The sequence below is a fragment of the Schistocerca serialis genome, chromosome 2 (genome assembly GCF_023864345.2).
Source record: "Schistocerca serialis cubense isolate TAMUIC-IGC-003099 chromosome 2, iqSchSeri2.2, whole genome shotgun sequence".
Taxonomy (NCBI): Eukaryota; Metazoa; Arthropoda; class Insecta; order Orthoptera; family Acrididae; genus Schistocerca; species Schistocerca serialis.
The window spans coordinates 205,123,656-205,195,744 of NC_064639.1; the positions used below are offsets into that span (position 1 = coordinate 205,123,656).

General features: G+C 42.6%; 1 protein-coding gene, 1 non-coding gene and 1 pseudogene across 2 annotated transcripts; 1 reads left to right on the forward strand and 2 right to left on the reverse strand.

The window, feature by feature from the left end:
- Positions 1–30,649: 30,649 nt before the first annotated feature.
- On the reverse strand, positions 30,650–39,479 carry LOC126455843 (KH domain-containing protein 3-like). Its single transcript, XM_050091605.1, has 2 exons — positions 38,652–39,479; positions 30,650–30,667 (listed from the first exon to the last, which is right to left on the reverse strand). The coding sequence occupies exons 1-2, from the start codon at positions 39,477–39,479 to the stop codon at positions 30,650–30,652; spliced, it is 846 nt and encodes a 281-aa protein (XP_049947562.1).
- Positions 39,480–45,608: 6,129 nt separating this feature from the next.
- LOC126455844 (transforming growth factor beta regulator 1-like) lies at positions 45,609–47,349 on the forward strand (annotated as a pseudogene).
- Positions 47,350–55,197: 7,848 nt separating this feature from the next.
- Positions 55,198–55,269, reverse strand: Trnas-acu (transfer RNA serine (anticodon ACU)). Its single transcript has one exon. It is a non-coding gene; the product is annotated as a tRNA-Ser (tRNA).
- Positions 55,270–72,089: the final 16,820 nt, after the last annotated feature.

The following is a 72,089-nucleotide window of genomic DNA, read 5'->3' on the forward strand; positions in this document are numbered from 1 at the left end:
CTCTGAAAAGGCACGGCCGATTTCTTCCTCTATTCTTACCCACTTCGAGCTTCTGTTCCTTCTCTAATGACCTCGCTGTCAACGTTAAACACTGAACTCTTCCTCCTCCTCCTTTTGGCAGAAACTAGTTATCGGTAAATAAACACGCATTACAGCAACTGTTAATGGTATTGTAACGCCGGTCCTTCAGTAGTGTATACTACAGCAATACAGCACGACTTACAGAAAATACACTACTGGCCATTAAAATTGTTACACCACGAAGATGACGTGCTACAGACGTGAAATTTAGCCGACAGGAAGAAGATGCTGTGATATGCAAATGATTAGCTTTTCAGAGCATTCACACAAGGTTGGCACCGGTGGCGACACCTACAACGTGCTGACATGAGGAAAGATTCCAACCGATTTCTCATACACAAACACCAGTTGACCTGCGTTGCCTGGTGAAACGTTGTTGTGATACCTCGTGTAAGGAGAAGAAATGCGTACCATCACGTTTCCGACTTTGATAAAGGTAGGATGCTAGCCTATCGCGATTGCGGTTTATCGTGTAGCGACATTGCTGCTCGTGTTGTTCGAGATCCAATGACTGTTAGGAGAATATGGCATCGGTGGGTTCAGGAGGGTAATACGCAACGCCGTGCTGGATCCCAGCGGCCTCGTATCACTAGCAGTCGAGATGACAGGTATCTTATCCGCATGGCTGTAACGGATCGTGCAGCCACGTCTCGATCCCTGAGTCAACAGATGGGGACGTTTGCAAGACAATAACCATCTGCACGAACAGTTCGACGACGTTTTCAGCAGCATGAACTATCAGCTCGGAGACCATGCCTGCGGTTACCCTTGACGCTGCATCACAGACAGGAGCGCCTGCGATGGTGTACTCAACGACGAACCTAGGTGCACGAATGCCAAAACGTCATTTTTTCGGATGAATCCAGGTTCTGTTTACAGCATCATTGTGGTCGCATCCGTGTTTGGCAACATCGCGGTGAACGCACATTGGAAGCGTGTATTCGTCATCGCCATACTGGCGTGTTACCTGGCGTGATGGTATGGGGTGCCATTGGTTACACGTCTCGGTCACCTCTTGTTTGCATTGACGGCACTTTGAACAGTGGACGTTACGTTTCAGATTTGTTATGACCCGTGGCTCTACCCTTCAAAAATGGTTCAAATGGCTCTGAGCACTATGGGACTTGACTTCTGAGGTCATCAGTCTCCTAGAACTTAGAACTACTTAAACCTAACTAACCTAAGGACATCACACACATCCATGCCCGAAACAGGATTCGAACCTGCGACCATAGAGGTCGTGTTGTTCCAGATGTAGGGCCTAGAACCGCTCGGTCACTCCGGCCGGCCCTCTACCCTTCGTTCGATCCCTGCGAAACCCTACATTTCAGCAGGATAATGCACGACCGCTGTCCTGAAGTGCTTTTTTAATATTGGTGCTCGAAACGCACGAAGTAGGCTTTCGCGAGAAAGTTGGTACCTGTCGTCAGGCATCTTCTGTTTCAGGTTTTTCATGTCTCTGATGTTCTGCCGTGAAGTCAATGAAACCTCTGGCCATTCATGCTAGCCATCTTTGAAAATTTTCCTACTTCATGCGAGACTCGCACGATATACAAGTCTTCCACGACTGTCGGACGAGTGTTTTGTAAGCAATCTCTTTGACAGACCAGCTACATGTCTCCAATCCATGAACCATTGTCTAACAGCTGCTTTACCAACGACTGAAGCCAAGTAATCATTTCATTTGTTGCATCTACAAAGTTGTATGAATTCGCAGAGTCGAGCTATGTGAGTTATTATTTTAGTTTACGTTTTATGAAGGACATTGTTTTATATTTTCGAACTTACATAGCAAGTTGCCTGTCGTTGCACTAATGTGACACATCAAGAACTGTATGAATATTCGTGCTGCTTTTGCAGATAGTACCTCATTACAGATAACTACGTCCGTTGTTGCTATTAACATTCGTGAACAACAAAGTGAGATTAGTAGGATTGTAGACAGAAATTACTAGTATTCCCCGCTAAGTTTGTAATAGATGTAAAATTTATACTAGTCAACAATGCTGTTATTGCAAGTGGCCGTTAACGGAAACACATTACAGGAAACAAGTTCAAAACGCATCGCACTGTCATTGCGAACTATGCGTATACTACGAACTACGATCAGGTGCTCGCTAGCGGTAAGCCGACTGAAGCGTCCTATTTCCCAGGTGCAATAGTAAAATGGTCGACTGATACTCCCAAATTTCCAGAGTGTACGTACAACAGGTTGCCGCAGTTTATCGTTCACGCCCAAACGACTATGTTTCATAGATACTTGTTCCTTACATTCTGCCAAAGAAGTACTTAAAGCTTTAAAATGATTTGGGCAACAGGTATTCAGCTACTAATAGAAATCACTATTTTATGAGTACTTCAGGTGTGATTGGAAATAGAATTGTAAACAGCGCTTCACTGCGGGAGACATGCGGACTAGCTACTGGCAGTTCCGTGATCTGCCGCTGGGTGGCAGCACAAGGCCTAGCCAGCCGTTGCGCCTCTGCTGGCAAGCAGCAGAACTGGTCGCTATTCACCCTGTTTCTTCTCTCTCTCTCTCTCTCTCTCTCTCTCTCTCTCTCTCTCTATTCACGCTGTTTCTTCTCTCTCTTTCTCTCGGAATGGGACTTGTTGAGCGCTGTGACAGTCTTTATGATTACTGGAAAAAGTTTTTTGGTCCTGTTTCCATCGTAATAAGAATATTACAAAACAGGAACTTACTAACAAGAATAACAGAACGGAGCAAGTTGCGCTAGCTGTCACGTTCTGATGTTTGTTTCTTTTAACAAGGCGTGACACGTGTTATTCTACTTGACGCAGATATTTTCTCCGGCGAGAGCCGTTGTGAACTCCTCGCGTGTTTATTTAGAGGAAAAAATACTAAAGAATGTTTGTATAGGAGACTCGAAGTGCAGGTCCATCGCGTGGCATACCATGCACATGCTCCACAACGTATTGCTTACATTTGGCAAATGTATCTGTCGTGTTAAAAATATTTGGACAAATTCTTCAATAAAGTACTGTATAATACAAGCTGTGTGGTGAAGAAGTAATGTACTATTTTTCGAGGAATATAGAATTTTTTTACACGTTGTTAGTAAATACTTCAGTTTCCTCAAAATAATATTATTTGTAGGAAGACAGGAATAAGGAGGCAGAAAATTTCAATATCGGCAACGAACGACAGTTCTGGAGATATTGCGATTGCTACTGTAGCTGTTTTTCATTTAATTTTAAGCTGCTTCGTGCAATGTCTCATACAGCCAGAAACATGTATTAAGAAAACCTGCTCTTAAGCTGTTATTGGTAGTATACTCTTATTACCATTATTATCCTGAACTGCCCGTAGATCTTACGCAGCACTCTCCGTTCAAATATCCTGAGCTGCTGCTCATCAACAGTCGTTAGCGTCCACGTTTCGCTTCCGTAGGTTAAAGCTGGTCTGATCATGACCTTATATAGTTGCAGCTTCAGCTGCCTATTTAATAACCTACAGGCCAACAATTTCTTAAACGCGTCAAGGCATCTGTTGCCATTTAGGATGCGCAGTTTTATTTCAGTTGACATGGAATTTGTGCTGTTAACATTAGAGCCTAAATAGTCAAAGTTCTGCACATGGGCAGAATTTGAAACCGTCTGCTGATAGTCTATCCAAGTTATTATTTTCCTTCTTGGTAAAATTCATCTGCTTCGTCTTTGTTTCATTTATAGAAAGGCCTTTAGGTCCTGTGGCTTCTTTCAGCTCACATATTATCCTCGCTAGTGACACCCTTCTTCTACTAATAATTGCGACATCATCAGCATATGCACATATCTGAGTCGACTTTGTGCCTATGTAACCTGTCATCTGAATCTTCCGCATGGCTGCTTCAAGAATCAGATTGAAAAGCATTGTAGAGAGTGCGTCCACTTGTCTGACTCCTTTACTACTGCTAAACCAATCGTTCAGTTCTCCATCCACACGCACTGCTGCCTTGGAATCAGCCAATGTTGCCTGAATAAGTGAGATGTACTTCCACGGTATGCTAAGCAATAGCAAATCCTTTAGAATTTGTGCTCTATTGAGACTATTAAAGGCCTGCTTGAAGTATACGTATAGCTCATGGAGCTCAATATTATACTCATATGCATTTTCGTGTATTTGCCTCAACACAAACATCTGGTCTGCAGTTGATCTATCAGTCCGAAATCCACATTGACAGTCCCCAGAATCTCTTCTGCATATGGTGCTAACCTGTCATAGATAATACTGGAGAAGGTCTTATAAGTTACATTCCGCAAGGTAATTCCTCAGTAATTTGAAAAGCAGATCTTGTCTCCTTGCCTGTGTGTTGGTTGAATTCTTCTCGGATTCTTTTCTGATTCCATATCAACTTAATAAGTTCGTGGATCCACTTATGAAGATCAGTTCCCCCATTTTTTAGCAGTTCTGCAGCTATTTCAACAGTTCCTGATCTTTATAATTTTTTTAGACATTACACTACCTTCCGTTCCTGGTAGGATTGCCCTTCAAAATTTGCTTGACGTATTCTCTCCATCTGTCCAGAACATCTTGTTTATCTGTCAATAAATGTCCCTATTTGTCCTTACAAGCTGTTATTTTCGGGCTATATTCTTGAGTTCCTTCTTTAATTTTCTTATAAAATTTTCTGCTTTCATTCCTTTGGTAGTGCTCTTCCATCTCCTCTATCATTCTCTTCACGCCTTCCCTTTCTTTCCTCCTGCATACCCTTAGTGCCTCTATTGTCTTTTCATTATATAACGCCAGATTTGATCTAGTGTCCCGCTGCGAGCATTTCAGCCTTGCTTTCTTTTTCTCTTACACTGCCTGTGTACATTCGTCATCATACCAAACTTCATTCCTAAGTCTCCTTACTTCCCACAGTATTTCATGTGCTGTTGTCCTAATGGGCCGGCCGGTGTGGCCCAGAGGTTCTAGGCGCTTCAGTCTGGAACCGCGCGAACGCTACGGTCGCAGGTTCGAATCCTGCCTCGGGCATGGATGTGTGTGATGTCCTTAGGTTAGTTAGGTTTAAGTAGTTCTATGTTCTAGGGGACTGATGACCTCAGATGTTAAATCCAATAGTGCTCTAGAGCCATTTTTTGTCCTAATGTTACCTTTAATAGAGTTCCATTCTTCGTCTATATCATCTCCACCAACTTTTGTTTCTATCTCCTGTGTCAGTCTGTTCAGGTACTCGTGAACAGTAGACCTATCTTTCAGTTATTGTATATTCTGTTTCTTTACTCTGGTACTACTTCCTTTGGCAGCTATGGTAAGTTTCTGTTTCATTTTGGCTCCTACTAGGTAATGGTAAGATTCAGAATTAGCTCCTCGGAAAATGCGCACATTTTCCATATGGGATGCCCACGTCTTTGATATCAATATATGGTCTATTTCATTTGCTTCACTTGTTCGTGGTATTTTCCTTGGAAAACAGGTACTTACTGCCTTCAGCTTGTTTGCAGAAGCAAACTGGGCAAGCCTCATACCATTATTATTAGTTTCATCATGCAGACTTTCCTTACCATAAACACTTCTGTACTTCTCTTTCTTTCCAAGTTTGCAGTATAGTCGCCAAAAACACCCACCCACAAAGCTAACGTTGTGAAATTTGCCTTTCATATGCAGAGGAAATATTCTTTCACTGTGTGGGGTGAAAGCAATAACAGATCTACGCATAGCCTTTGAGACTATAAATCCCCTCCCAGGAGACACCACCTTATCGTAGGCGCCTGCAGTGCTGGGTGCGAGGGTTTGTGTGCTTTGAAGAGGTCGACAGCTGTACCGGCGGTAATGTAGCTACTGGCAGGATCATCCAAGCCGGAGTGGTCTCGACTGAGGAGCCAGACGAAGTACGAGGGCAGTTCAATAAGTAATGCAACACATTTTTTTTCTCGGCCAATTTTGGTTGAAAAAACCGGAAATTTGTTGTGGAATATTTTCAAACATTCCCGCTTCGTCTTGTATAGTTTCATTGACTTCCGACAGGTGGCAGCGCTGTACGGAGCTGTTAAAATGGCGTCTGTAACGGATGTGCGTTGCAAACAACGGGCAGTGATCGAGTTTCTTTTGGTGGAAAACCAGGGCATCTCAGATATTCATAGGCGCTTGCAGAATGTCTACGGTGATCTGCCAGTGGACAAAAGCACGGTGAGTCGTTGGGCAAAGCGTGTGTCATCATCGCCGCAAGGTCAAGCAAGACTGTCTGATCTCCCGCGTGCGGGCCGGCCGTGCACAGCTGTGACTCCTGCAATGGCGGAGCGTGCGAACACACTCGTTCGAGATGATCGACGGATCACCATCAAACAACTCAGTGCTCAACTTGACATCTCTGTTGGTAGTGCTGTCACAATTGTTCACCAGTTGGGATATTCAAAGGTTTGTTCCTGCTGGGTCCCTCGTTGTCTAACCGAACACCATAAAGAGCAAAGGAGAACCATCTGTGCGGAATTGCTTGCTCGTCATGTGGCTGAGGGTGACAATTTCTTGTCAAAGATTGTTACAGGCGATGAAACATGGGTTCATCACTTCGAACCTGAAACAAAACGGCAATCAATGGAGTGGCGCCACACCCACTCCCCTACCAAGAAAAAGTTTAAAGCCATACCCTCAGCTAGTAAAGTCATGGTTACAGTCTTCTGGGACGCTGAAGGGGTTATTCTGTTCGATGTCCTTCCCCATGGTCAAACGATCAACTCTGAAGTGTATTGTGCTACTCTTCAGAAATTGAAGAAACGACTTCAGCGTGTTCGTAGGCACAAAAATCTGAACGAACTTCTCCTTCTTCATGACAACGCAAGACCTCACACAAGTCTTCGCACCCGAGAGGAGCTCACAAAACTTCAGTGGACTGTTCTACCTCATGCACCCTAAAGCCATGATCTCGCACCGTCGGATTTCCATATGTTTGGCCCAATGAAGGACGCAATCCGTGGGAGGCACTACGCGGATGATGAAGAAGTTATTGATGCCGTACGACGTTGGCTCCGACATTGACCAGTGGAATGATACCGTGCAGGCATACAGGCCCTCATTTCAAGGTGGCGTAAGGCCGTAGCATTGAATGGAGGTTACGTTGAAAAATAGTGTTGTGTAGCTAAAAGATTGGGGAATAACCTGGTGTATTTCAATGCTGAATATAACAACCCCTGTTTCAGAAAAAAAAAATGTGTTGCGTTACTTATTGAACTGCCCTCGTATGTCCCACACTGTAGAGTAGGGGGAACTCTCTACTCTAGGTCGTCAACCCTTCAACGGGAGCTAACTCCGAAATGAAATCCCAGTCCTTCATGTTGGGGGTAGACGGCAGTGCTGATACCCAAGCCTTGTAAAAAACCTATTATTGCGAATAATTCAACAGCGAATGCCGGACTGCCCCTACATCGACAAACTGTGCTACGAAACAGGAATATGAATGTACCGGTGTTCAAATTTGGAACATGGAACATTCGTACGCTGTTGCAAACAGGAGCGATGAAAAGTCTTGCAGAAGAGGTGCTAAGGCACGGAATGGGAGTTTTTGCACTGCAGGAAGTCAGGTGGAAGGGAAGAGGAGAGATTTATAGGCAGAAATTCTTCCTGTACTATTCAGGACAAGACAAAAGACAAGGGGAGTATGGAGTTGACCATTCTGCCATTGCCTAATTGCAAGCGGTCGGTAGTAGTTACAGTGTGGAAGGGTTGTTTAAGTGGATGCGAGTAACTTAACATTTTTGGCTAGCTGGTCTGCGTGTTTCTTGTCCATGCGGCGCGGTATATCGACTTACGGAGATCTTCCGATCTAGTATGATACCTTAGGATGTCCTTGAATGGTGGCTGCACTGAGTCACAGCGCCAGAGATTGCGCCAAAGAGTATTATTCCGCCGCCTCCACTGGTGCAGTAGTAGTTCAGAGAACGTTGAGAGCAGTTGTAGTTCAGAGGTTGCCGTGGAGTGCTTGTTGAGAGCAGTACTAGTTGAGAGCATGTCGTGCGTAGTTATTGTTCTCCTGGGCGAGAGAGTAGATGCTGTTCGGTTGGTGTAATGTATATATGGAAGATGTTGCAATGATCATAGTGTATTTTTCATCAATATATATGGAGGTAACAAAAATTTTTATATTTCAAAATTTCCTAAATAACAATGCCTCTTGGTCACAGGTTCAGTCAATAAAGCATCTGGCTCGTGTTCGTGTATTAGACTTGTAATTCTGGTTTCTATGTGCAGTTATAGTATTTCTGGTTTTTCAATTAGTTCATTGTAAATGGTGTTTAAAATTTGTTGTCGTATTGAGGAAGAACCGTGCCAGATACATGTAGGTTGAGTCACATTACCACACACATAAGTTATACTTGTGCTTTATTGTTTCGTAGCTTTTATAATTGCAAAGGACTTAATTAATCAATTGTGTTAACGGAAATTTCCCTTCATTCTTTATTGTTATTTTATGCAATCAGATTGCGTACTAATACTACTCAAGGCCAACCGGTTACGAGACTTCATAACCGGACACACAGCAACTAAAATTATTGCATTTTCATTTACAGATAATTAAGCCCCCATGCATCCTACGCTCGATTCTCTACTGTTTTCTCTCTCTCTCTCTCTCTCTCTCTCTCTCTCTCTCTCTCTGCCCAAGTCTGGGACTAAAGATAAGACATGGAATCTTTACGTATTGCGATTTTGTCGACTTGCGATTTCTGGAGGTGAAGCATTTAGATGGGCCACGCTACGGCTATGAAATGAACGAAAGCGAGCTAGTCGATAAGAGTGCGCATCTCAGCGTTTGCACTTGACAAAGGAAACAGCAAGAAATAGAGAAGTCGAGATTAGTGGATGCGTTCCTTTCTTAAGTAAGCGAACTCCATCCGAAACTTCATCTCGTAAAGTGATGCTGGACATACACATTTCCCACAGTAGCAAATCACGATCTTCCATATACATTTTAAAGGCATTTCCTCCGAAAACTGGTAAGTCCGAAACCAATATGAAAGTTCGTATACCAGCTACAACCGGACCAGCGATCACCCCTTAGTTTTTGCCTACTGGTGATTGATACACAACTTCTATGTACCTTTCTAAAACGCACTTCTGATCGATATGCCTCTTGCTGCTAGGCTGTTGTAACGCTTTGGTTGAAGAACTCAACGAATACGTTAACGAATTGTAAATAACAATCAAATGTTTATCTTACTATTTTGTTGTTTATGTTTTTCGGTACAGAGCCAGGACTATGAATTTCATAAATACGATACCTTCCCGATCTGAATTATGGGAAATGAGAAGTGTTGTATGCAAAGACCGAGGGGAAAAAATGGCAAGTTGTTGCCTGTGAGAACGGAAACCAACGTGGCGTAGCTTAAAAAAATTTATAGACTACAATTAGGGATCACTGTTGCAGATCTACATTACTACACAGTTAAAGGATTATATTTTCAAATACCCCACTTCCCCCTAACCCAGCGGTTCGCACACCCGATGTGAAAGGCCTCCCATTCGATATCCCTTAGATTTCGCATGTGGCCAGCAGACGCTAGTTTAGTGGTATAGCGCCACTCAACTCAGAGGTGTCGGAAAGATTGTCTGTCACACCGGTGTTAAGGTATCAGTGCATGACTGTATCTGTATAATGCCCTACAAATGTGCGTGGGTGGCACAGAGGGTGCTCTCGAATTCGGGATCACAGAGGAAATCTTTGCACTTTTATTCACTCATCTACGCATCTGTCAATGTCGCAGTGTACACTTCGTCAAATTTCCGGTCGATCTCGAATGACTATCACAAGAGAGGGAATACCGTATTTTGTACAAAGTACATCGTAACCCGTTCGTATCTGTGCTGGCCATCCGAGAACGAGTAATGGACCTCCTGCAACAATCCGTGTCCTCGTCCACCATTGGTCGGAGCCTAGCAGCAGCCGAACTGTGGAGTTGGGGTGGTGCGTTTGGGGAGGTGTCGTAACTGAGAAGCTTGGGTTGCCGATGAATGACTTCGCATTATATTCAGTGATGACTCCGGGTTGTGCACTACCCCAGCTGACCATCGCTGGCGAAAGTGGCGCCGACGTGGGGAGATGTCCAGTTATCTCAATTTTTTGGACAGTAACAGTAATCACAGCAGTGTTTCTTCTGGCTTCATGGTTTGTGGAGCCATTGGGTATGACTTGAGGTCCCGACTGGTAGTGATCAATGGTACTCGGATAGCACAACGCTACGTGAAGGACGTCCTGCGTCCTCATGCGTTATTCTTCATGCACCAGTATCGTGATATCATTTTTCAACAGAGTACTGCTGCTTCACACATTAAGCATGTCTCTAAGAATTGTGTGCATGATTTTGAGATACTCCTATAGCCACCAAGATCCCCAGACCAGTTCCCGATAGAACATGTCTCAGAACAGCTGAGACATCAACTCTGCCGTAGTGCCAGTATGCTCGATATCACGGACCTGTTCTAACAATGTAGGCCAGGGGTTCCCAACAAAATTTTCTCGGGGACCCCTCATCGAGCACGATTGGTACCTTGTCATATCACAGTATCAAATACCTAAAAAAGGCAAATTAAGAGTCTTTTTTTCGTTTTCAATTTTTGGTACTTACGAAAAACATTGACATATTCATTATTGAAAAAATATTGAGCTTACAACTTTTTCAATTTAGCCATCATTGTTATTGTTAAATTTTTGATTATTGCTCAAAATCTTTGTCTTCAGATCTAGACGTTTAGTATAACATACTCCTTAAAAAAAATAAAAATTGGGTATGAACTGAAAATGACAGGAAAAATTAAAGCTGAGTGTATTGGTCTTTCAAGTGTACTACACTTGAGATTGCATTGAGCAGACATGTATTAAAAATAAGAAAATACTGATTTCATACAATGTATTATTTATTTGAAAAAATACAGTTACAACAGAGTACTCCATCAGTATTCAGTTAGTTTTAATTTTCAGTTCTTAATGAGATGAGTTCAGTCTGACCTTTGAGTCTATTATTTATGAAATATTAGGTTCCAAACTTGAAACTTTCACTCTGAAATTCGATCACATGTCGAGCCGTTTCCCACATTCGTTTTTCATGAAACACATGGAAGAAAATGCTTGTTCACACCGGATCTGGTTGCAAATGGAAGGATCTTTTTCATTGCCTTACCTCCAAGTTTCTTCTAGTCGTTGCGTGCTGGTGCCCAAATGTCTGTAATTTTATCACCGATGTGTAAAGTGATTGTCAGATGTCAGCTACAAAGAGGCAGAGCGTGCAGTCTAACGGCATGCAGCAGAACTATTTGCCTCTATGTAATTTTAGTTTTGCGCTGGATTGTGCTAGTGTCAGTTGGCTCTAGGAAGACGCTAGACGCAGAAGTTAGCGTTCGCTAAACCTCTGCTCATGCAGGAAACGGCCAAAATAAAAATCTGTTATCACACGAAATATATTTTTTATTCTAATAACATCTTGTGGACCCCTCTCGCATAGCTCGCGGACCCCTGGGGGTCCGCGGACCACCTATTGGGAACCACTGATGTAAGCTAACTTGCCTCGGGATACAACGAATTTCTGACAAACGTCGCAAGCAGTCCAAAGAGGTTGCAATGTCATACTGATTAGGGGTCTCATATTGCCAAGTTATTTCTAAATTTAACTCGATTTTGTAATAACTAAGATGACATTAGGTATCTCTCAATCTGAGAAGTTTCATTTCGTTCCTCCTCCCATTCTGGGCGTCTTCATAGTTCTTGTCATAAAGTGTATGTGTGTTTGTTTATTTCTTATCGTTTAGGTTTGATTGCTTCATAAGAGCATCAAACTCTTCCAGTTCTTGTTAGATATCTCATGTAAGACTTCGGAACCTGAAATATTTCTCTGTGCTGGAACTAGCAGTAAATGGGAAATACATTTTTCTGTTTCAGGTACGTATGTTTCGGAGTTTTCTTCTAGTGCCGTACACAAGGCGTCGATCAGGTAAGAAATAACTTTGGAATGTGTTATAGGGTGAAAATAATTATCGGTATTTTAAACATACAGTTATTTATGGACTCTGCTGCTGAAATAAATAAATGTTGAGTAGATTCCAGCCCACGCAATCAGTCCCTTCTGGATATTCCTATGAAATAGTACTTTGTGTGTGTGTGTGTGTGTGTGTGTGTGTGTGTGTGTGTGTGAGACGACCACCAGTGATCCTGACTTTCAGTGCAGATCGAATGCACACCATGCGAGATCTCGTACAGGAATCAGGGCCTGAGAGTGAGGGGTTCATGGGTAGGTGTCACTTGGCTGGGAATGTGGGTTGGAAGGGAAGCGTGCTCGGATGGCCGAGGTGGTTAAGACTACCGCTCGCGTAAAGCGGGAAATCTGGATTGGAAGCCCGCTCTGACACAAAGGTTCACATGTTACCATCGATACATTTCAAAGCCCAACTGGGGATGAGGTCATTTAGATCTTTGAACGAATAGTACTTTCGTTGCGTTTGTCAGATTTTTTTCTTTGAAGTAGGTAGATATTGGAGCAACGTTTTTTATAGTATAAAGTTTGGTGTTAAGGTTTGTATTATATTATGGTATGCATCTGGCTTTATTGAATCAACTGTATTACATAAAAGAGTAACGAGTGCACTTTGCAAACCCTTTTGTAAGCTCTGAATAGTTCCGCGGAACTCATCTGCCTTCACATGATAGAATTTGCCTATTTTAGACATGTTTAAGCCTTAGGAAACACACGGTTATGCTGTAGGTAACTTTTTAACGTAAAGTCCGCAATAATAGCGAAAAACAGAATGTGAAACACTTCGAGGTTTCCGTATCCATAAAAAAAATGAAGAGTATAGTAACGTTATTATCAATGAGCTACGGAATTGTTAGAAACATTACACGAGAAGACGATAGTGAATGGGACGTACCAATGCAAGCTTTGTGAAGAACTGTATTGGATGTCCTGATAAGAAAACCGTTCGTAGGCGCGAGCGCCGATCCCCTGCAAGATAGACTGCCATGCGCTACAAGTAGCCCTCTAATACGAAGGCTACGGTTTTTTCAAGGTCCGATCGGTCACGAAATTAAAACCACAGTTAAAATCCGGTGACGCTTTGTGCACATCTGTTTCGCAGTGTCTCTAGTATGTTCGCCAATAGTGTCTCCCGCCAAGTGTGAAGTGCGTGCTGTCATACGATTTGTTCTTGCTAAGGTGTTCCGCTTGATGTCATGCAGCCCACATAACGTAACTGTCATGCATTACTGCAAAGTGCAGCGATGGTACAAGAACTTCGAAGCAAGACGTGCAGGGTTCGGGATGCAGGCGGTTACGGAAGGAAGCGTATATCAGCAGATCATTTTGTTGAGCGAGTGGATCAGGAGATTCGAGAAAATCGTCTATTAAGGGCAATTCAGAGGAAGTGAAGAGGAATGCTGTCATCAGACACAGTCCTGCTCCGTGATAATGCGTGGATGCTCTTGCTGCGTTTTCTATTGGAAGTGTTTGATCTCATACCATACAGCCCGGACTTCGCTCCTTCTGATTTTGTTCTCTCTGACTGTGAGGACGGAGCAGCGTAGAGAATTGCGGAAAGCTTATGCATCTTGCTTCTATCACGAGTGTCTGGGAGGACGACGGTTCAATCCCGTCTCCGGCCATCCTGATTTAGGTTTTCCGTGATTTCCCTAAATCGTTTCAGGCAAATGCCGGGATGGTTCCTTTGAAAGGGCACGGCCGATTTCCTTCCCAATCCTTCCTGAACCCGAGCTTGCGCTCCGTCTCTAATGACCTCGTTGTCGACGGGACGTTAAACACTAACCACCACCACCACGAGTGTCTGGAAAAGTTGGTAGTCTGGTATTGTCCAAAGATCGCACTGCCATATCAAAGTCGGCAACGCGAATCGATATCACATACATTAGTGACGGCTCGCTGAAATCGGGAAGGCTTACGGCATGCGCTTCTGAAGACCACGTGTCCTCTCTAAGGATAGCAACGGCCTCACGCTGAGGCTAAATATTGCTGATTACTCTGTATGCAAGATCTCTCCCATCTCGAGAGTCCAGCTTCAGCACTCAGCGTCACCATCTAGGGTCAGCGAGTTGTTAAAGTTTCAAATGAACGTGTACTGTTGTTAGCGTTGAACATTTTACTTCAAAAGAACAATATGTCAATCGGTGAATGAAGTTTGCTAGACCGTGACAGTTGCAAATTATCCAGAACTCCTGTGGCAAAGAGCTGTGGCAAAGATAAGCAGATCTTTTCATTCATTCACGTAAAAAAGTGAACAAATCTTTCATCTACTGCAGGTAACAATTTACCATCTCTCAGAGCACCTAGAGAACCTACAGTTGTGCAAGACCATTGTACTTTCGTCTGGTCGCAAAAGGTACAACGCTACGGCAACTGTCAGAATGGCGACTATGAAGAGAAGTAGCTGGAAAGTGTAGCTATTATTGAGAACAAAACATTTTTAATTTTCACTGTGGTTTCAATTTCGTGCTGATCGGAACTGGAAAAAGAAAAAGAATCCTTCTTGTTACATTAACTGGCTACCGCAATTGCTCGTATGGAATGACGCAATAGCTGGCGCGCATCTAGGAAAGATGGACTGGTGTAGGTTCTGACATGCATGTCCGACTTGGAAATACAGATCCCTTTGAGGTTGCGTTCATTCAAGCCCCTGGAACCCGTAAAAGGCGTGAACTGAATTGTAGGTACAGATATTATAACATACGTAAAATTCTTACCACTACGGCATAACTATGTGTAGGATCTTTATAGAGGAAAAAAATGTCACTGAAGAGCTACGCAGAGAAGCCAAACCAGTAAATTTTGGGCAACGGGGACTGATCGCTCTATGAACACATAGGATGCTGAAGCGTATTGTAAAGAGATGTAAAGGAAGCTCTCAACATGAGAGTGAATGGTGTTTATATTCCATAAACGGTCTTGCAAAACGGTACCGACTCAGAGATTTTTGTATACGGACGACAAATCAAGAACATAGGGACGTTATCATCACAATGAGCGACGTATATATGAGAAATGTTTCACAAAATGGGACTTACCAATGGAGACAATCTTAAAACGTGAATTAGATGTTCGATACCAGAACCATAAGCGGGTGCGAGCTCCATTCCCCTCGAAGGTAGGCCACCGTGTGTTGCAGGCAATGTGTCTGATATTATACTACTGGCCATTAAAATTGCTAAACCAAAAAGAAATGCCGATGATAAACGCGTATTCATTGGACAAATATATTATACTAGAACTGACATGAGATTACATTTTCACGCAATTTGGGTGCATAGATCCTGAGAAATCAGTACCCAGAACAACCACCACTGGCCGTAATAATGGCCATGATACGCCTGGGCATTGAGGCAAACAGAGCTTGGATGGCATGTACAGGTACAGCTGCCCATGCAGCTTCAACACGATACCACAGTTCATCAAGAGTAGTCGCTGGCGTATAGTGACGAGCCAGTTTCTCGGCCACCATTGACCAGACGTTTTCAATTGGTGAGAGATCTGGAGAATGTGCTTGCGAGGGCAGCAGTCGAACATTTTCTGTATCCAGAAAGGCCCGTACAGGACCTACAACATGCGGTCGTGCATTATCCTGCTGCAATGTAGGGTTTCGCAGGGATCGAATGAAGGGTAGAGCCACGGGTCGTAGCACCACTGAAATGAAACGTCCACTGTTAAAAGTGCCTTCAATGAGAACAAGAGGTGACCGAGACGTGCAACCAATGGCACTCCATACCATCACGCCAGGTGATACGCCAGTATGGCGAAGACGAATACACGCTTCTAATGTGTGTTCACCGCGATGTCGCCAAACACGGATGCGACCATCATGATGCTGTAAACAGAACCTGGATATATCCGAAAAAATGACGTTATGCCATTCGTGCACCCAGGTTCGCCGTTGAGTACACCATCGCAGGCGCTCCTGTCTGTGATGCAGCGTCAAGGGTAAGCGCACCGATGGTCTCGGAGCTGATAGTCCATGGTGCTGCAAACGTTGTCGAACTGTTCGTGCAAATGGTTGTTGTCTTGCAAACGTCCCCATCTGTTTACTCAGGGATCGAGACGTGGCTGGACGATCCGTTACAACCATGCGGATAAGATGCCTTTCATCTCGACTGCTAGTGATACGAGGCCGTTGGGATCCAGCAAGGCGTTCCGTATTACCCTCCTGAACCCACCGATTCCATATTCTGCTAACAGTCATTGGATCTCGGCCAATGCGAGCAGCAATGTCGCGATACGATAAACCGCAATCGCGATAGGCTACAATCCGACCTTTATCAAAGTCGAAAACGTGATGGTACGCATTTCTCCTCCTTACTCGAGGCATCACAAAAACGTTTCACCAGGCAACGCCGGTCAACTGCTGTTTGTGTATGAGAAATAGGTTGGAAACTTTCCTGATGTCAGCACGTTGTAGGTGTCGCCACCGGCGCCAACCTTGTGTGAATGCTCTGAAAAGCTAATCTTTTGCATATCATAGCATCTTCTTCCTGTCGGTTAAATTTCGCGTCTGTGGGTCGTCATCTTCGTGGTGTAGCAATTTTAATGGCCAGTAGTGTACTTCAGTTGGCTGCCCAGGACTGCTTGTACTGGACGACGCAATAGCTGGCGCATGATATTAATGGGAGCCTTAGTTCGTATAATAATGATTTGTCATAAATTGTGCAAGTAAGTTTTGTGCCACAGACACAAGCACTACTAAAGAAATTGAAATAATTCCTTTGAATGTAATCAGGCAGTGTCCTTGGCAATGACCGATATTTCGACAAGTGAACATCCCTTAATTTTAAAGCCAGAAACGCAATGAGAAATCGGCAGGCACAGCGTTTCAGTGTTGCATTTGTGCCTTAAAAATGACGCGGTGTTCACGTATCGATATTAGTGGCTCTCAAGATGATGTCCAGGTGCGTTCCATTTACTTGTTTAAACATTTTGTTCTGCAGGAGAAGCTCAGTTTAGAACTGCTGATCTGTTAAGTGATATTGTGGGTCAATAGTATACATTGAAATTTGCTTACCTTATACATGGAATAACGTCTCGTGATTCATTTACAGTACTTTCTGATCAGTATTTATGCCATACAATTATGTTTTTGCGATACGTTTCCTTTCCAGCTCGTAAACATTTGACCTTCCCCATACTTTCACCAACATCACATGCGTCTCTGTCAGTTTTTCTCGAAATATGTAAGAAAACGTCACGACTGTTTGATGCTCCATTGAATTATGACACGAATCTTCAATTTCCTGTTAAGACTCCCTCTCGAAGTAAGTTGTTGTCCCGCATAGTCCTTATCCACGGTATGTTTTGCCTAAAGAGTCGCATTAAGTGCATTAACTTTGTTCCTAATTTTAAGGAAACTTTGATTTTACAATCATCACCGCTGCGGAGTTTTATCTGTGTGATCATTATCAAGTGATTACCAGAAACACGTATCAGGTGTACCATAGCTAAAGCACAATAAAGTTCAAAGAATTAGAAGAGGTCTTACATATTGTAATCCATCACATATTTGGGTTAAAGTCGAAATTTACATCAAGTTATAGAACAGGGAATAAACGGCGGCGTTTGTCCTAGTATAGAACAAAATTAAATTCAAGTATTAAATGAAATTAAAGTTAAGTATAGTTTAAAATGTAGGCACACAATACAACAACACCATTTAGTGATCAATTAATAAAATAAACAGCCAATTAGCTTGTTTCTGTAAATTTGACTTAGGTTTCGATATTACTACGAGTACATGATCTTACCACATGTTGCGGCCGCGGATGAGGAATGCTAACTGTCCACTTCCCCATGAATCGTAATTGGCGCTGGCTGCTATCGTGATTTTTGTTGAAGTTATTTTTGGTCGATGCAGTAATAACATGTTATTCGAAAATATAGTTATTTGCTTACACTGTAGTTTTTCTACTTCCATTAACATCAAAATTATCTGGCTGAAAAGTAAAATTTTTAGTTTCTTCCGCTCGTAAATTAATTGTACTTACTGCTGCAAATCCACATAGTTCTTGAGAACACTAATTTTCGATAGTAGATGTTGACTTACCAACTTTTTTCTTTCTCACTGTACCCAGGATAGAGCCCGATTAATGGAAGCTTACTCACAGTTGCTGTCGAGAGCTATGTTCAAGATTGTGGCCATATAATATAATATTTTATCTCCTAAGCAGATGTGACATAGAATATGACAAAGTAATGTAAGATCATAGTGTGATATGTACAGCGACATCTCTCAGCAAACTGGCAGAGATAAAGCTGAATGATAACGTATGCTCTACATGTCGTTCAAATAATATTGTAGTTTGTTTGTCAGGAACAGCAAAGGTTTAAGGATCATAGGGACGTAATATCAACATTTATGTTGACATAAAAATAACTGATACTATTATAATGATAAGGTGGTTCAATAATAATAGAGGGTGATAACTTCTTACACTTAAACAGCGTATTACATAAAAATATAAGTCCATCCATAACTTAGTATCTTCCTCCTTATGAACAGCACCTATGAAGGAACATTCAGACAAAATGACGAATAATAATAATAATGAAATATGAGATGATTTCACAAAAATAAACTAGCGTTCCGGATCCGTGCTGTTTCCGAAATCAGACCATTTCACTTAGTACAACAAATTGTTGAAAATGCATTATTAATGAGCCAGTTGCAACACAGCCTCAACAGTCGTCTATATTTAACCATGAGAGGCACTAAGATGCTTTTGCACTATGTAAATGCAATAATAATAATAATAATAATAGTAATAGTAATAGTCATAATCATAATAATAATAATGATAAAATGTAGACCTCTGTGAGTGAAAAGACAACTGAAATTTTTCACGTTATTTTTGAGCCCAAGCTGATTTGCAACTGTCATAATCTCTGTTGCATAACATAGCGCGACTCCATTTACCTGTTGGATAATACAGCTTTAATTATGTGCTACAGCGCAGTATAATTTTCCAAATTACCTTTGTTCTGCAACTGAAATATTTTACCGTTGTCCGTCGAAATATGGCTCGTGCTGTGCGTACGAAATATAAACTGTTGCTGGATTATGTACAAATGGCAAAACTCAACGGTGAGGTCGCCGCCTTCAGCCGTTTTATACTGTGCGGCCTGCAGAAAAATTATTCCTATGTCAAAGCCATTATGAATACCACAGCAATGATCACTTTCTATGCGAATCGGTCTGTGTTGCATTACGAATATTTCTAAATGTGAGGTATTTAAATTGTATTTTTTGTCCAAAAGTTTAGGAAAATAAGCAAAAATGATAACAGTACAAGGATCCAATTTGATTTTATCCTGAAACCCAAATTTACGTTATAAATTCAGTTTTTTCTTCGAAATAGTCTGCTCAACTCGTGGAAACCAGTCAATATAGAAGAGGTTTTTTTAAATACTGTCATATTGCCAAATGGAAATACGCAACTTCTTAAGTGTTACGGCAATAATTTATTACGTCAGTCTCTTCTAACACATGACGATATGATCCATACACTGACACATTTTATAAGATTTCATGATGTTCAGAATAATTGACTCTATCTGTTATGTATCCTGAAGCTGTTAGCGGAGCAATCGCATCTGAAGATGGAAATAAATTGCTGAAACCGGTGACGTGAACACTAATTTCTAAGCTATCTTGGACACAATAAATTATTATATAATACAGAAGAGCTGTACTTCAGTCGCTATGAAATATGAAACAACGAACGTTACAGGAATTTGTAGTGGTGGAGTCGCTGTAACTAATCCACACATTATTTAATATTCTGAAGAGTCAGTCGCTACGCAGATAGAGGACAGTGACCTTACCTTGCCACACTGCCCTGCTGCCCCGTGAACACCGAGGATTTTATTTCAAGTTGCTTTTATTCTTGTCTGTTCGTTAGCTTTCTCTTCCCAACAATGCATATTTATAATGTCATGTCCTTAGAAACATCACCGAATCCTCTCTCTTTTGATCTGTCCCTGGTTCAACTAGATTTCGACTCCTGTATTACATTTCTCGGGAGACGGTACCTCCCATTCCTGTGGGTTGCTTAGGCATATTAGTTTGTGTGATTTTGTTAATAATCCTTGTTTCCTTCACTTCTATCTCATTTGTCTTTCATCTATATTCCGACCGAGATTTCTTCGCTTGAAATTAACAACTGTGACTTTCAGTTACTGTTAGGTTATAAACTAAAGCAGATGTAGCACCCGCAAAAGTCACTGCATTCCCTGAAAATGGACATATATCTCTGAAACGCTTTGGACTGATACAAGAAAATAAAATACTGTTACTAAACAAGTGATAATAATAATAGATGCCTATAAATATCTAGGGTACAGGCAAAAAATAGGAATATATAATAGAAATATTAAAGAAGAACTAAAAGAAAAATATTGACAGCAAGAAACAAGACAAAAGTTATAAATACTTATGCTATACCAATATTGACCTACTCATTTGGAGTAGTTAAATGGAGTAACACAGACCGAGAAGCACTCAATACACTTACACAATCACAATACCACAAATATAGAATAAATCACATACTTTCAGCAACAGAAAGATTCACATTAAGCAGAAAGGAAGGAGGAAGGGGATTTATCGACATAAAAAACCTACATTATGGACAGGTAGACAATTTAAGAAAATTCCTTATAGAACGAGCAGAAACTAGCAATATACACAAAGCAATCACTCATATAAATACATCGGCTACACCACTGCAATTTCATAACCACTTCTACAACCCTTTAGATCACATAACATCAACAGATACGAAGAAAGTAAATTGGAAAAAGAAAACACTACATGGCAAGCACCCATATCATCTAACACAGCCACACATCGATCAAGACGCATCCAGCACATGCCTAAGAAAAGGCAATATATACAGTGAGACGGAAGGATTCATGATTGCAATACAGGATCAAACAATAAACACCAGATATTACAGCAGGCATATTATTAAAGATCCCAATGCCACAACAGATAAATGCAGACTTTGCAAACAACAAATTGAAACAGTAGATCACATCACAAGCGAATGTACAATACTAGCAAATACAGAATACCCCAGAAGACATGACAATGTAGCAAAAATAATACATAAACAACTTGCCATACACCATAAACTAATAGAACAACACGTTCCCACATACAAGTATGCACCAAAAATGTACTGGAGAACGATGAATACAAATTGTACTGGAACAGAACCATTGTAACAGATAAAACACCACCACATAACAAACCTGACATCATACCCACCAATAAAAATAAGAAATTAACACAACTAATTGAAATATCCATACCCAATACAACAAATATACAGAAGAAAACAGGAGAAAAAATTGAAAAATACATCCAGCTGGCTGAGGAAGTCAAGGACATGTGGCATCAGGATAAAGTTGACATTATACAAATTATAGTATCAACTACAGGAGTCATACCACGCAATATCCACCAGTACATCAATGAAATACAGCTACATCCAAACGTATATATACAACTACAGAAATCTGTAATTATCGATACATGTTCAATTACCCGAAAGTTCCTAAATGAAATGTAACATATACCGTACAGTTAAAAGGAAGTCACGCTTGATCAAGGTCCGCATCACTTTACATTTTTAACCTGACATAACGTCTTAGAAAGGTAAGAAATAATAATAATAATAATAATGCCTGTCCAACTTCTGTTCAGTTGTGTACTGTAAAAAGGAATCAGAAAACAAAGAAGAAGAAGGCATTAAAAAATCATAATTGGGAGAAGAGGTAGTAATCCGAGAATTGATTCTTCGGCTTTTGCAGATGATATTGCTGAAACTATGGAAGATGCGACATTGCAGATAAATAACTTACAAAAGATAGCTTCAACAGCAGGAACATGTACATCTTTTGGAAAAACAGAGTTAGGACAGACACAAAGGAGCCACAACAGTATGTAGACAATGATTGCGAAAGAATGAATAAGTCTACGCAATTTAATACAGCCAAAGGATTTGGTCACAGAAAATAATTTAGGAAAGATAAGAAAATGGAAGTAGCTTTTCAACTAACAAAGAAGTTGTATACCGAGAAATAATTTACCATAAATACCAAATTATGGCACAATGACGTTGTCATTAGCCTAAAAGTTCGTAAAATTTCAGACTGTCTTTCTTTAAATACCATCAACCAGTCAGGTAAAATAGAAAACAAAGAAAAGAGTCAAGAAAGTCTTGGGACTGAAATATGACATTGGGAAATGGAAATAAAGAAGTAACAGTCGTTTATGAAAGAATAGAACGAGTATCAGATATAATGAGGAAAATAAGCGTTGTATTCGATGGACAGCAGAAAAGGCTAAATGAGAAAAAAAAAAAAAAAATAAGGAAAAGAATTTTAACTCTCTTGACAGAAACCCAAAAACATCAAAGTCATGTGTCAAAGACGTTAAAGCAGACACGAGGGAAGTGAAAATAGCAGAGGAAGAGATAGGAAAATGCAAAAAGTTTATAGCAAAAGAAGAAGACCTCATGGGCTTCCAAGAGGAAATAATGAAAAGGATAAGTGTCGCGTGGACAGAAGAGAAAAGAGGACAACATACGAAATGAATGAAAAACTGCCCGAAAGAAAGAAAGCGCGAAAGAAAGACGATATAAGGTATTTCATGTGGGCTTTAACAGGGCAAACCGAAAAGTAATAATAATAATAATAATAACAGATAATGAATTTACGACATGTCAGACATGTCGGTCTTATTAAGACTGTGTTATGTAATTTTCTCATTATATTCTTTTCCAGTGAGGGTAATGACATTCTAACAGAAATGCATGTCAGAAGCTTAGGAAGGATCAAACGTAGAGAACAAGTTGACTAAAAGGAAACAAAAATCGATAGGGAAGAGGAAACCATCGGTAGTATTGACTGTGTAGTAGTAACAACAGTTCGTTGTCGGGTCTGTTGAAGGCAGCTGGATTACTTAGAGAGAGGAAGTAAGCAGATTATAACACTTACAGTACTAATCTCATGCTGAAGGCAGATACCTCTGGATAAGACGCAGGCTACTGGCTAGTTTATTCAAGACTCTTACAGCTGAAATCGACAGGGAGGTGCAAAAACATTTGGTACAATCCACAGTTAGAGGATAGATGCTGAGTGTGTCGGATCTTTTATTGCATTAATGAAAGAGTGGTAGTTTTTGATTTGCGAGGAAAGGTACCCAGGGAACCAGCGACTAAGCAATTGACGAATGCAAAAGGTTGAATCAAGTCATCTCCTGCCCTAGATGAGCAATTACGGGACTAACTCAATTCAGCAGCCGAATGTCACACAAGTATCTTACACAAGCATGCGTGGCAAGTACGAATCGTGAGGGGGTGTATCAGTAAGATCCTGGGCTCGTATTCAGGTGGACGGGGGCTCAAATCCCATTGTGGCTAGCATATATAAATATTCTGTGACGTCCACAAATAGTTCGTGGTAACAAATAGTTCACATCCTTCCTTGTTCAGAGCTGTCTCTAATGATCTAGTATTCGACGAGACGATGAACCTCAGTCGTCCCTCCTTCAAATCATTCAGAGTTTTCAACTATTTGTGCTGCACTAGCCCCAAAAAAATTCTACATAACTGCGAAAATCGCTTATTTGAAGACAATCATTTTATTACTTTGGTTTAATCTATAGACGTAATCTCATCGCAGACACGGGAGACATTTTTCACACTTACATACACACTCTACGAGCCACCATACGGTACGTGGAGGAGGGTACCTTGTAGCAAAGCTAGTGATTCCCAATTCCGTTACACTCGGAAACAGAGCGAGTTGAAAACGACGGTCAGTATGTCTGCGTACGGGAACTGATTTCGCTTGTCGTTTGTTAGCTGTCCTTACACGACATGAACGTAGATGTTAGTGAAATAATTCTGCAGTCTGTTGCAAATTTCGCTTCACTAAAATTTATGAAAAGCGTTTCGCGAAAAGAACGTATCCTGTTCCCCAGGGATCCCCTTTTCAATTCACGGAGAATTACCGTAATATTCACGTGTTCGTGAAACCTACAAGTAACAAATTTGGCACCGCGCCTCTAAATTACTTCGACGTCTTCCTTTAATCCGATCTGGCGAGGATCCCAAACACTTGAGCAATGTCTTGTAGGCGATCTCCTTTATAGGTGATCTGCACTTCCCTGGAATTCTCTCTATAAACCAAAGACGAACATTCGCCTTTGCTGCTACCGAAATGAAGTGGTAGTTCATTTCATGTCTTCTTGCAACGGTACGCCCAGGTATTTAATAAATATTATTGTGTCAGGCAGTGAACTGCTAATACTGTAATCGAACATGACAGGATTGATTTTCCTTGTCATCTACATTAACTTAAATTTTCTGCGTTTAGAGGAAGCTGCCATTCATCACACCAAATAGAAATTCTATTTAAGTCATGCTGTACCCTCCAGCAGTCACTCAGAGATGACATTTTCCCGTGCACCACAGCGTAATCATGAAAGAGTCGCAGATTGGTGTTCGCACTGCCCGTCGTTTACGTAATGCAGGGAGTTCCGAAACTATTCGTTAAAAGTAATACAGCAGATAGAGAACATAAAAATAAATATATTTCGATAAGGAACATATGGTCTGTAAGCCAGTTTATATTGTTAGGGAACATTTCGTTAATAGTGCTGATGTAAACTTTTGTGTCGGTGTCCCTGACTGGGAGTGTGTACTGACTTTGTCATGCTCGTAACTTTGATGTATGGGCACGTACGAATCCACAAAGTACTTAACCTCGTGCTCGTCAACAGTGGTTCGGTGTTAAGGTGTATGCCGACATTCTCCATGACAGGTTGACTAGGAGATACATTCGACCGTTCCGTGTCAGTGGATGGAGATATAGCGCCTTCGTGGAAGATGTGTTGCCAGAACTACTGGATTATGTTCCTCTGAATGTTAGCCAAAGGATGTACTTCCAGCACGATGGACGCCCGCCCATTTTGGCATTGCTGTGAGGCCATTAAAATTACTACACCACGAAGATGGCGTGCTAAAGATGGCGTGCTACAGACGCCAAATTTAACCGACAGGAAGAAGATGCTGTGATATGCAAATGATTAGCTATTCAGAGCATTCACACAAGGTTGGCGCCGGTGGCGCCACCTACAACATGCAGACATGAGGAAAGTTTCCAATCGATTTATCATACACAAACAGAAGTTGACCGGCTTTGCCTGGTGAAACGTTGTTGTGATGCCTCGTGTAAGGAGGAGAAATGCGTACCATCACGTTTCCGACTTTGATAAAGGTCGGATTGTAGCCTATCGCGATTGCGGTTTATCGTATCGCAACATTTCTGCTCGCGTTGGTCGAGATCCAATGACTGTTAGCAGTATATGGAATCGGTGAGTTCAGGAGGGTAATACGGAACGCCTTGCTGGATCCCAACGGCCTCGCATTAGCAGTCGAGATGACAGGCATCTTGTCCGCATGGCTGTAACGGATCGTGCAGCCACGTATCGATCCCTGAGTCAACAGATCGGGACGTTTGAAAGACGACAAACATCTGCACGAACAGTTCGACGACGTTAGCAACAGCATGGACTATCGACTCGGAGACCATGGCTGCGGTTATCCTTGACGCTGCATCACAGACAGGAGCACCTGCGCTAGTGTACTCAACGACGAACCTGGGTGCACGAATGGCAAAACGTCATATTTCCGGATGAATCCAGGTTCTGTTTACAGCATCATGATAGACGCATCCGTGTTTGGCGACATCGCGGTGAACGCACACTGGAAGCGTGTATTCGTCATCGCCATACCGGCGTATCACCCGGCGTGATGGTATCGGGTGCCATTGATTACACGTCTCGGACACCTCTTGTTCGCATTGACGGCACGTTGAACAGTGGACGTTACATTTCACATGTGTTACAAATTGGCTCTATCCTTCATTCGATCAATACGAAACCCTACATTTTAGCAGGATAATGCACGACCGCATGTTGCAGCTCCTTTGCGGGCCTTTCTGGACACAGAAAATGTTCGACCGCTGTCCTGGCCAGCACATTCTCCAGATCTCTCACCAATTGGAAACTTCTGATCAATGGTGGCCGAGCAACTGGCTCCTCACAATACGCCAGTCACTACTCTTGATGAACTGTGGTATCGTGTTGAAGCTGCATGGGCAGCTGTACCTGTACACGCCATCCAAGCTCTGTTTGATTCAATGCCCAGACGTATCAAGGCCGTTATTACGGCCAGAGATGGTTGTTCTGGGTACTGATTTCTCAGGATCTATGCACCCAATTTGCGTGAAAATGTAATCGCCGGCCAAAGTGGCCGTGCGGTTAAAGGCGCTGCAGTCTGGAACCGCAGGACCGCTACGGTCGCAGGTTCGAATCCTGCCTCGGGCATGGATGTTTGTGATGTCTTTAGGTTAGTTAGGTTTAACTAGTTCTAAGTTCTAGGGGACTAATGACCTCAGCAGTTGAGTCCCATAGTGCTCAGAGCCATTTTTGTAATCACATGTCAGGTCTAGTATAATATATTTGTTCAATGAATACCCGTTTATCATCTGCATTTCTTCTTGGTATAGCAATTTTAATGGCCAGTAGTGTATTTTCGGGACTCCATGAATCTGTCGAGGTGGCCTGGCCACCCGGGTAAGCTGGCTTCATGTCACTAGATTCTTCGACTTGGGGCATATGAAGCAGCTGGTGTATGAAACCGTTATGGAAAAAGAAGACGATATCTTCGCTAGAACTGCCGTCGTCGGTGTGTACCATCGCGTGCATGCCAAGAATTTTCGAAAGGACCCAAAGGTCAGTAATCTAACAATGTACTGCGTGCAAATAGCCAACCGTCGCATATTCGAGCAGTTTCTGTTAATGCAACTGCTATACAGGGTTATTACAAATGATTGAAGCGATTTCACAGCTCTACAATAACTTTATTATTTGAGGTATTTTCACAATGCTTTGCACACACATACAAAAACTCAAAAAGTTTTTTTAGGCATTCACAAATTTTTGATATGTGCCCCTTTAGTGATTCGGCAGACATCAAGCCGATAATCAAGTTCCTCCCACACTCGGCGCAGCATGTCCCCATCAATGAGTTCGAAAGCATCGTTGATGCGAGCTCGCAGTTCTGGCACGTTTCTTGGTAGAGGTGGTTTAAACACTGAATCTTTCACATAACCCCACAAAAAGAAATCGCATGGGGTTAAGTCGGGAGAGCGTGAAGGCCATGACATGAATTGGTGATCAAGATCTCCACCACGACCGATCCATCGGTTTTCCAATCTCCTGTTTAAGAAATGCCGAACATCATGATGGAAGTGCGGTGGAGCACCATCCTGTTGAAATATGAAGTCGACGCTGTCGGTCTCCAGTTGTGGCATGCGCCAATTTTCCAGCATGTCCAGATACACGTGTCCTGTAAAGTTTTTTTCGCAGAAGAAAAAGGGGCCGTAAACTTTAAACCGTGAGGCATCCAGAAGCTTTAAACTGCGCATACCATCGCCGAATGGAGTTAGCAGTTGGTGGATCTTTGTTGAACTTCGTCCTCAAGTGTCGTTGCACTGTTATGACTGTCTGATGTGAGTGCATTTCAAGCACGACATACGCTTTCTCGGCCCCTGTCGCCATTTTGTCTCACTGCGCTCTCGAGGGCTCTGGCAACAGAAACCTGAAGTGCGGCTTCAGCCGAACAAAACTCTTAGAGTTTTTCTACGTATTGTAGTGTGTCGTGACCATATGTCAATGAATGGAGCTACAGTGAATTTATGAAATCGCTTCAATCATTTGTAATAGCCCTGTAGTTGGCATGCTGAAATAACTTATGTATAAAGTGTCACTAGCATCAGAAATTTCCGTCAGGTTTTATATACTGTAATTACATTTGTTTTGATGTTCTCTACCTCCTGCCTGAATTGGAACATACAGCTTTGGAACTCCCTGTAGTGAACAAGGGTGTCCTATTACTTCCTTGGGGCATACTTAACGATACTGCTGTCCCTGATGAACACTCGCCGTCCAGGACAGTGAAGTGGGTATTATCACCTGAAAAATCCTCGAGCCACTGAAACATCTGAGACCCGTTCCCTTGTGCTCGAATCTTCATATACAGTTTCCAATGTGGCAGTGTGTCAAATGCTTTCCGGAAATCTAGGGAAATGGAATGTGCCAGCTGGCCTTCATTCATAGTCCGCAGAATATTGTGCTAGAAACGAGAAAGCTGAATTGCACACTATCGACGTTTTTCTGAATCCGTGCAGATCTGTTGGTAGAAGCTTTTTTCTTTCAAGGAAATTTGTTGTTTCGGAACTTAGAATACGCTCAAGAACTCCACAACAAAAAGGCGTTAATGACCCAAGGAATACGATTTAAAAAATTTAAAGGAAAGTAAATCATGGTTTTCGTGGATTGTTGAACCCACGCCACCTTATATTTTCTGTTAATAGAACATTACTAATGTTGCACCTCTTTGTACTCATTTTCTCCTATTTTTTTAAAGAAAGGCTTCGCAGTTTGTAGCAGGCACTTTTCCCCTTAATCCCAGTTCACAAGAACAAGAGAAGACTGTGATACGGGAACAAGGCCCTGCCATTCAAAGGCGGTCGATGTTCGTGAAAAGGCGAATTCTGCCTAGGTGCCTACGGCAGGTCTTTACCAGTATTAATTCAACGGGAACAACAAGTAATTAAACCGCAGCTCGTTACAGGAACGACTGTAGGAGCTCTTACATGGAAGCTATTGTGCTTTGCAACAACACGACGGCTTTCGGAATTTAGGCAGGCTCCTTCTCTCCTCCATTATATTACCCGCAGCGTCACAAAAGACGCCGGCCGGTTCTTAGAAGTCCCGCCGCCGAGTGGAGAAGACCATTAGCTCTCAAAGGGAAAAGCCTGCATGTGATGAAGCGGCAGCGCAATCGTGTTAAGTTAGTTAGGCGGTGCGAGACTGGAAACGGTCAGCCAACGTGCACCCACCGCCAAAGGCTGCCGCTTTGCATAACCAGACCATGAACTTCACGACGGGGTCCCCTTACGAATGTTATCACTGTGTCCATGGGACTGTTCTCATTTCTACACAAACTGCGGGTAGTATTCGGGTCAGAGTTGGATCTTAAATCGTCGTGAATGATAGCAAAGGTCTGTAAATTTTACTGACCTGGCGTCTACAGTCCAGGCTTGTTCCACAGCAGTGAAAGGAAATACACTACTGGCCATTAAAATTGCTACACCAAGAAGAAATGCAGATGGTAAACGGGTATTCATTGGACGGATATATTATACTAGAACTAAAATGTGATTACATTTTCACGCAATTTGGGTGCATAGATCCTGAGAAATCAGTACCCAGAACCACCACCTCTGGCCGTAATAACGGCCTTGATACGCCTGGGCATTGAGTCAAACAGAGCTTGGATGGCGTGTACGGGTACAGCTACCCATGCAGATTCAACACGATACCACAGTTCATCAACAGTAGTCACTGGCGAATAGTGACGAGCCAGTTGCTCGGCCACCATTGACCAGACGTTTTCAATTGGTGAGAGATCTGCAGAATGTGCCGGCCAATGCAGCAGTCGAACATTTTCTGTATCCAGAAAAGCCTGTACAGATCCTGCAATATGCGGTCGTGCATTATCCTGCTGAAATGTAGGGTTTCGCAGAGATCGAATGAAGGGTAGACCCACGGGTCGTAACATCTGAAATGTAACGTCCAGTGTTCAAAGCGTCGTCAATGCGAACAAGAGGTGACCGAGACGTGTAACCAATAGCACCCCATACCATCACGCCAGGTGATACACCAGTATATCGATGGCTAATACACGCTTCCAGTATGCGTTTACCGCGATGTCTCCAAACACGGATGCGGCCATCATAATGCTGTAAACAGAATCCGGATTCATCCGGAAAAAAATGACGTTTAGCCATTCGTGCACCCAGATTCGTCGTTGAGTACACCATTGCACGTTCTCCTTCTCTGATGCAGCGTCAAGGGTAACCGCAGCCGCGTTCTCCGAGCTGATAGTCCATGCTGCTGCAAACGTCGTCGAACTGTTCGTGCAGACTGTTGTTGTCTTACAAACGTCCCCATCTGTTGACTCAGGGATCGAGACGTGGCTGCACGATCTTTTACAGCCATGCGGATAAGATGCCTGTCATCTCGACTGCTAGTGATACGAGGCCGATGGGATCCAGCACGGCGTTCCGTATTACCCTCCTGAACCCACCGATTCCACATTCTACTAACAGTCATTGGATCTCGACCAACGCGAGCAGCAATGTCGCGATATGATAAACCGCAATCGCGATACGCTACAATACGACCTTTATAAAAGTCGGAAACGTGATGGTACTCATTTCTCCACCTTACACGAGGCATCACAACAACGTTTCACCAGGCAACGCCGGTCAACTGCTGTTTGTGTATGAGAAATCGGTTGGAAACTTTCCTCATGTCACCACGTTGTAGGTGTCGCCACCGGCGCTAAACTTGTGTGAATGCTCTGAAAAGCTGATCATTTGCATATCACAGCATCTTCTTCCTGTCGGTTAAATTTCGCGTCTGTAGCACGTCATCTTCGTGGTGTAGCAATTTTCATGGCCAGTAGTGTACCTTTAACAAATTAAAGCAAATCGTAGTTCACATATAACATATACCACAAATAAGCCGGCCGAAGTGGCCGTGCGGTTAAAGGCGCTGCAGTCTGGAAGCGCAAGACCGCTACGGTCGCAGGTTCGAATCCTGCCTCGGGCATGGATGTTTGTGATGTCCTTAGGTTAGTTAGGTTTAACTAGTTCTAAGTTCTAGGGGACTAATGACCTCAGCAGTTGAGTCCCATAGTGCTCTGAGCCATTTGAACCATTTTGAACCACAAATAAGATTTTTGTATTGCTGGAAAACTAGTAACCTGAACTTTATTCTTGTATTACATAAGGAAAGGAACACAGAGCACAATGGAGAACGGTATTTCCAATTTCCAGTTTCTAGTTTCCTGTCTTAAAATTCGCTGAACACTTGGGCGACTCACTCCAGTTTCACGGGCACACGGTCTCACAGACTTCTGTGGTGAGCGAGTGAATTGTTGTAACACACGACAGGAGTTAGCTGGACTTGCTACTGTTACAGGTCGTCCAGATCGTTGTTTGTGTACATCTTTAACACAGCCTTCGGCTTCAAATTTGTCTCGAATGCGACGAATCGTTACACGTGTCGGTGGCTCTGTTTGATACTCATTTCGCCACTGCCGTTGAACCTCATTAATGTTTTCGTACTTAAAATACCTCTTCAAAACTGACTTCCTTTCATCGAATGTAACCCTTGCGCCAGCCATGTTTACTCGAGTAAATAGGTGCAACTAAGAAGAAAACACTATCTGACGACTGTCATCTGACAAAACAAAACAACGCAATACAACGCTTGTGTGGCGGTTGCCGGAACTACAAACTATTACACTATCAAAGATGAGACAACTCCGTCAATTAGTTTGCCAGTTATGGACCTTTAAACAGTGGATACATTTTTTTGGACCCCTCTGTATATGCCTGTACAGGTGAGACATTTTACTTGAAAATCGCTTGCCCGGTGTCGGCGGATAAATACGATACTGAAGTGCCTGTGTTATTCTGAATTACGATGCAAAATTCCTTTGAACATGGTTGCATGTCCAAACGAATAGGCACTACAGCCATTAAATGTGTTCGCAATTTGAATTGTCGTTATTCCGTTCTACAGCTGATGGCGGTCCGTATTCGCAATTGCGAATACATTTGATCTATTTAATAACAGTCGTAGTTGCTGCAGTGCCTGTTCCGTTGGACATGCAGGCATTTTTAAAGGAACTTTGCATTGTAATTCGGAATAACACAGGCACTGCAATATTGTACTAAATGATGTGATCGAGATTCCAAAAGGGACGCCAGTTATTCTATACATGACGATGAGATTGGGACTACGGTCGGGCTGTAAAATGCCAATCTTAAACAATTTAAAATTCATTCGTATAAGAGGTACCTTTTCTCAGAAACTCTTGGAGATAAAAATTAGGAGAAAATACGACTTACGGGTTACACATTTCTAACCAATCTAACGGAGGGAATCCCAAAATTATTGGTTAATTTTAAGATGATAACAAATTTTTAAAAAAATGTACATACAAATAAAAAACTCTATACCTTTCTATGCATGTAAGTATCTAACTACTTTGAGATTTAAAGTGTAAGAAAATGCCTGTGTAAACACATGCTAAATACTCCAATCAGTGCTCCCTGTAATTTCGAAAGAATTCTGGCAAGCAGAAGCTGAGAAAAAGTACACTTTATTCCTAAAGAATAAAATTACAGCCGGGATGGTTCCTTTGAAAGGGCACGGCCGATTTCCTTCCCCATCCTTCACTAACCCGAGCTTGCGCTCCGTCTCTAATGACCTCGTTGTCGACGGGACGTTAAAACAACACTAACCTAACCTAAAAATTACAGCGAAAGTCATTGAAGTAGTCAATGTATCCCAGCCCCATATGATGGCTTGTCTGCATCCTTTTCCATCTTATCTTGCAAATTCCTCTTTCCTGCTTGTCTGCGCTGCCTTGCCCTTGTTTCATAGTCTCTAACAGCTACACTGCATCAAAGACACCAATATGCTGTGTGCTAATTGACATAAACAATGTCTTGAAAATTGTGGCACAGGTTTTGATGTTGACGCCCAAGTTGTGGTGTTGATAGACTCGTTCGGATTTTCGGTGCGGCCATGAACACATTCCTTCAATAGTTTTGTATGTAACAACTCTTTGAAAGTTTCTTTCAAGATCTCCTTTATGGCAAAAGGTATACCTGGTTTGTGTATAAGTTTCTCACCATTTTGCTGTGCTCTGCTGTATGTGCACCATTAATCGCTTCCTGGACATAGCCCATGAATCGGATTATAGTATGTTGAAGAGAGGTGAAACGAAACTGCTCATACAGTTTTTCTGACATCATCTACGCTACTAACATTTTGCCTGATGGCCATGCCATAATAATTTTGAATTTTGTCTATCAGGGATTCTGAGTGTCTATTTTTACCATCTAATCTTCAGTTATTTTCAAGTTAGTTTCCGCTGTAAGGAGTTTTCAGTAGTTGCTGTCTTGTACCCATTTGCTTCTGTAGATGACGTATGCATTTTGGTTTCATGTTAGTTATATCTTCTCCATATGGCCTCTCTCCCTCAGTGCTTCGAAAGCATTTGAATCCTCATCTCGTAAATGATTGCCCTCGGAGGCTTATGATACAAAAAATTAAAATTCAGTCCGAGAACTGTCTAATGTACATGGTCACGCCCGCACAGTGTTTCGTTGCCGCGTGGGGTAGCCGCGTGGTCTGACGCCTTGCCACGGTTCGCGCGGCTCCCGCCGTCGGAGGTTCGAACTCTCAAAAATGGTTCAAATGGCTCTGAGCACTATGGGACTTAACATGTGAGGTCATCAGTCCCCTAGAACTTAGAACTACTTAAACCTAACTAACCTAAGGACATCACACACATCCATGCCCGAGGCAGCATTCGAACCTGCGACCGTAGCGGTCGCGCGGTTCCACACTGTAGCGCCTAGAACCGTTCGGCCACCAAGGCCGGCGTTCGAACCCTCCCTCGGGCATGGGTGTGTATGTTGTCCTTAGCGTAAGTTAGTTTAAGTTAATTTAAGTGGTGTGGAAGCCTAGGAACCGATTGCCTTAGTAGTTTGGTACCATAGGAACTTACCACAAATTTCCAAATTTACAGAGTTTTGCTTAAATTAATGAACAAAACGGACAGAAAGCAATATATGTACGTATTACACATCAGTGGATAGAGGAAATTACGTAGATTAATATCAATGAACAAATAAATAAATAAAAGTAAAAATTAGAAATTTCAAGTTTTAAGCCTGTCCAGAATCCCGTAAGGTCGGTTAAAACAACAAGACCATAGTCATCACAAAGACGAGTGCTTACACCAACAGACGATCTAAATGTCCATTCGGAATATAAATCACACGTGTAAATGCCATTTTTTTGCACAGTAATTAGCAAGAGTAAGAAGATTTCCCAAATTGCAAACGGTCAGTACTCCTCGAAAACTCATAGCACAAAATATACTGCCTGGAAGAAGAAGAAAGAAAGACATGGAGCGCCTTTAGACATGGTCGGATGTCAATAGAATATCGTCCACGTACGGACTGTAGGCGGGTATGTAAACGATTCGAGTTGCAATTCTCTGTGACAGGTAGAACACACTCGTGTTCAGGAAAAAACAGAACGTCTTGAACGACTAGAGACATGAGCCTCATATTCACACGACATGTACGTTAGTATGTTCTGCAGAAATGGTTAGCATTTCAACTATGTCGGCCCGTGGGTTCAAGGTCAACATCGATATCGCGGCACACCACCACCTGTAAGATGTGGTGGTGTTATGCAGCTATGATAGCATCCTATTCTGCTTCACAGACTGGACAAGTCTCAGAACTCAACATTCTTTGATGAGGCGTAGACATGCAACGCCTTGTCACCTACTAGCAGTTTTACTATCCTCCATCCAGTGTCCATAGATGCTTATGACAGTAAGACGCGAAAAGCCAGCCAGATTTGCGGTTTCCGAGATGCTCGTTCGCAAGCGACAGACCATAACACTCTGCCCTTTGTCAAAGTCGCTTGTGTCTGCGGATTTCCTTATTTGTGGTCCGTATCGTCGCTATAATGATCCGTCTCTGCTGCGCTTATATAGGATGCCACAAAATATCAACAGCCTTCGAGTGGGGTGTAGAGGGTATCTTGAGGAACAAATTGAGGTTAGGAACCACTGTCTAGAAACGTCATCGAAAGACGATACGGAGCTTCCAAGTTACAGGTGCTAGCGCCTTTCACTGGGCCAGAATTTCGGCTGAAAACTTGACTTTGTACGCTGACGGACCGTAGCTGCCACTTCTTAAAATGTTCTTTGGTCCCCATCTAGTGCAGTCTTGATGTATGCAGTCCGACACTTTACACATTCAATCATATCCCTCTGTTCATCCTGGCGTAATTTACAGGGTGGCGCACGATAAGCCACCCGACTGAATTTTGACCCTACAGCTATACTATTGGGTCAGCAGCTTTCAAATTATGGGCTCAACTTCAAGCAGTTCATGGAAATTCCGCCAGATGTCGTTGCGAGTTCATCGCTTACGTTGTGAGTCCGCCATTTCAGTTTGCCGCGATGGCGGACAAAGGACGGTTGACCGTCGCCCAAAAGACGAAGATTGTGTTACTGTTCGCGACGACGAACAGCGTTGTATTGACACAGAGAACGTTTCGTGCTCAATTCGGCACACGGTGGGCTCCCAGCCGATAGACAATACGGAGATTACATAAAAATTTTAAGGTACTGGATCTGTTTTGGAGTGTCAGCGGCCACATGCACGTACCGTAAGCTCGTCGCAAAACATTGAAGCAGTTCTTGTTGCTTTGACCCGTAGTCCGAGTAAATCAGCAAGAAGAGCCAGTGCCGAGTTAAGAATTTCACGCCGATCTAAACAAAGAATTATTCGATCCGACCTTCCACTGTATCCATATAAGATTTCTGTGGCACATAAGATTACAGCGAGAGATACGGAGCGGAGAATGCAGTTTAGTTTGCAAGGTGGGAGATCGAGCAAGACCAAGAGGCAGTGCTACACAACACATGGTCTTGTGACGAAGCTTATTTTCTCGTGAACAGTGCTGTGAACAAACAGAACGTTCGATTCTGGGCATGTGATCCTCCGCGAATAATCCACACGAAAGACGCCTATGGGGAGAAAGTGTGCTTGTGGGTCGCGATGTCAGGCCGTGGAATCATCGGTCCATTCGTCTTCGATACTACAGTATCTACATCTACATTTATACTCCGCAACCTACCCAACGGTGTCTGGTGGAGGGCACTTTTCGTGCCACTGTCATTACCTCCCTTTCCTGTTCCAGTCGCGTATGGTTCGCGGAAAGAACGACTGCCGGAAAGCCTCCGTACACGTTCGAATTTCTCTAATTTTACATTCGTGACTCCTCGGGAGGTATAAGTAGGGGGAAGCAATATATTCGATACCTCATCCAGAAACGCCCCCTCTCGAAACCTGGACAACAAGATACACCGCGATGCAGAGCGCCTCTCTTGCAGTGTTTGCCACTTGAGTTTGTTAAACATCTCCGTAACGCTATCACGCTTACCAGATAACCCTGTGACGAAACGCGCCTCTCTTCTTTGGATCTTCTCTATCTCCTCTGTCAACCCGACTTGGTACGGATCCCACACTATTGACCAATACTCAAGTATAGGTCGTACGAGTAGGCCTCCTCCTTTGTTGACGGACTACATTTTCTAAGGACTCTCCCAATGAATTTCAATCTGGTACCCGCCTTACCAACAAATATGAATATATGATCATTCCACTTCAAATCGTTCCGTACACACACTCCCAGATATTTTACAGAAGTAACTGCTATCAGTGTTTGTTTCGCTATCATATAATCATACAATAAAGGATCCTTCTTTCTATGTATTCGCAATACATTACATTTGTCTATGTTAATGGTCAGTTGCCACTCCCTGCACCAAGTGCCTATCCGCTGCAGATCTTCCTGCATTTCGCTGCAATTTTCTAATGCTGCAACTTCTCTGTATACTACAGCATCATCCGCGAAAAGCCGCATGGAACTTCCGACACTATCTACTAGGTCATTTATAAATATATTGTGAAAAGCAATGGTCCCATAACACTCCCCTGTGGCACGCCAGATGCTAGTTTAACGTCTGTAGACGTCTCCCCATTGAGAACAACATGCTGTGTTCTGTTTTCTAAAATCTCTTCAATCCAGCCACACAGCTGGTCTGATATTCCGTAGGCTCTTAGTTTATCAGGCGACAGTGCGGAACTGTATCGAACGGCTTCCGAAGTCAAGGAAAATGGCATCTACCTGGGAGCCTGAATCTAATATTTTCTGGGTGTCATGAACAAATAAAGCGAGTTGGGTCTCACAAGATCGCTGTTTCCGGAATCCTTGTTGATTCCTACAGAGTAGATTCTGGGTTTCCAGAAATGACATGATGCGCGAGCAAAAAACATGTTCTAAAATTCTACAACAGATCGATGTCAGAGATATAGGCGTATAGTTTTGCGCATCTGCTCGACGACCGTTCTTGAAAACTGGAACTACCTGTGCTCTTTTCCAATCATTTGGAACCTTCCGTTCCTCTAGAGACTTGCGGTACACGGCTGTTAGAAGGGGGGCAAGTTCTTTCGCGTAATCTGTGTAGAATCGTATTGGTATCCCGTCAGGTCCAGTGGACTTTCCTCTGTTGAGTGATTTCAGTTGCTTTTCTATTCCTTGGACACTTATTTCGATGTCAGCCGTTTTTTCGTTTGTGCGAGGATTTGGAGAAGGAACTGCAGCGCGGTCTTCCTCTGTGAAACAGCTTCGGAAAAAGGTGTTTAGTATTTCAGCTTTACGCGTGTCATCCTCTGTTTCAATGCCATTATCATCCCAGAGTGTCTGGATATGCTGTTTCGATCCGCTTACTGATTTAACGTAAGACCAGAACTTCCTAGGATTTTCTGTCAAGTCAGTACATAGAATTTTACTTTCGAATGCGGTGAACGCTATTTACACATGCTGCGAAACCAATTCTTTCCTCAGTTCATGGCCCCATGTCTTCCATCGCAGACACAGTGGCTCATGCAGGATGGAGCACGCCCTCATACTGCCAACGTTGTTCTTGATTTCCTACACGAAAGACTTGGCAATAGGGTATTGTCAAACAGATTTTCAGAACGTTATGCATTAGGAGGAATGTGGCCGCACCACAGCCCGGTCATTAACCCATGTGATTATTCCGTTGGGGGTTCCTTAAAGAGAAGGTGTACCACAGAAAACCCGAAAATGCGGTGCAACTTAGGGCCATCATTGTGAAGTTATGCCTCGCCATTCCAGAAGATTTGCGTCGGAGAATCGTCACAAATGCATGGGAGCGACTTGAAGAAGTTGTATACCAAAACGGCAGTCATATTGAACCTGTGATTCATTAAATTGTATTTCCAAGTTGTAACCTTTACATCTACATCAATAAATTACAAATCTTGTCGACTACAAATATGTTATTTATGAAACAAATCTGGTGACTTACAGTGCGCCACCCTGTAGAAAACCAAATGATTATGCCATTCTTCGACGCTCTCTTGGCAGGAAATCATCCTTCGTGTCCTTGTTTTCCATCATTTTATTATATAGAGACGAAATCAGAACTATCAAGTCTACTGTTTTCCTCTTTCTCACTGCTCTGCTTTCACGCAGCGGAAAAATGTTCAAATGTGTGTGAAATCTTATGGGACTTAACTGCTAAGGTCATCAGTCCCTAAGCTTACACACTACTTAATCTAAATTAACCTCAGGAGCAACACACACCCATGCCCCAGGGAGGACTCGAACCTCTGCCGGGACCAGCCGCATAGTCCATGACTGCAGCGCCTAGACCGCCCGGCTAATCCCGCGCGGCCACGCAGCGGAAATATTTCCTGTGGCTTCGTGTATGTTTTAGATTTTGGAGAGCTTTCGTATTGATCAGAAGTGGCTTCACTTTCAGCAGATATTCCTGGATGAGAAGTGGCTTCACTTTCAGCAGATATTCCTGGATTGGAAGTGGCTTCACTTTCAGCAGATATTCCTGGATTGGAAGTGGCTTCACTTTCAGCAGATATTCCTGGATGGGAAGTGGCTTCACTTTCAGCAGATATTCCTGGATGGGAAGTGGCTTCACTTTCAGCAGATATTCCTGGATGGGAAGTGGCTTCACTTTCAGCAGATATTCCTGGATGGGAAGTGGCTTCACTTTCAGCAGATATTCCTGGATGGGAAGTGGCTTCACTTTCAGCAGATATTCCTGGATGGGAAGTGGCTTCACTTTCAGCAGATATTCCTGGATGGGAAGTGGCTTCACTTTCAGCAGATATCCCTGGATGGGAAGTGGCTTCACTTTCAGCAGATATTCCTGGATGGAAAGTGGCTTCACTTTCAGCAGATATTCCTGGATGGGAAGTGGCTTCACTTTCAGCAGATATTTCTGGATGGGAAGTGGCTTCACTTTCAGCAGATCTTCCTGGATGGGAAGTGGCTTCACTTTCAGCAGATATTCCTGGATGAGAAGTGGCTTCACTTTCAGCAGATATTCCTGGATGGGAAGTGGCTTCACTTTCAGCAGATATTCCTGGATGGGTAGTGGCTTCACTTTCAGCAGATATTCCTGGATGGGTAGTGGCTTCACTTTCAGCAGATATTCCTGGATGGGAAGTGGCTTCACTTTCAGCAGATGTTCCTGGATGGGAAGTGGCTTCACTTCCAGCAGATATTCCTGGATGAGAAGTGGCTTCACTTCCAGCAGATGTTCCTGGATGGGAAGTGGCCCCATTTTCAGTAGACATTCCTGCATCAACCTCTAGTATCGCCACTACTACTGCTGCAGCTTCTGCTTCCTGCAGAGTCTTCTATTCAAACGGCAGCTGAAGTTTCTGCTGAACCTGCTGATGAATTTGCTGCTGCAAAGTCATCAAAAAGATCTGTTAAAAGGCCAAACTCCAGTATTTTTGAACAATCTTAAAGCATTCGGTACTGTTGTAGCTCACCCATACGCACTGCTGAGCATTTCACTTACCCGAAATTGGGTCCTAGACTACTTAGGATGATGTCTGATCCAAGTGTCACGAAACGTATCCTTGAACAAAGAGAGAAGCTTGAAAAAGGCCTCATCCAAAGGTTGTAGGCGGTGCTTAGTATGCTGTTGTGGCAACTTCTGCCACCAAATGTAACAGCAACATCAACACCAAATGTAGCGGGAAGAGGTAGAAGGCACTGTATTAAGACTCATCCGAGCTTTGCAACTGATTTATTGTTCCCAACTACAGAGCCCCCATTCCTCTCGATATGCATCACTGGGTCCCGCAATGCTGAGGTCACCACTTTGCTATCTGCAAAGCCGCTTGCTGCAGAATGGCTGCCTCAGCGACCCGTGCACGCACTGCTGTGAGTTGGCTTTGTACACCTGCGGAGCTGCGTCGTCGTCAGGATGCCGTCAGTTGACCCAGCTGTCGGCGTCCATGCCGACTCAGCGCTGTTCGGTGTGAGCCACAGGCGGCCAGCTGCGCGCTTCTCGCCAGCGTGAATGGGATCGCGGCTACAACGAGCGCCCACGATCCTGTGTTCGAATCTGCGGCCCTCGCTTTGGGATGCTTCCGACGTGTGTTGGAAGCCAAGATGACTGCCTGCGTTAGTGAGTCATGGAGTGGCTCGTCGCTGGCTGGATACAGACCCCGCATCAGCCTCAGAGGGTCGAACCAGCTACCCACTGTGGACTGGAATGCTGGCTTCCCATCTACTGCTGCATGTAGCTGGTGCTGTTATACGCCTTGTCGTCCAGGACAGCTGCCACACTTGAATGAATCTCGTTAGAAACCCGCACCTATTTATACGTGGCTGTGCAGCTCTGTTTTGCCATACATGCTGCTTCGCATCACATACTCATAACACACTAGGTTTGCCAGTGGGCCCCTTTTACCAGTGATATGCGACATGCAAAACAGTCACGTATACTCTTTCAGCAAGTTGATGGCCTTGTGGCCTGTATTCTATTTCGCAGATGTTGGTATGCGTAACTCACTGCAGTCCAGCCCGCGCCTGGTTGTGTGTGCTCAGAATATTGCACAAAACTAACTTTCCCTATCCTAAACGATGGTGCCGCTACAATGCGCAGGGAGCGAGAGTATAATAACGCCGTTTATCTCTTGCAAAATTAACTGCGCCAATGTTCCTAGTGTGTGTAGTGTGCTCATCAACCAAAAGCAAAACTGTCGGTTTCACAGTTTGTATAAAGTGTTCGAGCAACTGCACAAAAATCTGTCGTGTGATGAAGCCACCTGCTGAGCATGCAAATTCAGTTCCTGGAGGCGATCTTGCTAAGAGCTAAAATTTGAACCAGACTCTTTAAATATAAGCATGGGTGGCAGAAACACACCGGCAGCACTCATACAAATAAGTGCCGCAGAGTTTCTTCATCTTTCGCTACTTGTTATCGCACCAAGTTGATGTTTTCCCTTCCGTGCTAATATTTTCTCGGGTTTCTGAACGGTGGAAAGGGCAGTTTCATATGCGTTGAACATTCCTGCAGCATCCACTTTATTTTCATCAACAATATTTTGTAGTATACTAAAAAAAATATTAACTTTTCCCTTGCAAATCAAACAAGCTCTGCCCATAGAGTTGTTTCAGGCTGGCGTAGTGATATTTCAGGGTTACAAGAGATGAATTTGTAATACCTGTTGTAGCCAGCCGTCTCCAACTCCCTGTTCAATTTATGGGGTAAACTGTTCGCTTCCGCTATTTCAGACGCTGTGCTTGGAAGATGATACCTCGTTGGTCGAAAAAAATCTTTCTTTCAACTATGATAGGTGACTTGCGAAGCCTTTTTCTTGTTGTGTTGGCAGAAGAGCCAACACCGTGTTACCAGGGGAGGCCGAAATGCACCCGTTTTAGCTCACGCAGGCTGGCGTGAGAAGGGAAGAACTATACTGACGTGATGTCTGGAACATGACAAGGAATTAGAAGTATGGCTTTTAGCGTTATCTCTTCCTTCCAGGTATCGTACTTACCACGTTCTAACATTATCTATAAAACAAGACCGACTGTAATTAGTATAGGCTCATTGATTACGAAATTGAACCTAAAATTGGAATGCTCATAGTAATAATTTATTACAGTATTATTTAGACGCGCCAATTTTGATTTGAATTTTTTTTTCCGAAACTGGACTACTCCAAATAAGCAGTCCAATAAAGGAATATACTGCCTGTCCAACAGAGGACAACACACCATTTTCATTAACACTAAGGACGCACGGGTAACAAAGATTACGGCCATAAGGACAATACGGTACTGTTGTCATTATTACGCACTTTTGTAAAAAGTCTGTAGTACAGCTTATCTAACTTAAAGACTACTGCATCTGTTGGCTTGGATGTAGGAACGATGAATTACATATTACAGTCACTTAGAAGAAAAACACAGCACAGCATACGATCGCAACGTTTTGAAAATTACTTCTCGAAATGAAGATAGTACAAACTTCGGTTTAACGCCGCTAGAGGGTTCCGCTATCATTCCTACCCAATTGGTCCTGCTCAGTCCAAATTAAGAAAAGTTCCAGTATAGGAGGTGTCACCCTAAATGGTTTCTGCCTCTGTTACCCTCAAATTTTTCGATAGCTGTTATCTGACCTTATTTGGCCCTGTAGCGATTCCGCATAGTTGCGTGCAAGTTCGCGATCTCATTACCGAAACTACTTCGGCGGTAGAGGGCGGGGGTTGGGTGGTGGGGGGAGAGGGGTATCTTCCTGTCACGTTTATACGAGGGTTCAATGAAAAGTAATGGCTCTACCTTCGTTAATTGGGTTTGGATGGGAATATTTTAATAAATCAAACGCAGAAATAATCGTTAGAATGTGACCCTGAATTACCAATATTCACTCTTCCACATAATCACCAGCCAACTGGATACACTTCTGCCAACGATGAATATGTTTTCTGAAGCCATCACGGAAGAAGTCGACATCTGTTTCCTCAACTACAGTCTCACAGTTCTTCATCAAAAGCATAATGACGTCGATGATTGAATGGAGAAAGACGTAACCTTCATTCTCGTAACGCGGAAGGAGTTCCTGGCAAAATTCAAGTCTGTGCGCTTTCATTTCAGGTGTCAGCATCCGGGGTACCCATCGTGCAAAGATCTTCCGATAGCCAAGAAAAGCAATAAAGTGACCCATACGTTCTTGTGAAATCCCGATTTCAAATTTCTCTCTGAGTGATACGACGATCGTCCTGAATCATTCTGTCAACATTTTGCTTGTGAAACCCAGTAGCTGCTGTCACAAGACGTCCAACTCTTTGAATGTCACGCAGGTCGGATGTTCCCGCCTCAACGTCGTTAAACTTACACGCCCATCGACACACAGTAATTACATCAACACAATCATCATAAAGAGGGTGACCAGACGTCCGGATTAATCCGGACATGTCCTTCTTTTTAGCTCTTTGTCCGGGGTCCAGGCGGATTTTTACAGTGTCCGGCTTTTTTTTGCAAATTTGGGCGTAATACAGTTAAATTTACAATTCGTCCCGTTCTATTGCTCTTTTCTTAAATACTTTAACAATTGGCACAGCCTTCGTGGTAAACACGCACGAAGGCGGTGTTAGTAAGTGGCACCAGGATCGTCGATGTAGTCGTTGATAGACTACAAGCGAATGCAAATATCGATTACTGAAAATTTTAGTTTCGTATCTTCGCTTTGTATTGGCTTGGCGTTCTGTAGTGCACGTGTGAATTGTGAGTGTAATATTTAACCGAGTGAATTACGTAAAATATTTGGCTATGCCTAAGCGAAAGTATACATTTTATGATGTCCTTTACTGCAAATATCCGGATTTCAAGAAAGGGAGAAATTAATTTAAAGCGGAATGTAAGATACGTGGAGCTGAAACGTACGTCTCAGTGGCCAACAAAGGTAAGAAATATCTCGACAGATTAACTGTCATGGTTTAAATTCATTGTTTCATAGTCATTCAATTTATTTGCATCCGGAAGGTAACAGTGCAGTTTACATGCTGCTTGAATTGTAGATGTCGGTGGCGGTGCGTCGAATGAAGGGAGGTGAATGGTCTTACGTTTTTCGCTTTGTAAACAATTCCGTATTGTTGACACAACAAAACAGTTGACGCCACACTGTCATCACAATCAATGTTTTTAATTTTTTTTTATATTGTTCAGTTAACCACCACCTGACCATCAGTAACAATTAACTACTATTTTTACCGGTAATTCCCGGCAGTCACGTGACTTGTCCAAAGTTGACGTGTGGTATCCTCATCTGCAGTCGACCCGTTTGATGTGTCCTCTTTTTTCTTCCTTTGTCCTCCTTTTTGAAGCCGTTTGTCCTCCTTTTTAAACAGTTGCATCAGGACACCCTATTCATAAACTGCTTTCATTCTCTGATGAATCTCCTTTGGGGTGACACTTTCTGCTGTCAAGAATTCAGTGACTGTACGTTGCTTAAATGACGTTGAACGACCGTCTGCACAGGGTTCTATACTGTACACTGTAACAACAGAGCCCTTCCATGCTAAGGCTACCCGCCAACTAGTGCTGTAGAGAAGACGCTACGGAACAAGCCAGTACCTGGCGCATTCCAATGCTGCCAACTGTTGAAGAATTACGAAGGTGGAGTCATTACTTTTCAGTCAACCCTCGTATGTTTGATGTTTGGCGCTAAGAGCGTTCCGGGAATACAACGTCCTTCTTTGTTTTGCGTCGAATAGCTCTCGTTGCGTGTAGAGGGAAAATGCCGGTACATTAGAGTGGTGTTATAGAATTAGTGTGCTTTTACCGAAATTCCTTCCGTAAAAACGAGAGAGTCAGGGAAGAGTTAAAAAAAAATAGGGGGGAGGCCAGTCGGGAGTGGACGCTAACGAAGCTGGTCATCCCCAACAGTGGCCACAATCGTCGCCGGAGCTAACGCGAGCTGCGTGGGGCTCCGCCCTGACCCACAGCTAAATATAAACAGCTGCGGGGCAGCGCAGATTGCCGCTAAAGCTGCGGCGAACCGCCATTCGGCGTCGGTGCTGTCCTCTTTTATTGTCGGCGCGCCTGCTTCTCGTGTCCTGATTTAATTAACCGTAACTACAGCCCGGAAGCGGCTCGAGTGCCGCCGAACAGCGGTTGTTGCGCGCCGGAGCGGCGCGTTAATTTTTTGCGTGCCGGCCGTTGCTAGGCAACGCGGCGGGGCGCTGGTGCACGTGTTCGCTCGTTCCCCGCTCACGGGCTTTACCTGCGGCCGTTTGCGGCGCAGGCGGTGGTCTGCAGCGAAAATGAAATTGCTTATCTCGTGTCGGGCGTCAGAGCTACCGGCCCAGCTCTTTGTGCAGATATCAGATCGGGGGGTCTGCGTCCGGTAAGGCTGGGATCCGTGGCTTACACGTAGCCGCGTCGATCCTAGTGCCTCCTTACGGGAGCTGTCTCCTTCACCCAGTCAGATGCTACAGATCTTAATGTAATTAACAGGGCGTCTCCCTGCCGCCATGACGAAAACAGGACAAAAAATGCTTTGCACGGAAGATCAGATACTGCGCCTAACCTGAGTTAAGCCGGCCGCGGTGGCCGAGCGGTTCTAGGCGCTTCAGTCCGGAACCGCGTGACCGCTTCGGTCGCAGATTCGAATCCTGCTTCAGGCATGGATGTGTGTGATGTCGTTAGGTTAGTTAGGTTTAAGTAGTTCTAAGTTCTAGGGGACCGATGACCTCAGAAGATAAGTACCATAGTGTTCAGAGCCATTTGAGCCATAACCTGAGTTAAACTTCAGCTTCCGAAAATATTCACCATCTTCTCCGTTAGTAGATGACTGCCTGCCGAGAGTTTTTATTTCAGTTCACCCCCGTAGCTGAGTTGTTGAAAAATGTAAACATTGACGCCATTGTTTAAGGTGTGGCAGACGTCTGAAATGGAATATCACTTTGGCGCAAATAAACGGAAAACTTTGCCGAACGCGAATGAGAAAAATGATACAATAAATTTGAAATTCAGAAAGAAGTATAATGCTATTAAATGGGTAATCAAAGGTGTAGTGTTTGAAAATGATGCCTTATACGACCAAGGTTTCGAGATGCGGGAACAGAACGTAATTGGAAAGGAAGAAAAAAGATTTTTTGTTGAAGAAACTTTATCATCTACAGACAGCTGCAGAAGCTTACAGTCAAACACAAGCTCCAAAAACCAGATACGTGCACAATATATTTTCGGCGTACACACTGCGCCAAACCAGAGTTAAACTCGAGCTTTCGAAGATAATCACCATCTTCTTCGTCAGGAGATGACTTTCTCCCGGGAGCTCTTATTTCAGTTCGTCCCCGCAGCCGAATTGTCGAAAAATGTAAATGTTTCCAGAATGAGATTTTCACTCTGCAGCGGAGTGTGCGTTGTTATGAAACTTTCCTGGCAGATTAAAACTGCGTGCCAGACCGAGACTCGAACTCGGGACCTGCCTTTCGCGGGCAGCTGCTCTACCATCTTTTTTTTTTTTGTTTAATTACCTTCATTTTGTTCGGTATTGTTCGTTGAGATTGGTCTGGGCGGACGTCACATGACATCCGTTCATGTTGATCGTTGATTACTTTATTCAGTTTTTTATTACAGAGGGCAACCAGCCCTCTGACCGGACACGCTGAGCTACCGTGCTGGCAGGCTTTAGTTCGTTGCATCTGCTCGGAGCGGACGTCGTAAGACACCCTTTTAAGTTCGACGTTGATCGATTAATTCAGTTTCTTTTTTTATTACAGAGGGCAGCTAACCCTCTGACCGAACACGCTGAGCTACCGTGCCGGCATCCATCTGAGCTACCCAAGCGCGACTGACGCCCCGTTCTCACAGCTTTACTTCCGCCAGTACCTCGTCTCCTATTTTCCAAACTTCACAGAAGCTGTTCTGCGAACCTAGCAGAACTAGCACTCCTGGACGAAAGGATATTGCGGAGTCGTGGCTTAGCCACAGCCTGGGGTATATTTCCACAATGAGATTTTCACTCTGCAGGGGAGTGTGCGCTGTTATGAAACTTTCCTGGCAGATTGAAACTGTGTGCTGGACCGAGACTCGAACTCGGGACCTTGCCTTTCGCGGGCAACTGCTCTACCATCTGAGCTACCCAATGTAAATGTTGTCTGACGTGGTTGTTCAAGGTGATGGAGGCGTCTGAAATGGAGCACCACTTTGTCACAAACAAACGAAAAACTTTACCGAAAGCGAATGAGGCAAATAATATAAAAAATTGAAATATAAAACGAAGTAAAATGTTCTTAAAAGAGTAATCAAAGATTTAGTGTTTGAAAATGCTGCCTTATGCGACCAAGTCTCAAGATGCAGGAACAGATGGTAATTAGAAAGGAAGAGAGAAGATTTTTGTTAAAGAAACTTTATCATCTACAGACAGTTGCAGAAGCTGACAGCCACTAAGCCACTCGTATAAGCTCTAAAAACTCCAGCGACTCTGGAAAGAAATCTCATTAAAGAAGAAAACAAAACAGGTTGTACAACATAGTCCGTTTTGTATGACAGGGAGACCATTGTTTCCAGTAGCTCTTGGAGGACTCACAGTGCACAGTTTGGGCGAGGTTGTGTCTGATGGATCTGATAATCATACAAAAGAGTTCATTTTTTCTGCGGGTTTCTGCTCAACAAGAGCCTTCTAGATCCAGAACAGAAATGTGAGTACTCTTGCAAGGTTCTTGCTGGATGAACCTAACCAGATTTGAAACCATGCCAGGTAATGATCCAGGAGCCCCTCTTGTTGTCAGCTTTGCAAGTGAATCCCATTCACAGTTGCTACATTACATCATTGCGGCTGTTGTCACTGATGCGATCAACGGTGTGCTGAAGTTCGCACCCAGTGAAATTCGCACCCAGAAAATAGCGAGGAAAGGTCCTCTAATATCTCCGTCCGATCGCCGCCCGGCAGGTAGGAGAGCTCGAAGGGCTTATTTTACGGCAATGTGTGGCCGCAATATTGTTGCCAGAAAATTGCTGCAACGCATCAATGCCCAGGCCATATCGGTCTCAGTTCTTGTCTGTATGTGTTTGCCTTTCACTCTCAGCCTCTTTATTTTCTTCCATAGTCGACAGTGCTGCTGTGTCAAGTCACCTGAAACATCATTTTTTCGTTCTTGGAGAATAGGTTTGTCTCATAAATTACACGAACCACTGCTCCAAGAATACAGATGCAGCTACAGGTATGTAAAACTGGGCAAACGAGACAACCAACGAGAAATCCATGAACGTGATAAATACATTTACAACTAGAGCGAAAGAAACAGAAAGTAACGTATACAAAGAGCGAATTCTGAAAAAGGACGTTCTCACTGTTACCGTTTTAGAAGATCTGCACTACTGAACAGAAATTTTATTCTACATAGCTTATTAAGACGCCTGAACGCTTCTGAAGCTTCATCATTCGTTTTAAATGAGCAACAATTTGGCAGCTGCTACTAATTTATTGCGATGGTTGTATACATTACTTTGCACGCACCTTAACTCTGGTCAGCTCTGGTCTACTACTTTCATAAATTCTTTGAGCCCATCCACCTAAGCATCAGAAATACCTTGTACCAAGAAGAATATAGATGAGAAATGAACTTTAAAGAGATAAAATTTGTCAGTGCGTCGCGTCTGGAAGCTCAAAAATGTGGAAGAAAAGACATTTTTAAACATTTACAACAAAGTTGCTAATAAATTATTTACTGTTGGTTGACAAGTTTGGGAATTCGCCCATTTTCACAAGCCACGTCTTACACAGAACAAAATTTGTGACGAGTGGATACGTTGATTGTAGCTAATAAAGGTATCATAAATAATATGGTTCGTATTTTGTATTTAGGATGAGTTTGGTGTGGACAGTTCTATTTATGTCACCACACTCGAATATATCTCCGATCTGCGTTCGAAGATGTCACAATTGTATTTACACCTTACTGTAAGATGTTATGTTAATGTATGTGCAATTTTTTTATATATATCTGTGTGTGTGTGTGTGTGTGTGTGTGTGTGTGTGTGTGTGTATAAACTTGTTGTACCTTCATTACCCAGCATCCACGTGACAACGATATTTTATATGCAGTGAAAAATTTATTCTCATTGGATTACACTGGCTTATTTTGTTGCAGGAATTATAGCAGATTTGATAGAAACACACTCGACACCAACACTATTTATAAAGTAGCCAAAACGTGACTATATAATTATTCTGGCAGTTAAAAAAAACGAATGTAATAAAGCCAACGTTGGACAGACGTGAAACGACTGAAATTTTCGAAAACTTATTTTTATCACCATCTGTAAGACAAATTTCTCTCGTTCCAAAAAATGTTTTTTGTATCTACTTTTCAATTGTTGATTTGGTCTTAAACGCTCTTTGAACAAGTGTTTGCGAACCAGCTACGCTCGTATGACAGGCGAGGAATATCACCTTAAACATTTCTTGTCTGCCACAGTCACGGAAACAATAAAGCCAATATACAGGGGCGTTGAAAATACAAAATTACTTAGCACATGACTACATGGCCATACACCAAACTCTAATGAGAGTTTCAACAGCTGCGTGTGGCAAAGGGTACCAAAAACAGTTTTTGTTCGATTGACAGTACTCAGGTGTAATAGATACTGTCATCTGTTTCAGTGATGATGTAATTAGCAAGACAAAACTAATGGACAAATTAGGCATCCACCCAGGAAGTAATATGATAGCCGTGCTGAATGCCAAGTTGTCAGCAAGTAACTGAAGCTGAAAGGATTGCGAAAGTCAGCACTAACGATCCAGAGTAAGGAAAAGATTCCTGAAAATGTCTACAGAGGATGAAGAAGCAACCGGCCAGCAGGAATAATGCTGGTGGAATATTCTTAGAGAGGCATACGGTGAGTTAAAAACATTGAGAACAATCTTTTCTCATTTTCTCGAAACTACATTTTCAGGACATTAGGTACATACATCTTCCCAATTATTTGAGCTATGTCCACCAAATTCCTCCATAGTGAACCGTCTATTATACAGAATGTCGTCTTTCTTAAACTATAACACACAATTAAATAGCTTTCCTTGTACAGATTCAGTTGGTATCATTCATTGTTGGTACAGAATCGCAGCTTCCTTCGCATTGTACATCAAGAGTAACACGCCATGAAAGCGAGTAGTAGATATGCAGCCCGTTGAACTCCAGGTCCCTTAAAACGAGAGATACGGGATACATAACCAGAATCGAAAATAACCTTTCCATTTCCAGCACAGAGAATAATACACACTCCACTGAAAATATCGAGAGAAATTTCACTACTTTACAGACGTCTTCAAAGACCAATTGATGGACATGCTAGAAGAAATACCTGTACAAATCTCCATTCACACGTCTAAACTCACAGAAGAAATATTAAATCAACAAACAGCGCAGCAGAAAAATCATAGAAAATTTCCACAGCAGCTTAATCAGCATATGAAAGGCACTACACCATGCATTAATTATCGAATACGCGATTATAACGATTCATAGAAACCTTCAACAGTTCCATAATCAGCATATGAACTGCGATCTATACGGTGAGAATTATTACAGCAGAATATTATTGTATGTAGATTTCATTGAAATACAAATTAAACAATACGTCTGCTTTCAAATAGTGCTGAAAGGAAATGAAATATTCATTGTACAACTGTGATGTGATGGAACACTGCTTTACACTGTTTATAGTCATTGATCATCATACAGTCGCGAAGTAAATTGAATACATCAAAGACTATATAAGACATAACATAATTAGTTGCATCAACATCTGTCAATATTGTGATAATGTTTAGGATAAATAAACCAGCGTGACGCACAGTGTAGTTCATTGAGGAACTTCTCCATTGTATATAAAATATCGTTGTCACGTGAATTACATGATGCTGGGTAATGAAGGCACAACAACTAAGTAAAATATATGTTATACAGATATGTTCACATAATACATAACGTGCAACTACAACTGTGACATACTTTAACGCAAATCTGAGATACATATAAGTGTTATGACATAAACAGAACTGTCCACACCAAGCACATCCTAAATACAAAATACGTAAGTAGTTACCATATGAACGATACTATTACTCGTAGGCCACATTTATTATCCTCATTCGACCCATCGAATCATTACAAATTTTGTTCTCTATAACAGGTAGCATCTGAAAATAGGCAAAGCCCCAAATTTGTTAGCTAAATAACTAGCAGCTGTGGTAAATATTTTTAAAAATGTATTTTATTCAGATCTTGAAAGAGGAATATCAGACCTCTGTATCAACCTCCACTAGTCCAAAACTGGATGGTTGCAACTCGTATATAGTAGATAATAGTGGTATTGGTTTTACCAATTCTTGGACGAATTACTTTTAAACGATATATTCGAAATCGGATTTCAGCATTCTGGAAAAGGTATGTTAATATCAGTTAAAAAGCTAAAGTTTCGGAAGCAGTTCGCCTGCTTTAAAAAAGAACGCTTCCATGATGCCCTATTTCTTTCGTTATTGCTAATTTTTTCCTTGTGGAATGCAAATGTAGGAGAGCTCCACTCACATCCACTATCTTGCTTTCGTTCATTACGCGGTCATAGCGTGGCTCATGTAAACTCATTTGCCTCAGAAACGTTTTGCTACAAACATTGCCGAGAAACAGTAGCCGGCGATGTTGCCGTACATTTGGCTGTAATTCGTGTGGCCGTGATATTGCCAGACACCACTGCCGGCCTATATTGTCACCAACAGCCAATTTTTACAGTCCGTATAAACATTCTTTTACGTGGTGTACAGGTGAAGGGGACTGGTGATGTTCGAATAAGATTCGTAATGTCACACTACTTATTATGAGGAGTGATTATTTTTTCTGCTAGAAGATTTGTACTTAGTTCTATATCTTCAGAGACCACAATCGAAAATAGGAAGACCTATTTACAAACACAGAATTTAAAGATACAACCGCTTTTACTTCACAAAGAATACTTTAAAATAAACATAAAGGAAAATATGGCTCCAGCCGTAGATGAGCATATGGTACATATAATGTATCTAAGATGCGTTGTCATACTAACTAAAAGTCCAGGGTTAGGCACGAATATAGGTGAAATTAGCTGTACACGGCTTTTCACGTCAAACCTATCGCTACATACACGCAGCCCTTGTACAGGGCAGATTCATCTTCGCACATTATGCTACAACGCATGTTATGTACTTTACATATACATTATATACCATCCATATTTATTTTATGTTTATTTTAAAGTATGCTTTTGCCAAGCAGAAGAGGTACGATTTTAAAATTATGTGTTTGTAATTTTATATATATGTTTTACATTGTTTCTGGAGGTGGACGACGTTGGCCGATACAGGTCATATGAGAAAATTTTGTGACTGCGTCAGAGAGAAAATAAAAAAAAAAAATCCAACAGGCAATCATGGTACTCCACATGTGAAACATCGTTTCTTATAGGAAGTGATAATGTTGTGTCTGTGGATTTTTCGTAATAAACAGGCCCCCATCACACTTTATGCAGGGTTTGGAGTGGCTAAATGGCTAGAGCAAACTGTCATTTACGCGCGTTTAAAATCAGGTTTTTTGTATTTTTTATTTTTTTATTTTTAAGTTTTTAAATTTTAAATTTTATTTTTAAATTTGTAGGCTACTATGACTATTTACATTCTGTACGTTCTTTTTATATACATCGTCCAAAAGTAACATATGGCTTCATTCAAATTTTTGGACATAAGAGATTGCTTTCAAACAACCCTTGATGCAACCATCTTCTGCATACTTTTCAACTATTTTTTTTTCCAGCCTTTCATCAAGTTTCGTATAAGTTGTTTTCTTTCGTTTGCCTTCCACACTTAATTCTGACCTCATTAATGCATACTCCGGCTTCTCTGCTTCTGTCTTCATACACTCGATCACGTCTTTAATTTTTGGATTCGGTTTTCCGACAAGATTATTCATTTTGTTGTGGCAAACCTTCAACAGCATTGGCGGTACGATGGCGCCGTCTGTAACAGTTTCAAAGACGTATCGGGTTTCCGTCGTTCTGCAAACATCTATTACAAAATAGACGAGAAACTGAGAAAGCTTGGCGGCATTCGGTGCTTGTGCATGTATCACGAGCCAGCCATTGTAAACACCTTCAGGTCGAAGGAACCCCAGAGCAACACACATGCGAATTTTCAGCCTTAATTCGTCGTTTCCTCTGTATTCGCAAGCAAGTCTCAAGTCTTGCACTTTCCTCCAGAGAGATTTCTTCATATAGAAATGACAGCCATGCACTTGAACCGACGGAATCACAGCTTTTTGCGCAGAAATCGCAGCTGATTGGAAATAAAGTGACATTATTAGATTTCCATTCTGGTACATTATCCACAACATCACGAAAAATACGGATATATGTTTCTTTTCCTTTGTTTTGTAATCATTCAAAAGCCACCGGATAGATTTTTGTTTCGTACTTTGATCTTCCAAAGTCTGCATGAACAGTATATTTGTGAAAATTGCTTGCTACAGCATTTGTAGGTCCCATCCATAAAAAAGTCTTTTTTAGTCTTTGGAGCCAATCTTCCTGTTTTCCGATAAAAACTATGATCCTATCTCCAAAGCTATCATCACTTAAGAGAAAACTGCTGCGTCATTCATGGTTAGTAACTCTGTTTGAAGATCTACTCCTCGTCGTGTTTCTGGCTCTTCCTGATTGCCGTGTGACTTGGCCCGGTGTATGTATAATATCCTATTCATTTTTTTGCTGTTCTGGCATTTCGGTAACAAAATCATATTATCGACTGTGGAGGTCGCCAAACTCTTCGGTATATATTGTAGAAATCGCAGTCTCCTCCTCTCGTGATCTCTTCTTCGCCTGATTCAACGTATTTTTTACTTCTAAGCGAGCGTCATCCGGTGCCCCACACTGATGCTCATTTGACCTAAGTACGATTCAGTTTTTGGTCTTAAGCATTCCTCTGCAATACGTCCGTCGATGTTTCGAACAGCGCCATATCACAGTCCCGTCTGCTTTAGTTCTCTTCACGAGATGCGAGTAAACATCATAGTGGGCACATGGTTTTCTGTGGGTGGTTGTTAACAGTTCCATATCGAACGTATGAGCACACGGAGACACAAGGCGAACGAGCTGAACACTCCGGGAGTTACTCACACTGACAGTGACTCGCCAAGCGGCCAGTCACTTGTGTGGACAAGGGCTTCCCGAGTGCAAGTAGGCCGTGCCGAACGGGGATCGTTTCCGGTGGATGACAACTTCTGAGGGCGCATGTAGCCTGTGCACTTGAGCAGGTAGCTTCCAGCTGGCTGGGTGCGATTTTCACGTATCCCGTGATCAACACCCAGGGTAGGAGCACTGATTTATTCGGATCTGCACATCCACCTATTCAGAATCTCATACAGAGTTCGCCTGGCACTAGAAAATGCTCAGCATTCAAATGGAGCAAATTCGTTGTTAATCAGGGAACTGAATTATCGCCTGAGGACAATGAGGCATCTCTCACTTCTGATGCTTTTCAGCGAAGCATTGGCTTCTCCAAGACTTTTGTAAAGACCGAACTCTCAGAACAGCTTTTAAGGAAATGAGGCTCTACTCTTTGTGACCTACTGATATCTTGATAGAATCTATAAGTTTACAGAAAAGGTAGACGTTTGACATTCAGATTACAAGTCAAGAAGTATTACTTTCAATAATTAACTTCGTGTACATTACACAGTTGATATCCTGTGAAAGGGCACTGCCGATTTCCTTGCCCATCCTTCACTAATCCGAGCTTGTGCCCCGTCTCTAATGAACTCGCCGTCGACGGGACGTTAAACACTAATTTCCTCTGTCACAGTTGATAGTGGATACTGTGACACTGTTCATAAATGTACTCGAGATTTGGGGTATTAGGGAGTGTAGCTAAATCCTGATTGCACCTTGGATCTATTTCATGGTGTAATTTATTTCTGCTGTGTCCACTGACATTTTGAGAGTGACTTAAAAAAAAAAGCTATATTAGCGTCTCAGACTTCAGTGCGGAAGGACTCAGGTTCGATTCCCAGTGCCTTTGTTTTTTTTCTGAATTAAGTTTGGAACGGGATCCTTGCAACCTCGGAAGGCTAGATGAGGATCTGCTTGAATAAATAAGTCCCTGCACCATCAGGATTAACTTACTGCAAGTGATGACTGAAGGGATTTGCGAAATGCACTGATCAGTTGTCTCACGATGACAGATCGCTCCTCGCACTGGTTTGCAGGCAGCTGTCGGCCAGTCGGAACAGACCGAAAACCTAATCTGTTGTCCAAGAAGGGGCGAATCAGCTGTAGATAAAAATGCTCTTAACTCAGGTTCCAATCACAGAAAAAGTTCCAAATAAATACAAAAACAGAAGGTACATAAACATTTTTTTGGTGGAAAATTTTAAAAATCTTTAGTATTTTTGATATGACACTTTAAATATAATGATGTGTGCATGCAGACTGAAACTACGAATAAAAATTTGTATCAAGGCTGGGGTTCGAACCCAGGCCTTATGCTCAGTAGGCAGAAGCACTAACCGCTATGCCACCCTGGCACGTTGGCTACACACAACTGCAAGGGCTGCTACAGCACACCTTCGTCCTCAGTCCAAATTCCCGTTCATGCCTCAGCCCACTAGATGTTCCCACCAAACTCGAACATCATTGTAGAGGCCTTCTAAAAGTATTGTAATAGCACCTCAGTATCGAACGAAATGGGGCATCCTACCTGACACCCAGGCACAGGTATTTTAACCAAATGAAACTATATGGCTCCGAAGATCTTTCCAAGTCACAAGAATATATATATATATATATATATATATATATATATATATATATATATATATATATATATTTATGTATAGTGGTCCATCTGAAGTTTTGGATGAGATTATCTTGAAAACTATACATCGGGTAAAAGTAGTGGGTAAGACAAATTCATAAGCTCAGAGGGAGACATCAAATACTACACGTGACCCCCAGCCCCCGCCCCCTTGGGTGCGGCGGGAAGCAACTTGTAAATCTTAAATGAAAACACCCATTTTTTATTGCCGATTCGGATTCTCCACAAAAAAGTAATCAAGTCTTGTCTGAAAAATTTTTCTAAACCATTGACAGATGTCACTGAAAAAGTAAAATTGGGGAAGAAATCTGATTTATTTAGAATCATCTGAGAAAGACGCATCAGATCGAAAAAAATGTGCACCAATTCTTTCGTTACGCCAAATTAAGCTATTTTTGTACAAAAGTATCCTTTCCGCCACAATTTTTAATGAAGGGAGGCGGAATGGTATTAAAATATCGTTAGGGAACTCTTCACAATTGTATTACTCACCCGATTGTGGCGCTACCGTGGCCAAACTGCAAACTATGGCTCAGTATGCAGTCGCTTACGTCATAGATGGTTGAGACTTGAAAATGTCTCCGGAACCGTGTAGTTTCATTTAATGATCACTGACTATAATGTTCATTCTGCTGTAGTATGTATGGAGAAGCTGGCGATGCATGAAAATGTCCTTGATGCAGGCGTAATGAAGAACACGACTGTAGATCCTTGTGAAACCACAGGTAGCTACTAAGTCATTGAGTGGGAGGAATGGGAAGGGAAGAAAATTGAAAGATAGTGCGCCGGCCGAAGTGGCCGCGCGGTTCTGGCGCTGCAGTCTGGAACCGCGAGACCGCTACGGTCGCAGGTTCGAATCCTGCCTCGGGCATGGATGTGTGTGATGTCCTTAGGTTAGTTAGGTTAGTGCGAGGTAGAGTGATGCAACTACTGCTGGAAAGAAGGGTGCTTAAGCCTCGGGACGCATTTCCTCATTCAGTAGTGGGATTTGGCTGAAGTCCCGCCGAAGGAGGATGGATAAGGCATGAAGGTGCTTGGAAGGGCGGGGGGTATGGACGTAGTGGAGCAGCAGGCTACTGAGTTGGTGAAAAGTGTGTAGGGTATTGTGTGCCGGGACTGGGTTTCGCGGTTAATGAATTGGGTCCGAAGGGGCTCCGAGAAGTGAAGGTGGTGTGGAAAGTACACTGCCTGGCTAAAAAAGTGGAGCACCCATAAAATGTGGCCGGATTTCAGTATAGCAAGTGAGTATTTAAATGATTAGAATTTCAATTCTCTGTGACGGATATAAACGGCCACTAGACAGTATTAGTGTTTTTCGTGTTTAATGTTACTACGAAGCCTGGTAGGACATATAAGGGGCATGAACAGCAGCACTTGAACACTGAGAATGTTAAAGTGAACGTCCTTGATCAAGTTTACACTAACCTAAATGAATGCGCACAAGGTGTGGTACGAAAAACACCCACGAAAGAAGACAGAACCACCGCCGGCATGTATGAAAGGCTGCATACTTTGTGAGTTAAACACCTCATTGCGTCGTACGAGCACTGGACGCCTTGCGTAATTTGATCATTTGACTGGTCAGACCACATTCTACAGCTCCAGTCATGTTCTGTCCGGTTTCTGTATTGCCTAATACACTCCAAACGTGCGCTAGTGTATGCCGCTGCCAATAATGGCCTTTTGTGAGGTACCCGAATCCAAATGTCTATTGTATTCAGTTCCCTTCCGTATTGTTTTCTCGGAAGGTGGTCGAGAGGGACTGCATCCATTTACGGTACAAATTCTTTTCTGTTTCGAAACCTGTTGTCACTGACAAGGAATGACACTCGTCTCTGTTCCATCTCGGCTAGGATTTTGTGCGACCACTGTTCCTGCGCCTGTTAAATGGTTGCCAGTGATACGAGATTCCTTGTAGTCAAGTTGAAAAGTCTGCTTTGGAACAATGTCGGGTAACTTGATTTACGGTGTGGCCATGGAAACATCCAAACGGGATAGCTCTTTTTTGGCCCACTGTCATATCTTCACGTCGATCTATGTTACTGTGTTCGTTCCAAACATACAAGTGAGACATTCACACCTCATCACTACCACGACTTACGTAAGCCGTGGAGGGACACGGGACTGTTTGGTACCAATTCTATACAATGCGAAGCGTTCCAAACAGGCAGTGTCTTCTTTCGAGGGGAAGATTAATAGCTTGTCTCAGTGAGTTTAGACAATGCAATCATATTAATTCTTATTAAACTGTCATACCTTTTGAAACTTCTGATACCGATACTCCGACACCTTTTGTAACGCTATGACGTTATCGAATATTTGGTGTCAAGGCCGATGACATAGATATCGAACGGAAGGGGTGATACTTACGAGGAGAACACGGCAAGTGTCCTAACCCGATTTCTCAAAACTTCGCTCAATGGAAGGGTGGTTCAAATAAGCGAAAATGTGTCTCGGCTGATCCGTGAATACTCGACCATTTCAGAAAAAAAAACACGATAAAAGTTTTCAAGGTACTTTATGGGCATTTTGGCAAGTAAGTAGTTCAATCGAACCAGGGAGACAGTGGCTAGCGTTGCGGCTTCACACTTCTGTGTCCTGTGTTCGAAACCCTATTATTCTTATTTTTCCTGTATCTACCTATGTCTGTAGATGATCACTACACAAACATTTTCCAGTGCATATTGAAATAATGTTATCCTTATTTGTCTACTAATGGTAGATCTGGCGAATGAATTAAAGTAAAACAATAAATGAATGAGACAATTATTTGAAAATGTTTTCGTTGAAATTCCTGTAGTTTATCTGGATATGTAATGAACTGCAAGCGCAAGTTTTCGATAAAGTTGTCCTTCATGCGTTGTTTGCCGCGAAATTATATCTAACACATGAAATCTTCAGCTGTGTTAACGACGTTTCTTTCCCGTGCGAGATTCATACGAAGAAATGTCAGTGTGGCAAACCTACCTTCGGGCGATGCTCGTAGTGTCCGGAATTTCTATGTTTAGAATGCGTCTACGATCCGTATCATCCAGGAGAATGCACCAAAACTTCCTGCAGAATTAACATAAAAATAAGAATTATGTAAGAATTGATATAAGAATGAAAATAAGAGTATGACAGTTACAAAAAAAAAAAAAAGATTTTAGCCCTTGAAAATACCATACACACACACATTATACAGGGTGGTCGATTGATCGTGACCGGGCCAAATATCTCACGAAATAAGCATCAAACGATAAAACTACAAAGAACGAAACATGTCTAGCTTGAAGGGGGAAACCAGATAGCGCTCTGGTTGGCCCGCTGAATGGCACTGCCATAGGTCAAACGGATATCAACTGCGTTTTTTTAAATAGGAACCAACATTTTTTATTCCATATTCGTGTAGCACGTAAAGAAATATGAATGTTTTAGTTGGACCACTTTTTTCGCTTTGTGATAGATGGCGCTGTAATAGTCATACACATATGGCTCACAATTTTAGACGAACAGTTGGTAACAGGTTTTTAAAATTAAAATACAGAACGTAAGTACGTTTGACCATTTTACTTCGGTTGTTCCAATGTGATACATGTACCTTTGTGAACTTAACATTTCTGAGAACGCATGCTGTCACAGCGTGATTACCTGTAAATACCACATTAATGCAATAAATGCTCAGAATGATGTCCGTCAGCCTCAATGCATTTGGCAATACGTGTAACGACATTCCTCTCAACAGCGAGTAGTTCGCCTTCCGTAATGTTCGCACATGCATTGCTAATGCGCTGACGCATGTTGTCAGGCGTTGTCGGTGGATCACGATAGCAAATATCCTTCAGCTTTCCCCACAGAAAGAAATTCGGGGACGTCAGATCCAGTGAACATGCGGGCCATGGTATGGTGCTTCGACGACCAATCCACCTGCCATGAAATATGCTATTCAATACCGCTTCAACGGCACGCAAGCTATGTGCCGGACATCCATCATGTTGGAAGTACATCGCCATTCTGTCATGCAGTGAAACGTCTTGTAGTAACATCGGTAGAACATTACGTAGGAAATGAGCATACATTGCACCATTTAGATTGCCGTCGATAAAATGGGGCCAATTATCCTTCCTCCCATAATGCGGCTCCATACATTAACTTACCAAGGTCGCTGATGTTTCACTTGTCGCAGCCATCGTGGATTTTCCGTTGCCCAGTAGTGCATATTATGCCGGTTTACGTTACCGCTGTTTGTGAGTGACGCTTCGTCGCTAAATAGAACGCGTGCAAAAAATCTGTCATTGTCCCGTAATTCCTCTTGTGCCCAGTGGCAGAACTGTACACGACGTTCAAAGTCGTCGCCATGCAATTCCTGGTGCATAGAAATATGGTACGGGTGCAATCGATGTTGATGTAGCGCTCTCAACACCGACGTTTTCGAGATTCCCGATTCTCGCTCAATTTGTCTGCAACTGATGTGCCGATTAGCCGCGACAGCAGCTAAAACACCTACTTGGGCATCATTTGTTGCAGGTCGTGGCTCGTGATTGACGTTTCACATGTGGCTGAACACTTCCTGTTTCCTTAAATAACGTAACTATCCGGCGAACGGTCCGGACACTGATGATGTCGTCCAGGATACCGAGCAGCGTACATAGCACACATCCGTTGGGTATTTTGATCACAATAGCCATACATCAACACGATATCGACCTTTTCCGCAATTGGTAAACGGTCCATTTTAACACGGGTAATGTATCACGAAGCAAATACCGTCCGCACTGGTGGAATGTAACGTGATACCACGTACTTGTACGTTTGTGACTCTTACAGCGCAATCTATCACAAAGCGAAAAAAGTGGTCCAAGTAAAACATTCATCTTTCTTTATGTACTACAGGAATATGTAGTAAAAGTGGGGGTTCCTATTTTAAAAAAACGCAGTTGATATCCGTTTGGCCTATGGCAGCGCCATCTAGCGGGCCAACCACATAGCGCCATCTAGTGTCCCCCCTCAAGCTAGAGTAGTTTCGTTCTTTGTAGTTTTATCGTTTGACGCTTATTTCGTGAGATATTTGGCCCGGTCACTATCAATGGTCCACCCTATATAATAAAAGTGTGACACTTATGGTGGAACCCAGTTGTGGCTCAACTATTAATATGAGTACCTTGTATCCTATAACGTCATAAGAAACTTTAGTCTAATAGTACTCAAGGGATATGGGATGATAAACGAAAAAATTAAAATAAATAGAAACAATACTCGTGTTTCCAAAATGGGGCGCAAAACCGACTGGCAGTGATGCTAGCCACTGTGCCACAATTTCGGCTAATATCATCACGTGCTAGCAGGCATATGCAGTTTTTCGGAAACTTTGACATTCGTTTCCTCATTTACGGTCGAATAGCGGAGACACTTGTTGGCTTATTGAGACTCCTCTTCCAGTGACTGAAGTTTCTGAGAAATCGGGTTATGGCACTTGGTGGGTTCTCCTCAGTAATCACATCAGTAAAATCGGTATGCCAGTAGACGCGTGAGCACTTCAGCAGCTGGGCGTCGCGTTCTTCTGTGCGCGCGCGACGCCATAGCCCGTGCCCTCATGACATTTCAGCGCCAGCGCAGCGCGTCATACGGAAACAAAGCCATCGCGGACATCACCGGCGTATTCTGGTGAGAGCTAACTCGCACGCAGCCCCGGGGTTCACCTTGTTCTGCGTTTGTGTGCGCGTGGTCCGCACGGCCTCTGGGGCGCGTATTACACTCCGGGAATTCAAGAGCAGATGCAAAAAACACAGTGTTTACACTGCGTTTGCCCTCTGGCGTGCTTCCACCACAGTTCGCCATGGGAGCTTCCTTTGAAGAGAAATCCAGAAAAAAAGTAATTTAGGACACCGTCCTCCGGCACGAAGGATCGGAACGGTTGTTGTTGAGATCTGTTTGTAAGAGAAAAAAAAAGTGTAAAACTATTGGTTTCATGTAACTGACACTGCGGAAATGAAATTTTGATATGATAAATAATACGATAATAACAGACACAATGCGCATGAGAAGAATCGAATTCATGGGGCATTTAGAAAGAATGGACTCAAACAAGTTAACGCGCAAAATCCACTCATTTTTAAAGAACAAAACTACAAGACCGAACTGGTACAAACAGACGGAAAAAGACCTGAGAGAATTAGAGTCTCCAAGTCTACATGATAGAAATGAAATCAGGAAAATAACAAACACACGGGGTTTTGAGGAAGAAGAGAGAAAAACTAACGGACATACGTGGTCCACGCAACGAAAGCTAGCCCATTCGTTGTTTATGAAGGAATACTGGGAGAAAAGGAAGGCCAACAAATGTAGATTATGCGTGGTCCTAAGTGATCCATCCGCGAAGAAGAAGAAGAAGAAGAAGAAGAAGAAGAAGATAATTGTAAAATTTCTCTTTGATATGTAATGAACTAATCTACATCTACATTTATACTCTGAAAATCATCCAACGGTGTATGGCAGAGGACACTTTACGTGCCTTTGTCATTACCTCCCTTTCCTGTTCCAGTCGCTTATGGTTCGCGGGAAGAACGACTGCCGGAAAGCCTCCGTGCACGCTCGAATTTCTCTAATTTTACATTCGACATCTCCTCGGGAGGTACAAGTAGGGGGAGGCAGTATATACGATACCTCATCCAGAAACGCACCCTCTCGAAATCTGGACAGCAAGCTACACCGCGATGCAGAGCGCCGCTCTTGCAGAGTCTGCCACTTGAGTTTGCTAAACATCTCAGTAACGCTATCACGCTTACCAAATAGCCCTGTGACGAAACGCGCCGCTCTTTTTTGTATCTCCTCTGTCAACCCGACCTGGTACGGATCCCACACTGATGAGCAATACTCAAGTACAGGTCGAACGAGTGTCTTGTAAGCCACTCCTTTCTTGATGGACTACATTTTCTAAGGACTCTCCCAATGGATCTCAACCTGGCACCCGCCTTACCAACAATTAATTTTATATGATCATCCACTTCAAATCGTTCCGCATGCATACTCCCAGATATTTTACAGAAGTAACTGCAACCAGTGTTTGTTCCGCTATCATATAATCATACAATAAAGGATAAATTCATCCAAGGGTGTATATTAGCTGTACGTCTTGTAGCATAGGTAGAGGCGCACACTACAAGCCGCTTTCGTCAGCTCATCAAGAGCTCATACACACTGAGAAACCTTCACGCTCACCGATTGCGAATTACAAGTAAAAAGCGACGAAGTCACGTCTCATCCATAAGCTAACAGCCTCGAGCTCCCTATATAGAGGCACTCAGTTGTAAGCGAGGCAGAGTTCGATGAAGTTCGAGAGATACAGCGACAGCCGCCTCAGATGGATAAGCCTATTGCAGTTATTGTGTACGTGAGCTGTCAGACTCAGTTAACTTTGTGCTCTGAGAAGGAATTGCAAAAGCAGTGGTAAAATCAATCTTATATTGATACTACAATTACCACTCGCTTCCGAAAGAATAGACAGTCACCAAAGGGATGAAGCAGTGACAAAGTAACAAACTATGATCATCTCATCGTTCGCTCTGTCACCATAAGTACAAGGTATCACAGCCACAGTTCGAGGCAGCTGGAAGTGAACTTCCTTGATGTGTTAGTGAATATAAAAAAAAGTACACAGAGAAAATCAAGAAGATATCACAATTTTCATATCCCAAAGAACTGTTTGGAAACAACGGAAAAAATGACGTGTTACACTCTTGAAATGGGTCAGGTACTCCACCCCCATAGATGACAGCTCACTCACTAGGAAACTTCAAATTTAGCTCCTCACAAACATGTACACCTTTTACTTAATCTATTATTGAACATACAAAGCTCTACACACAATACGCAAGCCCTGTACAGTATTAGCTCTAAAAATGGTAAATATGAAAGTTTCAGTTATAGGAGACAAGACTCCTGTCTCCCAGTAAAAATACATTGTGATATATCCTCCCATTTTAGTACGCCTGAGATAAAATTAGGAATTGTCAGTCAGATCGAGGTTAGTCAAGAAGCTTGGTTAAACTCAAGCACAAGTTTTTTTACTTCAAGACGAAAATGTCTTCCATTCCCTGTAGATGAATTATGACTGTAACTTCATGGTTTACACAATACAGAAATTATTCTATGATTATTCATATAACGGAAAAGAAATATAATTTAATGGAAAATTGCATTTCTTTCTTTCATTTCTGGTTCTATAACAACTACTTCAGTTACACAACAGACGTACTCAGCCTAAACAGAAGGGGTCTACCATAGGAGGTGAGGAAAAGAAATTTTTTTGGTATAACAATGTTGGAGTTTCAAGTGAAGTGGAATTGCTACATGTAATGGATGCCGGTGATGGCATATTTAGTAATTTCTTATATAATAACACTACAGCCCTACATAATTATTCAATGAAATGAAACAGGAGGAGGAAGACAAATAATGACTTTGCAAATTAAAGAAAACTGCAGTAAATGAGTAACAAGCAGTGAATAATAGTAGTATATGAATAACTTGTGCATGTTGTTCCTAGGAGATATTCCTGAGCGTATATGACGAAAATAACTTTGTTTATGTCACGTAACATGCACGTATCATACATAAAATGGCTTAAGAGAGAGTAAATGTATGCTCATCTGGGCTAGAACTACTGTTTACCATCATACATTTGTGTACATGTGCCTGTGTCTGTATATCACTTTCATTGTGATGAGCCTAAGGGTTCTGCTGGACCAATAGGATCCGGCACTTTCTTAGTTCTTGGTTTATACTAGCAAGCAGTTTATTCTAGTAACTGGCTGTAAGCATCATGTATGTTCTACACTGAAGGAAGTGTTTCACAACATTTGCACGATGGGTTGGGGGCGCGAATTGTGGTCCATGAAGACGAATGCCTCGCCAATATCCTGCCGATATGGTTGCACTATCGGTCGGAGTATGGCATTCACGTATCGTACAGCCGCAACGGCGTCTTCCATGACTATTAGTGGCGTACGTCGGCCCCATATAATGCCTTCCCGAAACAGCAGGGAACCTTCACCTTGCTGCACTCGCTGGACAGTGTCTAAGGCGTTCAGCCTCACCTGGTTGCCTCCAAACAAGTCTCCAACAATTGTCTGGTTGAAGGCATAATGCAACACTCATAGGTGAAGAGAACGTGATGCCAATCCTGAGCGGTCCATTCGCCATGTTGTTGGGCCCATCTGTACCGCGCTGCATGGTGTCGTGGTGGCAAAGATGGATCTCGCCATGGACGTCGGGAGTGAAGGTGCGCATCACACAACCTATTGCACACAGTTTGTCATAATACGACGTCCTGTGGCTGCACGAAAAGCATTATTCAGCATGGTAGCGTTGCTGTCAGGGTTCCTCCGGGCCTTAATCCGTAGGTATCGGTCATCCACTGCAGTAGTAGCCCTTGGGCGGCCTGAGCGATGCATGTCATCGACAGTTTCTGTCTCACTGTATCTCCTCAATGTCCGAACAACATCGCTTTGGTTCACTCCGAGACACCTGGACACTTCCCTTGTTGAGAGCCCTTCCTGGCACAAAGTAACAATGCGAACGCGATCGAACCGCGGTATTGACCGTCTAGGCAGGGTTGAACTACAGACAACACGAGCCGTGTACCTCCTTTCTGGTGGAATGACTGGAACTGATCGGCTGTCGGAACCCCTCTGTCTAATAGGCTTTGCTCATGCATGGTTGTTTACATCTTTGGGTGGGTTTAGTGACATCTCTGAACAGTCAAAGGGACTGTGTCTGTGATACAATATCAGCAGGATTTCTGGGAACCGGGGTGATGAAAAACTTTTTTTGAAGTGTGTAGAAACATGCTGTACTTCATGGTTAAACAAGTTCACGCAAAGGACAAACAACTAAATAAAAATAAAGATTAGAAAATAACAGAACAATCAGCTTAATCACTTTCAGTACCACGCAAATGAAAGTTAAGGAGATAGTCCTCATCCGAAAGTTGTAAAAGTGATTTTTTTCCTTAAAATGTTCTCTCGGATGTCTGCTTTATTGTAGTGTTCGTCCCAAGTTCTCCAGAAACTCCGTTATCGAGTTACAAGTGTTACAAGGCCTTACAGGCGTTATGGAAACAATGAACCTGCTCGAACTTCAGATCTGACCAGCCTGTTACAACTTATCCACGAGAGCTGACTTAAAGCGTATCGAGCGAGCAGAGCACTGGATGACAGAAGCTGCCAAAGAGGCCAGCAGGGCCACCATGGCCACGAAGGAGATGGAGGAGGACCACCTCTTGGATCCGAAAGGATTGTTGTGTGGTCCAGGGACCGCCGATCAGAGGTTTGACTCAACTACAAAAAATGTAACCCAAAACTTCATATGCGTTTTTCTCGATACTCCATTTTTCAGATTGGTGGGAAACATAACTTTATAACGGTACAAGCGATTTTGAGTCGAATTTGATGCTCGCATTCTGAATCGAATTCTCTATCAGCGTACGTAGCCAATTTGCAATATCTTAAAAATTTAGTTTTCGGTGCACGCTTATGTCTCGGTTTTGTGAGAGGAGATGATGACATCATTGTTATAACTTAATATTTTTCCATTATTATGTGTGTGCTTAAAAAAATGTGTTGAAAATGATTTATAAAAATTTATTTTTTCGCAGGACCAATAGGAGTCCTTCGTTAATTTCCGCCTATGACCAATGTTCCTACTACAAGAGGTTCTTTCACCCAGTGCAATGGTTACAGGCAAAGTCCAATGTGGACACAAAAATGATTTCTTAAATAGAAAAGTGCAAGGTATAAAAGTATATCATCAGATTTAGCATTGCTTTTTATTTTGTTTGGAGATGGTCATGCATATCACTTATTCTTCATGAGTTCAGAGAGAGCTACCCCCTTAACTCATGGATTCAGCCCATTGGTGTGTTCGGAAACGACTGGCGTATGTAACTTCGTGTGTTCGACGTTTTACTGTCATTCACTCTACATTTGCATAACGTTCCTGTCTGCGTGACGGACGTGAGGTATTCCAGAAACCGATACACGAGTGGCGCCTGTGATTGACGTGAATCCATTGACGGGAATAGTAATAAACCCCAACAGTAATTGATTATCTCGCGAGTGTATACTCGACACTGAACATGGTACACTCCAACGTAGAGCTGCGAGCAATTTCATCACTGCGTGTTTACGACGGAATATTAGGTGGAAATCGACGTGCTGTTTCCTGTAAACTCCGGGTACTATTCTCGATTTATGTGAACTTTCCGATGCTGTAAATCTCCGGTAGGCGGACACGACTGTGTTTACACTTGTTTTGCTAGAGAGTAATGAAAAAACAGCATATTTTGATTGACAATCAGTTTGCCGTTAGAAAGGGTGAAGGCACGAGAGTGGCTCTTGATAACTGAAGCAAGACAAGAAAACTGAAGAAACATTCAAAGAATTTGCCGACATAGAAAAAGCGTTCGACAACGTAAAATGGTGCAAGATGTTCTAAATTTTGAGGAAAAAAGGTGTAAATTATAAGTAAAGATAGGTAATATACAGTATGTGCAAGTACCAAAACGGAAAAATCAGAATGACAACCAAGAACAAAGTTTTAAGACAGGAATTTAGTCTTTCGCTCCTAGTGCGCAACCTGTTCGTCGAAGAAAAAAAAAAAAGAATCAGTGGGATTAAAACAAATAATGGAAGGATATGAATGAAAAGATACTGCTGAGGTCCTCGGTCCCTAAGCTTACACACTACTTAATCGAACTTAAACTAACTTACGCTAAGGACAACACACACACCCATGCCCGAGGGAGGACTCGAACCTCCGACTGGGGGAGCCGCACTTTGCTGATGACATTGCTGTGCTTAGTGAAATCCGGGAAAAATTGCAGGACATTTTTAACTGGATGATTGGTCTGCTGAGCAGAAACTGTTGATTGAAAGTAAACCGAAAAAGATGAAAATAATGAGGAGTAGCAGAAGTAAGATTAGCGCTCTTAACATAAAAATTGAAGACGATAAAGTGAAGGAATTCTTCTTTGGAACCGAAACAACACGTTACGGAGGTAGCAACGACAGCATACGAGTAAAGAGCAGACTAGCACAGACATTCCCTGTTATTACTCCTAGATTCTTTGCCGAAGGAGAAAAGTTGGTAATTCTCTCATTTAGTTTTAAAGCTAGTAGGAATTCCAGATATTTCGGGCTAATGATCTTAGGATGTTCAGGAATTACCGCTTGAGTTTTGAATGTGTTGAAGAGTTTAAATGAAATAGAAATGCCAATTAATACAATGCTTGGTTCAACTGTTAGGTGTAAGACAATACTGGGAAACTTGCGCCATTAATTGAAGAGGGAGCGCCTCTGTCCACGACTATAAGAACAATGCTTCGGCACCTGATTCCGATCATGTGCGACATTTTGGCTAAATTCGTGGAAAAGTGGTTATCCAGCGCTAAAGTACTTGTGTAAAGACGAGCGGAGCAGTGAAGCTCCTGCCTCCTGACATCTCTGCAGTTTCCTGAGTTGATGTAGTTTAGCGTTACCTTTATACCTGTATATTAAAAAATTGAATGTCCAAACTGTTTTAAAATGCACATGCAAACAGTGTCTACCAAATCAGTAATGGAAAATATATTCTGCAATGCATCAGCCAAAGCCTAAATAAATGAATAAACGTTGTTGTTGTTGTGGTCTTCAGTCCGAAAACTTGTCTGATGTAGCTGTCCACGCTGCTATGTCCTTTCCAGCCCTCTCCATTTCCTAATAACTACTGCAACCTACATCCATTTGAATCTGCTTACTCTATTCGTCTCTCGGCTTCCCTCTGCAATTTTTGTTCCCCCTCCCCCCCCCCCCACCCCCCTCCCCACGCTTCCCTTGGTGATCCTTTTATGTCCCACAATGTGTTCTATCAACGTGATTCATCCATCTAATTTTCATCATTCTTCTATAGCACCACATTATGAATGCTGCTATTCACCTCTTGTCTAATCTCTTTATCGTCCATGTTTCACTTCCATACATAGCTACATACCATCGGAGAAGGCTAACACGTAATTTATATTCAAAAATGCTTTTCTTGCCATTGCCATTCTACGTTTTATATGCTATCTACTTCTGCCCCCTGTGTGTTATTTTACTGCCCGAATAGCATGTCTGTTACTTTTAGCGTCACATTCCCTGATCTAATTACTTCAGTATCGACTGATTTAAATATGCTACATTCCATTATCCTTGTGTTCCTTTTGTTAACGTTCATCTTATATTCCTCTAGGGTATAAATTAGACAGTAAATACACTAAATATAGAGGCACGAATGGAGTTTTTTTTAAAAAAAAAGTGGGAGATGATACTTTCTTACTTTCCTCTGCCCTGCTTCCTCCAAATATAATTAGATATCACTCCCACTTTCACTGTCTGAGGATGTGCTAAGAAGTAATGCGACCGACATTTTTATGCGAAAATTCTTCAGGCTTTTTAAATGAAATTTACGTTATTAGTATTCTACACCTTTATTTGCATGTCTACGTATGTATTTTGGAAACTGGTGACGAACACATTTCTCCCAACCATAGATTAGTTTTTTCGTACTTTCACTGTAGAATGTTTCATCTACGTCTACATGGCTACCCTGCAAATCACACTTACGATCCTGGCAGTGGGTTCATCGAACCACCTTCACACTAATTCTATATTATTCCAGTTGATTCCGTGTTTCTAGATTTCCAGAAGGCTTTTGACACCGTACGTCACAAGCGGATTGTAATCAAATTGGGTGCTTATGGAATATCGTCTGAGTTACGCGACTGAATTCGTGATTTCCTGTCAGAGAGATAACTGACTAAAAGTCGTCGAGTAAAACAGAAGTGATTTCTGGCGTTACCTTAAATAATGTTACAGGCCCTTTACTGTTGCTCATCTTTATAAATGATTTAGGAGGCGATATGAGCAGCCGTCTTAGGTTGTTTGCAGATGAAGCTGTCGTTTATCGTCCAGCAACGTCGTCAGGTGATCAAAATAAATTGAAAAACGGTTTAGGTAAGTGATCGGTATGGTGCGAAAATTGGCAACTGACCCTACACAATTAAAAGTGCGAAGTCGTTCCGGTGGGTGGCAAAAGTAATTCGTTGTACTTCAGTTACACGATAAATCATTCAAATCTAAAGGCTGTAAATTCAACTAAATACCTAGGAATTACAGCTACGAACAACTTAAATTGGGAAGAACACATAAAAAATGTCGTGGGAAATGCGAAACGACGACTGCGTCTTTCTCTCGAAGAGAGCGCGAAAGAAACGAAATCCTACATTTTTCCGTGAGGGCTGTAATTTCCCTTTATTATGATGATCGTTTCTCCCTCTGTAGGTCAGCATCAACAAAGTATTTTCGCATTCCGAGAAGAAAATTGGTGATGGAAATTTCGTGAGAAGATCCCGTCGCAAGAGAAAACGCCTTCGTTTTAACGGTTTTCACCCCCCAAAACCTGTATCATGTCCGTGACACTCCCTCCCCTATTTCTCGGTAACACAAGACGTGCTGCCCTTTTTGAACTTTCTCGATGTTCTCCGTTAATTCTATAAGATAAGGTTCCCACACTGCGCAGCAGTGCTCCAGAAGAAGACGGGTAAGCATAGTGTAGGCAATCTCTTCAGTGGATCTGTTGCATCATGTACGTGTTCTGCCAGTAAAACGTTCCCACGTTCCACACGATTTAAGTTGCTCGTAATTGTAATTCCTAGATATTTAGTTGAATTCAGAGCCTTTAGAGTTGACTGATTTATCGTGTAACAGAAGTATAACGAATTTCTTTTAGCACTCACCCGGATGACATCGCATGTTTCAATTTTCGCACCATACAGGTATCTTATCTAAACTGTTTTTCAATTCTTTTGATCTTCTGATGACTTTACTAGACGATAAACGACAGCATCATCTGCAAGCAACCTAAGACGACTGCTCAGGTTGTCTCCTAAATCGTTCACGATGATGAGGAACAAAAAAAAAGGTGTCTTCATCAGAGTGAAATTTTGATAAACCCTATGAAATAATACATAGAAAATTAAGTATGGCAAGAAAACACATTGACCAAGACGACAGTTGTCATGACGTACAAGGGTTACTTACGTAAAAGGACATTGCGAAAAAGCAATGGTCAGAATTTAGAGCAGCTATGAAACCTTTTTCACCAGCAACTGGTCGATCACCTCGTGGACAACGTGCCAAGCAGGATCCAAGCATGCTACAATGTCATGGGTGGAACAACACGGTATTGAATTCCATCCAGCTGCTGATTTGGATTTGACAGAAATGGAAGGTTGTGTAATTCCAACAGACAGCCTCTATTTTTGCTAATATCTTGTCATTATTTTAGAAAAAAAGTGTTTTCCTCTAATTTCAAAAGAGTGATGAAGTAAATGAAGACCAGATGGTAGATATGATACTGCGAGAAGCATTTGACAGAGCTCTGAAATATCTAACGTAAATCACGGCCCCTCAAGTAGAGCACATGGCCCTAGAATTGCTGAGTTCCTTGGGAGAGCAAGAAATCAGAAAACTGTTACACGTGATATGCAGTGTGTACACTACTGGCCATTAAAATTTCTACACCAAGAAGAAATGCAGATGATAAAAGAGTATTCATTGGACAAATATATTATACTAGAACTGACAAGTGGTTACATTTTCACTCAATTTGGGTGCATAGGTCCTGAGAAATCAGTACCCAGAACAACCACCCCTGGCCGTAAAAACGGCCTTGATACGCCTGGGGATAAAGTCAAACAGAGCTTGGATGGCGTGTACAGGTACAGCTGCCCATGCAGCTTCAACACGATACCACAGTTCGTCAAGAGTAGTGACTGGCGTATTGTGACGAGCCAGTTGCTCGGCCACCATTCACCAGTCGTTTTCAGTTGGTGAGATATCTGGAGAGTGCTGGCCAGGGCAGCAGTCGAACATTTTCTGTATCCAGAAAGGCCCGTACAGGACCTGCAACATGCGGTCGTGCATTATACTGCTGAAATGTAGGGTTTCGCAGGGATCGAATGAAGGGTAGAGCCACGGGTCGTAACACATCTGAAATGTAACGTCCACTGTTCAAAGTGCCGTCAATGCGAACAATAGGTGACCGAGACGTGTAACCAAAGGCACCCCATACTATCACACCGGGTGATACGCCAGTATGGCGATGACGAATACACTCTTCCCATGTGCGTTCACCGCGATGTCGCCAAACACGGATGCGGCAATCATTATGCTGGAAACAGAACCTGGTTTCATCCGATAAAATGACGTTTTGCCATTCGTGCACCCAGGTTCGTCGCATCAAAGTCGGAAACGTGATGGTACGCATTTCTCCTCCTTACACGAGGCATCACAACAACGTTTCACCAGGCAACGCCGGTCAACTGCTGTTTGTGTATGAGAAATGGGTTGGAAACTTTCCTCATGTCAGCACGTTGTAGGTGTCGCCACCGGCGCCTACCTTGTGTGGATTCTCTTAAAAGCTAATCATTTTCATAACACAGCATCTTTTTTCTGTCGGTTAAATTTCACGTCT

What these genes read in the sequence shown, in the direction of transcription:
- LOC126455843 (XM_050091605.1), bottom strand. Translation starts at nt 39,479, where the DNA reads ATGGGGCCACTTCCCATCCAGGAACATCTGCTGGAAGTGAAGCCACTT.